The 72,089-nt window shown below is 46.1% G+C and overlaps 3 protein-coding genes across 3 annotated transcripts; all 3 read right to left on the bottom strand.

Moving 5' to 3' along the window:
* Positions 1-3,869: 3,869 nt before the first annotated feature.
* On the bottom strand, positions 3,870-8,199 carry LOC142282080 (protein kinase C theta type-like). Its single transcript, XM_075332936.1, has 10 exons — positions 7,793-8,199; positions 7,491-7,579; positions 7,170-7,340; positions 5,941-6,032; positions 5,745-5,807; positions 5,450-5,588; positions 5,148-5,339; positions 4,909-5,037; positions 4,649-4,815; positions 3,870-4,455 (listed from the first exon to the last, which is right to left on the bottom strand). The coding sequence occupies exons 1-10, from the start codon at positions 8,043-8,045 to the stop codon at positions 4,389-4,391; spliced, it is 1,362 nt and encodes a 453-aa protein (XP_075189051.1). The 5' UTR covers positions 8,046-8,199; the 3' UTR covers positions 3,870-4,388.
* Positions 8,200-51,412: 43,213 nt separating this feature from the next.
* LOC142282068 (protein kinase C theta type-like) lies at positions 51,413-53,295 on the bottom strand. Its single transcript, XM_075332930.1, has 5 exons — positions 53,224-53,295; positions 52,922-53,113; positions 52,686-52,814; positions 52,426-52,592; positions 51,413-52,232 (listed from the first exon to the last, which is right to left on the bottom strand). The coding sequence occupies exons 1-5, from the start codon at positions 53,233-53,235 to the stop codon at positions 52,166-52,168; spliced, it is 567 nt and encodes a 188-aa protein (XP_075189045.1). The 5' UTR covers positions 53,236-53,295; the 3' UTR covers positions 51,413-52,165.
* A 59-nt stretch (positions 53,296-53,354) lies between these two features.
* On the bottom strand, positions 53,355-56,918 carry LOC142286029 (uncharacterized). Its single transcript, XM_075333317.1, has 6 exons — positions 56,278-56,918; positions 55,976-56,064; positions 55,655-55,825; positions 53,718-53,809; positions 53,522-53,584; positions 53,355-53,430 (listed from the first exon to the last, which is right to left on the bottom strand). Exons 1-6 carry the CDS (start codon positions 56,765-56,767, stop codon positions 53,355-53,357), a joined length of 981 nt encoding a protein of 326 aa, XP_075189432.1. The 5' UTR covers positions 56,768-56,918.
* Positions 56,919-72,089: the final 15,171 nt, after the last annotated feature.

Here is a 72,089-nt window from a genome sequence, read left to right as displayed (position 1 = left end):
AGTCAGAGCAGAGAAGTGAGGGATGAACTGACGGTAACAGTTTGCGAATCCCAGAAAGCGTTGGATTGCCTTCAGTCCAGAAGGAGGGGGCCAGTTGAGAATGGAAGAGACCTTCTCCGGATCCATCTGCAGGCCGGTATCGGAGATTACGTAACCCAGGAAGGGAAGAGAAGACTGCTCGAAGACACACTTCTCGTACTTGGCGTACAGACGATTCTCCCTCAGTCTTTGTAGTACCAGCTGCACGTTCTCTCTGTGGGTCTGGAGGTCCGGAGAAAAGACCAGGATGTCATCAAGATACACCACCACACAGACGTAGAGAAGGTCTCGGAACACGTCGTTCACCAATTCCTGAAAGACTGCTGGTGCGTTACACAGGCCGAAGGGCATCACACAGTATTCATAGTGCCCATCGCGAGTATTGAACGCGGTCTTCCATTCGTCCCCTGAGCGGATGCGGACCAGGTTGTAGGCACCCCGAAGATCCAACTTGGTGAACACACGAGCTCCTCTAAGCCGATCAAACAATTCGGGGATGAGCGGCAGGGGGTACTTATTTTTCACGGTGATTTGGTTCAATCCCCGGTAGTCTATGCATGGGCGTAGGTCGCCTTCTTTCTTCTTAACGAAGAAGAAGCCTGCTCCAGCAGGAGAGGAGGATCTCCGAATCTCCTTTTTGTCAAAGACGTCCGCGAAGGACCAATAGGCCGAGGGCAGTCCCGGTAGGGACTCTGGAACCGGAGGTCGTCGGATGGGTTGTATGGTCTTCAGACAGTTCTCGTGGCAAGAGGAGCCCCATCGGGTGATTTCACCAGTACCCCAGCTGACTGAGGGTTCGTGTGTCCGCAACCAGGGGAGTCCCAGCAAGATTTGATGAGACATGTGTGGGAGGACATAGAGAGCGATGTTCTCGGTGTGCAGGGCACCGATACGTAGTTCCACCGGCTTGGTGATCCACGAGATGGTGTCAGAGAGGGGTCTCCCATCCACAGAGGCAATCACGAGGGGTTTGTCGAGTGGAGTAACAGGCACCTGGTACTTGTCCACCGTGGCCTGCTGGATGAAATTGCCTGCTGCCCCGGAATCGAGGTATGCCTCGGCCGTGAACCGCGTCTCTCCCGTTGTCACTTGAACAGTCCACGTAACCGGGTCTGAGAGAGTCCCAGCACCTAGGGTGGCCTCTCCTACCAACCCTAGGCTTTGGAGTTTCCCGGCCTCTCTGGACAGGAGCGTAGAAGGTGTGTGCCCTCTCCGCAGTAGAAGCAGAGGCCCTTGGCGAGTCGTTCTGCTCGGCGTTGTTCAGACTGCCGCAAACGGTCGATCTGCATGGGCTCGTGGACGGAGACACCAGATGCCGTTGACTGAAGTACGGCGGGCTTCTGCGGAGGAGAGGAATGCCGTATCGGACGTCTCTCACGGGACACCTCTTTGGATCGTTCCTGAAAGCGAATGTCCACTCGAGTTGCTAGGGCAATCAGGGCATCCAGGGTGGACGGCACGTCACGACCAGCCAGCTCATCTTTAATTCGACCCGAGAGACCTTCCCAGAAGGCGGCAGTTAGAGCCTCATTGTTCCACCCGAGTTCCGAAGCCAAGGTGCGAAAACGGATGGCATATTGACCCACCGTCAGAGTCCCCTGACGTAACCGGAGGAGAGATGAGGCAGACGCGGAGGCGCGTCCGGGCTCATCAAAGGTGCCACGAAATGCCTGCAGGAACTCCTGTATGTTAGTGGTCACAGGGTCCTCCTTCTCCCACAAGGGGTTCATCCACGCCAGTGCCTCACCCTCTAGATGGGACATCATGAACGCGACCTTGGCTTGGTCGGAAGCAAACAAATGTGGCAGCTGCTTGAAATGGAGGGAGCATTGGTTTATGAATCCCCTGCAGGTCTTGGGATCTCCGGCGTACCGGGGTGGTGGGGCCAGACGAAGCCTGGAAGCATCCGAGGAGGCTGCCACGGGAGCTGGGGCCGTGGATTGTCCAGTGGAAGCTCGAGATGCTGAAGATGTGACCGACGCTTGTAGCGTGTTCAGGCGGGCGTCCACAGAAGACATAAAGTTCAGCATGCGGGTCTGGGTCTCACGCTGGCGTGTGAGTTCCTCCTGCAAGGCCGCTAGTGCTTCGGCGGGATCCATGGCCTGTTCTTACTGTTAGGGCCAGGTGGACGGGCAGACCCAGGCGGTGGATCCACTGGGCCGAACTCCTCACTGAAGGCAAGGGGTCCGGTAGCCGGAGCACTACAGGTAGCAGGATAGTCCGTGCAAAATAGTGGAATGTAGAAGTCCCTGGGACCACGGAGTCACAGATGGTAGTCCGGGTGACGGAGCTCAGGTTCGGAGGCCAAGATGTTGTCAGGCAGAGTCCGGAACTGATGGAGCGAGAGGACGGGTCACCACAGGGATCAAAGATGGTACGGACTGACGGGATGGCAGATAGTCAGCGTGCGGGGTTCGGGAATCGGCAGGACCGGATGGCGAGGCAGGAGCGGCTCTAGAAGAGAGAGAGGTGAGTATATCACAGAGACAAGGAGACCTGACTCCTAGCTTAGGAAACACGAAGAACAGGCCCCGCCCACTTGGACATTAAACCCCTTTATACCCTGTACCTGTGTGTTCAATATCCTGTCTGTGGACGCTGGCCCTTTAAGAAAGGGTCAATGACCGCGCGCGCGCCCTAATGCGCATGCGCGAGGCCCGGGTGCCAGAAGCCAGGGCAGGGAGCGGCGAACAGGAGGCAGGGGAGCCGGGCTGGAGCGAAGCTGACAGCGGACGCTGGGAGCGGGGACCGGGACGCCTGGGGATCCTAGGTGAGGAGGCCTGGAGGCTGTGGAGCGGGGGACGCCGGACAGAAGAGCCGGGGAGCGAGCCAGGGAAGCCGGGGAGCGTGGCAGGGGAGCCGGGGAGCTGGACAGGGGACCTGGGGAGCGTGACAACATTACATGCACCCTGTGCTCTTAAGGGGTGGAATGTAAAATACTTATCCATGAAGATATAAAATAAATCTACTACTACTACTAGCACATGATGGTGAATTGTTTTGTTTATTGCTGTTAAATATCTTTTTAAAATCTTAGGTTCCTCTCTGTCACTAATCGTGTGAGCTCCACCGAGGCCAAAAAGACTATAAGTTGCCATTTTCTTGTTGTATTTATCCATCGGCACTCAGGAGAGGAAAAACCCCCTGTGGGGGAAACCTCTAGGGAGCCATGGCCTACGGATAAGTGCCCTTCCCTGGGGGCACAAGGCAACATGTTGTCTTGTAGTGCTGGTCCACGGTCATATTATTGACTCCTGGTAGGATTTTCATGGTGTACAGCTCCATGGCCTAAGGATAAGTGCCCTTCCTTGGGATCACAAGTCAACATGTTGTTTTGTAGTGCTGGTTCACGGTCATATTATTGACTCCTGGTAGGATTATCATGGTCTACAGCTCCATGGCCTAAGGATAAGTGCCCTTTACTGTGGGCACAAGGCAACATGTTGTCTAGTAGTGCTGGTCCACGGTCATATTATTGACTCCTGGTAGGATTGTCATGTTCTACAGCTCCATGGCCTACGGATAAGTGCTCTTTCCTGTGGGCACAAGGCAACATGTTGTCGGGAAATGCTGGTTCACGGTCATATTATTGACTCCTGGTAGGATTTTCATGGTGTACAGCTCCGTGGCCTAAGGATAAGAGCCCTTCCCTGGGGTCACAAGTCAGCATGTTGTCTTGTAGTGCTGGTCCACGGTCATATTATTGACTCCTGGTAGGATTGTCATGGTCTACAGCTCCATGGCCGACGGATAAGTGCCCTTTACTGTGGGCACAAGGCAACATGTTGTCGTGAAATGCTGGTCCACGGTCATATTATTGACTCCTGGTAGGATTTTCATGGTCTACAGCTCCATGGTCTAAGGATAAGTGCCCTTTACTGTGGGCACAAGGCAACATTTTGTCGTGAAATGCTGGTCCACGGTCATATTATTAACTCCTGGTAGGATTTTCATGGTGTACAGCTCCATGGCTTAAGGATAAGAGCCCTTCCCTGGGGTCACAAGTCAGCATGTTGTCTTGTAGTGCTGGTCCACGGTCATATTATTGACTCCTGGTAGGATTGTCATGGTCCACAGCTCCATGGCCTATGGATAAGTGCCCTTTCCTGTGGGCACAAGGCAACATGTTTTTGTGAAATGCTGGTGCACGGTCATATTATTGACTCCTGGTAGGATTTTCATGGTCTCCAGCTTCTTCTTGTATTCAGACACTGCAGATGCAGCAACAACCCCTAGCCCTGATTATGGTGGGGCAGAGGAGTGGATATGGCTGCACTGCAGGTCACGGCCCTTTGGATACTCCTAGTGCTGGTGGAATAGGAACCGTGAACAGCGGTTCTTAGAGCTGTTCACTTCCAGGGTTTTACCCTCCTCCAGATCCTGTGTAAGGCGTCCCTCACAATACTGCCAAATGTCCTGTCGGGAGAGATAATAGGTTAGAAAGGATTCTTATGTCCCAATAAGACACATGAAATGGGGCTGTCCTGAGGGGAAACCACCTGCAGTTTAAAAGCAAATGGATTCCACATTAGACTCTGTTGACAGATCCATAAAGTTATGGAGGGGCCTATGAAACCCCTCTATCCCCATCCCATTTAAACTGACTCACCTGCGATGGGTTTTTGCAGGTTTTGGTATCGGTTTTATGACCTTCCATCCATCACTAGCAAATGTGAATCCACAGAAGAGTTGTTGATCTTCTTCAGCTATTGGTGGTCTCATGGGTTTGATGAAGGACGGGACAGGATTCATTTTACATAATGTCATCACTTCTTGCTGCGGAGGGAAGATACAAGAATCAGTGTTCATAAAGAAGAAACACATCAGAAATGTACTTGTGCCACCATCCTCTCTGGGACATTTACTTACAGGGGGTAGCTGGAATGGTGGACATGCTCTGGCTTCCTCTATATCTGTCCAGTTAATCTCTGTAAAGAATGGATGATCCCTGATATTATCCACAAATTTTTGCCGACTTTCTGGTGACTTATCCAGGAGCTGGGAAGGTATAATAAAGAAGATTATTCAGTCTCTAGTCATCCTCCATTTTCATTGTGTATTTCATTACATATATCCACTCAATTACTGAGATGTGTCTTTATACTCACCCCCTTAATGATGGCTTTGAGTTGGGGGTCCAATTTCTTTGGGAAGAATGGTTCATCTTTGACTATTGCCATAATGGTGGTCCAATCAGATTTACCTTTATAGAATGGATGTCCACCAATAGCCATCTCATATAACACCACACCAGCAGAGAACCAGTCCACTGCTGTGTTGTAGGGCTTCTGTAGAAAAATCTGTGAAGACATGAAAAAGACAATAAGAGCATTGTTCAGCCAGCAGAAGACATGGAGATGTCCAGCCTTGTACACAGGGATAACTCAGGAACATGTAGATAATTCCTCACCTCAGGAGCCATGTATATATAGGTTCCAACACAATCTGAAGTCTTTGTATCGCCAAAGATGTTCATTGCGGCAAGACCGAAATCAGCAATCTTCAAGTGACCGGTGCTGTCCAGTAAAATGTTCTCTGGTTTTAGGTCTCTGATAAAGGAAAGAGTTTATAAAATGTGATAATTGTTATATTAGCCGGGTTGATGATGTGTTCTGGCCTGAAATATCAAGTGTCTACAGGGGGCATGAGGATGAGGGTATAGAAGTGTTTATACCAAGTCTACACAGAAGACTTGCTGCACCTACCTGTGTATGATGCCTCTGGAGTGGAGAAACTGCAGCCCACAGATCAGCTCAGCGGCAATAAATCTAATGAGAAAAAATGATAAAGGAAACAACATCCATCATTTCAACCACTAAACTACGAGACTAATAATGACATAAAGCCGGAATGTTCTTAACAACGATCATCTTCATCTAATGTATCCATGTTCTGTCTTACCTGGTGGCTGGAATGGGAAGTGGGGCATTGCGTTTCAGGAATTGTCTAAGGTCTCCTCCACTGAGATATTCCATGACGAAGAACACATAGTCCTATGATAAAACAGAGGAGATAATAGGTGTTACTGGTATAGTCTAGATAAAGAGCACTGGTGGTAATGTTATAATACATATAATACTATGGTAGTGACCTAGAAGAACATTGCACACAGATGGCCATATAGACAGGCATTGATAGAATATATAGAATACTCAGAGCCAGGGGCGTAATGATAGCGGTCACAGAGATCACAATTGCGACCTGGTCCGGCGACCACCATGCAGAGAAAGCAGCAGCCGTCTCCTCTCTGTGAGAAAGGAGCTGCACTGTAATAGCAGACCATGCAGTCGCTATGGGGCCTGTGAGTCAGGGGGGCCCGGTGCCAGCGTCCTTGCCTATCATTGCACGAAATAATGACGAAGGATGGAGCAGAGCACTCCTCTCCATCCTTCATCATTCTCGCCCTTAGCCTGCCGTCGACATCTCAGTACGGCTGAGTCTCACTAAGACTGCAGAGACACTGACCGGTGCAGTGGGGTAACAAGGAGAGGTGAAGACGGAGCAGCGGGGGAATGAGGAGAGGTGAGGACTTGTTTATTTTTTATCATTGAGTACACGGTGGGCAGAGGCTCATGGGAGTGCATTCAATGGTATGGGGCCTACATAGTATAATATGATGGACACCTTATACATAGGCTATATGGGGGCATTATAATACAATGAGTCTAAAAGGGAGCATTAAATGATATGGGGGCTGCATAATATATTTGAAGAATTATGGGGGAGCATTATAAAACTTGGAGGACTATGAGGGTGCATTATAATATATGAAGGGTTATGTGGGACCCATTATACTTTATGGAAGGCTTTGTGGGGGCCATTATAGTATTTGAAGGGCCATTATAGTATTTGGAAAGTTATATACGAGAGGGACAAAGATAAAAGCTTAGGATGGGAAAGATTTGTGCTGAGGGAAAAAGGCTCTGCTATACATCTTTCCCTCAGCACCAAGCTTTCCGGTGCTTTGCTCTGATAGCATGGAAAAGCTGGGTGCTGAGGGAAAGATGTATATCAGAGCATGTAATATTATGGTAGTGACCTAGAAGAACGTTGCACACAGATGGCCATATAGATCTGGCCTTGATAGAATATATAGAAGACTCAAAGCTGTTAGATCATCAGCCTCTTACCTGGGACTGGAAGGTGGAAAAAGCCCGAGTAATGAATGGACTCTTCCTAGTCATCTCCAGGACTTGTCGCTCTATCAGGATTGTGTCTCTTGACTCTTCAATTATGAACCTCTTCTCCACCATCTTCACTGCCACTTGTTTTTGGCAGGCCTTATGTGTGGCCAACATGACCTGGAGGATACAGAGCATTAGAACTGGATGAAAGGCCTGTCCTGCCATGAGACAGGAGGAGAAAATGTGAAGCAGTAATGGTCCTAGAGCCATATTACTGCTCCACATCACACACATGAAGAAAATGTCACCACAATTCCTAATACTTACTTTACCAAATCCGCCTTGTCCAATGGTTTTATGGAAGGTGAAGCTCTTGAGTCCAGTCACAATGATGGGGGATTCAGCTGGGGTTGTCCCTAATGGAGAGAGGAGAAATAAGATGTATTATTCCTATATAATGCTAATGTGGCCTCCTATAGCAATTATAACATGGGGTAGAACAATATTAGGGGGGTATCAACGAGAAAAGGCACAAAAATCACAATAGTTGGGGTATTCTAAAGGTTCACAATCCTGTCAATTACTACATTAGGGGCTGTTGGCTCTTGGGGTCTTAGATCTGCACTCACCTGACAGTTGCTCAGTGTCAGCTTTGGGGGAGACGCTGGATCCATCATCAGCTTTTTCCTCCATCGCTTCTCCCCTTTTCCTTTTGCTCACGATACTCTCCTGTATCGGGCTTCCAGGTCTCTTTGAAGCCTTGATAAGGCTTTGGTTGGTGCCATCTTTTTCATCCTCTGATGTTTCTATTTTCCTTTTTTTTGGCACCTCATCTATGCTTTCTCCCTTTCTCTTCCTCAAACTCTCCATTCTCAGCTCCATAGATGAAATTCTGGGCTGAGGAAGGTCCTGTCCACCTCTGGAGCGCTCCCGGATGGCGCCTGGAACTGCTCTTCTAACAGGCCTTCTAGTAATCGGTATTATATTTTATATAAAACCAAAATTTGCTAAGCGCAAGTAAAAATCGCCTTCACTCACTAAGTGATGAAAACAAATGGACGATATTCAGGCTGCAGCGACATTCTGATGATTGTTCCATGACATCACAGGGGCATTGTGACATCATCACATTCTAAAGGTCACATGACATCACAGTGACTTGAGCCTGGCTGTGAGGTCTGTGTTCTTCAACAGTTATTATTAAGTCTCTTTATCATTTATTAGTATCCATTTGAGCGCATAAAACTCCAAAATAAAACTTTTCAAATACAAAAACAATAATTTAAATTAATTTATTTATTTTTTTATATTTTTTTTACACCACTCATCACTTAGCTTGTATATTGTAATGTAAATAGTATAAAAAATTAATGTAAGGGGGTAATAAAAGCGCTGCTGAGTATGATAGACAGGAAAAATATCATCATAAGAAGTCATTAAAAGAATAGGGGTGACGCGTTTCAGTATGGGACAGATGTCTTCATCAGGTCATGCTTGTATGTTAGCAGTACAACAGACAGAGATTAAATGGACAATAAAGGAGGGAAAAGAGTTACACCCGGACATCATGGAGCTTAAAGTTGCCTTTGTGAGAAATCCCCTTTATTGTAAATGTATCCTATATAATATTAGTTACAGGGGGTCACCTAATTCAGAAGATCTCACCTGTATGAATATAATGTTCTCTGAATCTCTCATGTGGTCACTAAGGCTTGATCACCGCTGTGTCTGTCACTGAGCGGCAGCGGATCCTCCTGACCCCAACTCACTGCTATGAGGCCATTGACTTTATGTCAGGACAACCACAGCCGCTCTGTGCTTGGGCAGTGACAACCAGATGTGTGAATATGGCGTAAAGGTCATATATATGTATATGCAATGGTAAAGCACTACAGAAACACTATTCCTCCTATATCTAGTACCAGCTTACACTAATAGAAAGCTCAGAGGAAACATTGTGCACATCTACCATTTCTATTCAGACTTATTTTATTAAACCTAGAAACGAACAATATGTTACAAAGGAAGTTTCTTTATTGAAAAATGAACGTACAATAAAAAATACATAATAAAAAGAGGATGATGGAGAACCAAACTAATAGCCATGTAAAGTGCAGGTGAACTAGTAGCAGCGGTGCGTTATAGTGAAGTTTTTCCTGTAGCAATAATTCTAGCAATAGTAATGATATAAGATGCATGTTATACAAGCGTACAGCACTTTATTATAGTAATAGTATTCCTTTTACATTTGCACCAAATCAATTCTGCTATAACTTCTACCATAATTGCTGCATAAACAAACGGCCATATGGCTGGACTTCCAAGCGAGATCCACTTTAGATTATCACCAGCAGAAAAGATCAGCAAGGGGAAGGAAGAAATAACCGCACCCATAAGGTGATTGGGAGGTAAAATAAACAAATAGAAACACTTGCTAGCCTAAAGACTTAGCAAGGGTAAAAGACAATAAACACATTTGACAAAGAGTGAACCTACTCAGTGGAAAAGGAAGCTTACCACAAAACACAGACTCACCGGAGCGGATCCTTAGACATAACAGGTCTCATTTGACCAAAGCACCTTCTTCCACATACTGGCTGTGGGAGAAGGGGCTTTTGGTGACAAATGTGTAACGGAGTGCCAGGGGAGCCCCCGGGCTTGTAGTCGTGGCCCTTGCTATCAGGCTTACCCCTGGCTCCGCCATCACTATCGTGACAGGAGATGTCTTGGTGGGGCAGAGTGTGGTGGTGCAGATGTCGTCCGACGTATAAATACTCTCCAGGCGTGCTTTGGTGCAAATAAAAGACATTCTTTATTTTCCAAAATAAACCGGCAGTTGCAGATGACTTCACGTTTTTTCCTTAGCTGGGGGAAGCCTGCCCTGACGTCCTCTCCAGTGGGGATGTGCCCGGCTACTCTGCTTCACCCGGCTCCCACTATGGCTACCCACAAACCGGACCCACACCGGTCTGCTTCGCTCTTGAGATTCCGCCCGCTCCTGTTCTCTCCGGCTTCCCTGTTCTTCCAGCTCCCACACTCTGCCCCGGCTCTGCTTTCCTTCTCCCGTCCCGGACACACACTGTCTTCTAACTCGCACTTTTTCTAACAACTGTACTCCTCCCTCCCCTTTCTGCTGCCGGCTCCTCCTCTCCACTGTGGGGACAGCCGTCCCACCCGGCCACTAGGGGGACCCACTACAACAATACAATAATAATAATAAAAACATTTTTATTATTAACAGCATTCCGGGTAGACTATGCTTCCTTTGTAAGGGGTCTGCCCACCCCTTACATACCTCCCCTCTTAAAGCCTGAGCCTCCCGGCAAGGCATAAATCTAAAACTACACATAGAGAAAAACAACATCATTTCCATAAAACTGCAAGCAAGGTCACCTTTGTGCAACCGCAAGGGGCGCACCAGTCCAGCGCCCGGAGTTCGTCCTGGAAGCTCCCGGTCTTAGTCGTGCCCGGAGGCCGTTGGCAAGCACTCCCGGTCTTAGTGGAGTTTCTGCCCGGAGGCTTTTGCAGCACTCCCGGTCTTAGATGTTAAACAGCCGGAACACAACTCGAGAAACATAACTTCTTCTTCTTTAACGACGCGGAGGAGCCCCTGGCTCAGTCCAGCAGCAGGCTCTCTCCGGGCTTAACAACTTGAACGGTGATTAACAGTAAAGTTCTGCCGGTTCAAAAGAACGCCGGTCTTCAAACAAGCCGATCAGGGCACTTCACTCCGGGTGCAAAACTCGTTTCCATTCGGCTCGTTGAGCCCTCACATAGTCCGACAGGGAAAGCCCGGGCAGCCGTCGCAATCTCTGGAAAGGCTCGTACCCGACGGTGGGCTCCGGTGTCTTGGTCTCCTCATCCCCCGATGGGGGTGACGGGGTCGCTGCACGCGGCGGCTGAGGTATGTCCATGACTAGTACCGGATGTGTGGTGATGTTCTGACTAATAGCCAGCACCGCCGGGGTTCCCTTCTCCGGGTCAGCGGTCGGTCCGGGCATCACTTCGGGAGCTACGGCCAAGGTGCGTCTCGGGTAGGAGGGTTCAGCCAGCACCGGTCTTGGCTGCGACCGCCGCCGGTACTGGCATTCCTCCCACTCCAGCTCCTGCTGCCATTGAGCAGCCTCTTGTGGGGTAGGCATCCGGGTTACGCCGACTGCGAAGAGGCCTCGGCATCCCACCTCTCGCATAAACCGGACCTTTTCCCCCGGATACAACGTGTGCAGGCGCTGGGGTAGGCCTTCAACGTCCAAGTGTACTCTATTATAAAAATAGTCATCGCCGGTCTCTTCGTCTTTAATGAAGCCGTAACCCTCCTTTTGATTGAATTTCACCACAACTCCTGTGGAGCACTGCTGCTCAAACTCCTCACTCCGGGAACCGGCCATCATCTCCCGGGCCACGGTCTCGGCAAGAAGTCGCTCCTGCACCGGGTCCAGTTCTGGGGATGGGGACTTCCGTTGAGGCAGGGGTGACGGCTGTATTGGGTCCCAGAAAAAACCCCAGTTGTCTCTTTCCAGCTTCCGGGCGTGTGGATCTTCCGGAGCTTGCGCTGGACCAGGTGTCGACGGTCCCACCGCGACTGGCGGGGGTGTCTCCAGGTCTGGGTATGGGTATGGGATTCCCAGGGGCCGATTCCCTGACGGCAGCTGAGCGGTATACGTCGCCCGGACCTCAGTCGTGGTCTCTCCGGTCACAGCGTCCCACGTTGTAACCCAGGTTATGTTGAGGATAAAGAATTGAGTATCCAAAAATACTTAATTCAGCCATTTCATAGACTCAGGTATATAGTTTAGTAAGATGTAAACTAACACACATATCTATGCATGTCTTTGTTCTCTTTTATTCTTTTACTAATACGTTTATATAAGTATATTGCATATTCAGTGTATTTTCCTTAGACTCAGTATATACTAGGATATATATATATATGTATAGCTTGAAGATGGCCACCATTTCCTGTTCTACACCCAAGACAGATGGACAAAAGAAATTCCTGGAGCCTGGATTGACCAATCCAAGGGGGATATGCACATCTCTCTACGTCATGAAGCCCTGACCTAGGATACTTGATTGGACTAGAACTTTTGTTTACACCCCTTTTACTTCGTGGTCTAATTGTCCGAGAATAAAGATTTTCAGTCTTGCCTCAGCCTTGGTCGTGAGAGGAAGAGTTATAATTGATTTCCAATTAATTATTATTCTTTTTCGCCGTGCACAAACGACATTTTAATTTGGAACAACGATCAGATCGGAAAAAAAGGGATCACTTGTATCCCATCTTCAACAAATTGGAGGCACTGCTGAGAAACCGTAAGAAAGATTGGCCGAACTTCTATCTCGGATCCGAGGGATCGTTTCCTAGTACCCACAGGCCACCGAAACAGGAGCTGATCACTCAAAATCGCAGGTAAGTGTCATATATAATGTATATGAGTACTGCCTGCGATTTCGGAGATTTGTGGCGAAAGGTATGATCCCTGAACTGAGGAAGTGGTTGACGCTATTGACCCTTAGCGGGCTTGAATCTTTCGCCGGTAGTCTAAGAACAAAGAGACGGACCCAGACCCCATAGCGTCATAGGGTCCGTGGGTCATACGATCTGATCGTTTGTTTTTTTTATTGCTAATTGTGAACGGTGTTTTTAGCTTCATAGATAGCTTGTAGATTCTACGCTCTGATCTAGTTTTCAAAGAGTTAATTGCCTGTAGTTTTTTCTTCTTCGCTGTGAACAAAGGAAGAAGGGGGTAGTCACGGACTGAGAGCGGGAGTTGTATTACGCGCTGTGTTTGCAGTCTCTTAGACAAAGAAAGCAGGGGGGAAGTTAATCACCCACTGCCTGCATTTCTCCACTAAGAGGAAAGTTTGTGTGTGTTAGAAAGCAGGGGGGTTGATAGTGCCCACATAGACGCAGCCGCTGTCTTTGTTCTGTGGAGGAGAAGGGGGGTGGAAGAGGGAAGAGGCAGACACCGGGGGTTAAAACAGCGCAGCTCTTTGGAGAGAGGAGGGGTCAGTGGAGGTGGCTGCAGCCTTTGTATAGTACAGCAAGTTGTAATGATTTGAAAGAAAGACAAGTGTTATTTTGGCTTAAATTGGAACAGAACCTGACGGGTTTATGCATTTTTTGGTGTTTTCAGTTGAGTTATTTTCTTTTTGAACAGAAGTATGAGAACTAGCGATTCCCCTGTGTTGCGGATAACACAGCCACTGTTTGTTAGATATTAAATATTAAATATTGAATATTAAATATTGAGTGTTGAATATTGAATATTGGATAGATAATAGACGAGGCGGGAAGGGTTCTGTTAACTTAAAGTGGATTTAGCGTATTCCCCTGCGGTTCAGGCGCATGTCACTGTCTGCGTGGCAGACGAGGCGGGAAAGGAACTCACTTTAGTTGAGGTAAGGGTGCTGGAGTTAGCGGATTCTCCTGCGTATTAGACGCGAGTCACTGTCAGCGTGTTACAAACGCGGACGAGGCGAGAAAGGACTCCGTTGGAACGGCCGATCCAATTAAGCACTATGTATACTTTGTTCAGAAGGAAAACGGTTCTTCCGGAGGATGCCGAGAGCGCTAGTATTCTAGTTGGAAAACGAGAAGGGAAAAAATATACGAAAAATTGTAAGAAATTGTGTAAAATTGTTGGATTACTACCAGGTGGCAGGCTGCAGCCCAGTGTATGGAAGTCTATATTGACCGCCAATAAGGGGATACTTGAAGATAATAATCTGTTAGATACAGCAAGGGCTTGGTTTCGGACAGCTGCGGTGTTACAGAAAGAGGGCTGGCAGGAGATTGAAGTGGACCAAGGAGATGTTAAACTGTATGGTTATGTTTTAAGTGAAAAATCAAAGGTTCAAGTGATAGATTCACAAACCTCATTGCCGCCGCCTTACAATAGCTCCGCGGCCGATTCAGGCGTTGGTCCAGGTGGATGGATATGCCCTGTTTGTGATTGCCAAAATCCTGATTATTGTGGTGTTTGTTATAATTGTGGAGGACAAAGACCTCATTCACTGCCTGCTATAGCTTATAGCCCCCCCCTTTAACCCCCTTTGCCTGTTGCTGTTTCTGACGTCACTAAATGTCTTCCTTCATCTGTGACCCATCGTTCTCCTTCTCTAGGAGCTGCTGTATCCGGTATTAATCAAACCCCTCCTTTGCATGCTGTAATGCAAACTAGTTTAGAGCCCTTAAAAGTAACGTCCCTGGCACCGCCCGTAGCTTCTGCCCCTCCCAGTACACCCATAGTGTCCCAACATGGCAATACTCCCGGAAGTCAGATGCCTGGAACTTCCTGTGGTGGCCATCTTGCTACACCTCATAAACCACAATTACTTTGTCCAGTCATCACCCCAGCCGGCACCTATTATAGCCCGGTGCCTGAACCCGGTTTGCTTTGTCCCAATCTTTCAGCATCCTCAGTGGCACCTCCAGTTTTGCAACCTCATAGGCCCCTACCACATACTACCCGTTCTGCACTGTCACATGAGCTTATTGATCTGGATCCACCCGGACAGGAGGGTGTTACTTATGCACAGGACGGTGTGGCTTATGATAATCCCCATACAGATGGAGGATCACAGGATTCATTTTCTACCATATCCGAGGAGTGGGACCCTGTCTTTCAGCGTTATTATGCCTGTGCCAATGGCACACTCCTCCTCTCAGTTGGAAAAGGAGACATCACTACCATGTCTGTAGGAGCCGTGGTTAATCCTGCCAATGGCCACCTGCACCACAGTGGTGGCCTAGGTGCTCGCATAGTCAAGGCTGGAGGCGAATCTATTCAACGTGATTCAGAAGCCCTAGTACGTACACAAGGCCCTGTCCAACCAGGACGTATTGCTATTACAGGCCCAGGCAACTTGCCCTGCAATCTAGTCATTCATGCAGTTGGCCCACTTTATGATTCCAATCAACATGACACCAGTTGCTGGATCCTCCGAGAGGCAGTCGAAGCAGCCATTCTACACGCTTCCCAGGCCTCTCAGGCCCAGATGCCTTTACGGTCAATAGCCTTGCCCGCCATTTCGGCTGGAATTTTCGGATTCCCTATCCGAGCTTGTGCAAACGAGATTGTTAAAACCATAATGCCCCTAATCCATGGCCAGATGTTGAATTTGCAAGAAATTCGTCTAGTCGGAAGTTTGGAAGCGACTGTTAAGGCACTCCAGGATGCCCTCCAAGGATATGTTCGCCCATCCAAACCCACTATCATCTCCAGGAAACTACCTATTATGGTTGAAGATGCAAGTGATGATCAAGTACCAGTCCGGACACAGAAAGCCGTACTTGATAAGGACGACTCAGAACCCTTGATGTACATAAAGTTTACTCCTGGACAGGCAGCTACCTTAGTCTCCACACTGCCAGACCCAGAGGCCCAACCTATGCCATTTTACCGCCGTATCGTACAGATCCAGAAGATGTACGCAGCTACATGGCAAGATTTAATGTCATTGGCCCAAATTAAAGCAGGAGACTCTTATTGGCCAGTCATGGAAGGGGCCCTGAATGATTCTCGCCTGTCTTCTGAAGAAACCTGGCAATCCGGTGTCACTTTTTGTGAACAGTTGAAATCCTGGGCACAAGATCGTTTATCTGATCAAGCTACCAGCCTTAAGGATGTGACTCAAGATCAAGCAGAGTCAGTTGAAAAATACGCTTCCAGACTCACCCAGATGTTCGCAGACCTCGGATTCTCACAACAGATTAAACCACAGGCTCAGCTTTTGTCACAAGCCTTTGTCGCTGGTCTGAGGGAGGAGCTTAGGAACAATATAATGAAGACTCGCCCGGAAATTGAAAATGCTACCATGACAGATGCTATTATTATTGCAAAAAGCTTCCAGAAGAATATGAAACCCTCCAAGAAGGCGATGGTTGTCCTGGCGGAAGAGGACTCTGAGAACCCTCAATACGTTATGTCTAATGTATCACCATTTCCTACGCAAGTGTACCCTCCCGCTATCTATCAGACTACGGCCGAACATTCAACACAATTTCAAAACTACCCTGATCGGAGAGGATTCCGAGGCCCTTGTTTCCGATGCGGAAGGGATGGACATATCCAACGTGATTGTTGGACACCGTCCAATAGGTGCTCTCCTCGGAATGTCGATAATCGGCAATCAAGAAGACAATATCCACCACTTGAACAAGGTGATCGAGCTCAGGCCCAACAACAGCCACAATGATGGTCAGGCACGCCTGAACCTACCATGGCTTCTACCACAAGTGCCTTTTCTCCTTGCTCCGCAGTCACCCTACTGGTAGATGAGAACCCAATCAAATTCATGGTGGACACAGGTGCGGCCAAAACTGTTATTAGACAACAAGACTTACCATTGTCAGTTCCTCTTACTTCAGACACTTATACTTGTGTTGGTGTAGATGGCACACCAACTAAAAACCAACTTACAGTGCCGGTCCCAATCGGTCCTTTCCCTGAAGTTTTGACCAGACTCCTGGTGTCGCCTACCTGTCCCATTAATCTTCTGGGTGCCGACCTCTTACACCGTTTCTGAGCCAACATCAATTTCGACTCCGATGGCATGACGGTAACTTTCTACAATCCCAATACACCGGAGGGAATTGAAGACGTGTGTATTGTCTCAGCATTGCCTATGATGCTTTTGTATCGAGACGATCCCTTGTATGGAATACCTGACAGTGTTATAGCTCTTATACCACAGTCTCTATGGTCAACGGGTCCCGAAGATGTTGGCCGTCTGCAAGTACCTCCCGTTATGGTGCGTCTTAAAACTGGGGCCCAGCTACCTCGAGTGCCGCAATATCCTCTGAAATCCATCCAGGAAGAATCACTCAAACTGCAAATATCAGCTCTCCTTGAAAACGGGGCCCTCATTCGCTGTGTTTCACCATGCAATACGCCGTTGTTTCCTGTCAAAAAGAAGACATCTAAAGGAGAGGCTCCTAAGTTTCGGTTAGTGCAAGATTTGAGGGCCGTCAATGCTGCTACTCTGTTGGAAACCCCAGTGGTACCTAATCCACATACTCTTCTTGGACAGATCCCACCCTCAGCGACCGTTTTCACTGTCATTGATCTCGCCAACGCTTTCTTCAGTGTACCTCTACATCCAGACTGTCAATATCTGTTCGCTTTCATCTTCCAAAGAGGCCAGTATACATGGACAGTCATTCCACAAGGAGCACAAAACAGTCCCAATCAGTTCACTCAAGCAATGTCTATCATTCTCTCACCATGGCAGCAAGAGCATCCAGAAGTGGCTCTTTTACAGTATGTGGACGATCTACTCCTCTGTGCTGGGAGTGAACAAGACTGCTACGACTTTTCCGTATTGCTCCAGTTCCTTGCAGCCCAAAATTGTAAGGTCTCTAAGGCAAAGGTTCAGTAGTGCCAACCCAAAGTCGTATTTCTTGGTCATTGTATTTCACCAGGCTGTAAGCATCTTACGGAGGACAGGAAAGAGGCCATTGATGCTTTATCTTTTCCCAGGAATATCAAACAACTGCAAGCCTTCTTAGGCCTCATCACTTATTGCAGACAATGGATACCAGACGCTTCCAGGATCATGCAACCGTTGTACGATGCTGTCAAGACCAATCATATCACATACAACGACTCTCCTGAGGATTATGACAAACGAAATTGGGCTTTCGAGAAACTCAAAGACGCCATCTTAACAGCCCCAGCATTGGGCCTTCCGAACTATGCTTTGCCATTTACTCTTTTTCTTCATGAGATCGATGGCCATGCCTCTGGAGTGTTAACACAAGACCATGGCTCCAGAAAACGCCCAGTTGGATACTACTCTTGCAGACTTGACCCTGTGGCAAGGGCCTCGCCCACCTGTCTTCGTGCGGTCCATGCTGCACATCTTCTTCTTGACAAAACGGCCGACATTACCCTTGGCCACCCCACGGTGGTTCAAGCACCCCATGATTTGAAGGCGATTCTTGACCAGACTCAACCAAGACACCTGTCCGCCCAACGTCACCTTCGTCTTCAGTGCTCTCTATTACTTCCTGACAACGTTACTCTACAGCGATGTACTACCTTGAATCCCGCCACTCTTCTTCCGCTTTCTAGGGGGGACTACCCCATATGTCAGCATGAAGCCCATGAACGCTGCAGCTCCTGCGACATGGTTGACGTCCCTGTTTGCAGCCATGATTGCTTAAAGGAGATGGAAAAGGAAACTACTACACCTTGTCAAGTATCTGAAACACCTTTGCCGGATGCAGATCTTACTTTGTGGACAGATGGTTCTCGGTACGGGGATGGCGGCAAGTTCTACACGGGATTTGCTGTGACCACTCTGGATCAGCCAATTACATCGGGAGCCATACCATCCCACATGTCAGCACAAGAAGCAGAATTGGTAGCTCTCATCAAGGCATGTGAAGCGGCAGAAGGGAAAAGAGTCAACATCTATACTGACAGCAGGTATGCCTTTGGGGTTGTACACGATTTTGGACTGCTATGGTTGCACAGAGGACTCATTAACTCAACTGGAACTCCAGTGAAGAATGCGGTACTTGTCCAGAGACTGTTGCAGGCAGTTCAGATGCCCAGAGAAATAGCTGTCATGAAGGTCAGAGCGCATGGACGGCTGGACAGCCCAGAATCACTTGGCAATCATTATGCTGACGAACTAGCGAAGACGGCAGCACGAGAGAAACCGGAAGAATTGGCGGATATTCTACTTATGGTAATAACCAGGACGGGGAAGGCTACACAGCCAGAAGACTCAGGCAATAAAGTGGGGAGGACTCCATATGATAAACTCATATCAGAACAGATCCATGCTCCATATGATGAAAGACAAGAATGGAAGAAGATGGGAGCCAAAGTGGATTGGAAACTATGGAAGCTCGAGGGTCGAGTCTGTCTACCAAGAAGAATGTTCCCTGCAGTAGTAGCATGGGCCCATGGTTGTACGCACAGAGGGAAGAATCAAATGTTGGCACTCATCCAGAAGTTCTACTACGCACCAGGAATTTCCTCAGCAATATCCGCGTACACCAGAAGCTGCCAGACTTGCATAACATGTAATCCTGCACGAACAGAGAAGACACCACAAAAACATCTGGCGAAGCCTCTTTATCCATTTCAAAGGATACAAGTGGACCACATCCAACTACCCAAAGTGGGGAAGTACGAGTATGTTTTGGTAGTTGTCGACATCTTTTCCAGTTGGCCCGAGGCCTACCCGGTAGTCAACATGACTGCAAGAGTCACAGCTAAACGGCTCATCACGGAAACCGTGTGCAGGTTTGGAATGCCAGAAGTCATCGAAAGCGATCAAGGACCAGCCTTTACAGCTAACATTTACCAAGAACTGTGGAATATGCTTGGAGCAAGTCTCGGACTGCATACTCCTTATCACCCCCAGAGCAGTGGGAAAGTGGAAAGGATGAACTCAACTCTGAAAACCAAACTGCTCAAGGCCTCACAAGACAGTGCACTGCCCTGGACAGAACTTCTCCCTATAGTCCTGTACCATGTCAGAAACACCCCTGTTGCAAAACATGGCCTAACCCCCTTTGAAATACTTTTTGGTTCCGTCCCCAGATTAGGGTCCTATTTCCCTCAAAATTTGTCTGACCACCATGACTCAGTTGTGCAGTTTGTTATTGAACTAAGTCGAGAGTTAACTAAAACACATGCAGCAGTTTTCTCTTCTCTTCCAGATCCTGACACAGATCTAGCCACCCACACATTGAAACCAGGAGAGTGGGTGGTGGTTAAAAAACACGTCAGGAAGAATTGTCTGGAGCCCAGATACGAAGGCCCGTTCCAGATAATCCTGGTGACTCCTACCTCCGTGAAACTTGAAGGCAGGACATCATGGATCCACGCCTTGCATTGCAGAAGGGTCGATCCACCAGAGCTGCACTGAGTGTCCTGCTAATACTTATCCTTTGCACAAAATCTGTGTGGTCTCAGGCCACTGTTACTAAAACAAATGATGTGGTTACGTTTTGGTAAAATAGTTCGACACAAGTTGTCACTTTTACATTTGATTACTGTGATATCGTGAAATGTCAACTAGGACGGGCCCCCCAAATGGGATGTCAGGCACACTTGAGACAGGGGCAACAGTACATATGTGTTACAGGAGGTGGATATGGAGACACATGTAGCTCATGGAAGGCTGTTGGGTGGAATACTGGTGAGAATTGGGGATACAAACCAAGTGTAGCCTTAAATAAACGGGATGAGAAGGGCAGATCTTTACTTACCAGGATGACACTCTCCCGTGCACCAGCCACTAGAACATGTACTACTACGAATAACCAGTGTAACCCTTTAGTTCTCAACATAGAACACCCCCAACCACAGGATGAAGGTATATAACTTCTGGGTACACATATAAAGGGTGGGCACAATGGTTGTACGCAGTTGGGAAAATTTAGGTTATCACAGATGACAAAAGTTCTACCAGTATTTCGAATGCTTACACATATTCAGACCTTTCACAGTATGGTAGCCATAGCTAATCCCACCATGGAAGATGTATATGCAGTTGAACAGGGTTATACAGACACCAACCTGTGGTTAGAATGGATGAAATATACAGTACACCAAGCCAACAGGTCAGACTGTTATGTATGTGCAGGAGCCAGACCTCATTTAGGAACTGTCCCACTGAATTTGGATTACGAAGCTGAATTATGTCTTGTTAGTCTGTTTACAAATATGACTGAGGGAAATGCATGTGAAGAATGGAAAAAGAGATACCCGATAATAGCTAAGGCCTTCTCCCCTGGGAAAGGCATTACTATATACCCTGGCAACTATACCTGTTATAATGTGAGTGGTCAAGGGAGAGATATGGGTAGATTTCGAGATGGGTTCTGTGGATCCTATAGCAATCTCACCCGTGATCACTTAATTAACCAGGTACAGTCCGTGGCAGATGTGTTTTGGATTTGTGGGGATATGAAAATTCGATCACGAGTAGAAGGAAATTGGACGGGAGAATGCACTTTAGCTAAGGCACTTATGCCTATACACATAGCCCCCGCTGACCACACTGTCAAAGAAAATGACTTTATAGCACACATCAAAATCAACTTACGGACTCGACGAAGTGCCGATGATGACCGTACCAGTAGAAATACACCTAAAGGCTCTTTTGACCCACATGTTTACATTGATGCTATTGGAGTGCCTAGGGGGGTCCCTGATGAATATAAAGCTAGAGACCAAGTCAGGGCGGGGTTCGAATCCATTATCCCCATAATTACTGTAAATAAAAATGTAGACTGGATTAACTACATCTACTATAATCAGCAACGTTTTGTTAATTATACACGTGACGCCTTACAGGGACTGGCAGAACAACTAGATCCGACTTCCATCATGGCTTATCAAAACAGAATGGCTTTGGATATGATCCTTGCAGAGAAAGGTGGAGTCTGTAAAATGGTGGGGGATGTTTGTTGCACATATATACCAGATAATACTGGAGTGGATGGGAAGGTCACCTTAGCTATAAAGAAACTTACTACACTGTCTGAAGAATTAAAGAAAAATTCAGGAGTGACCGACCCTTGGGGAGATTATTTTGGATGGACGAGTTCTTTTAAAGGCTGGTTGATCCAGATAGGGACCGCCTTAAGTATAGTATTAGTTATATTATTAGCCATTCTGGTTTGTGTAATTCCGTGTTTGAAGAAAATATTTTCCAAAACAGCTGAAGTAACATTAGGAGGGACCTTTCCTTTACTCGAAACAGAAGACCTAGATATGACAGACGACATGCCCATAAAGACCAACACGACCCTCTCCCCCAGTTACAAAACGATTCTGCTAGAATAAACTGTTAGAAGAGAGGACTTAGAGAACCTTGGGACATGGGAAAGTCCAACTACAAAAGGTGAGGACTCGCCTAGGAGTCCTTGGTCTCAAACCGGTGAAAAAAACCACTTCCCCTCTCCACCCATGCCTCAATGTTCAGTTAGGCAGGTTTTCCGATAAGTCTTTCTACCTCTCTTCCTAAGGGAACACAGTACCCTTAGAATTTAGAAATGGCAGAAGTAAGTCTTTAGGGGGGACTGTTGAGGATAAAGAATTGAGTATCCAAAAATACTTAATTCAGCCATTTCATAGACTCAGGTATATAGTTTAGTAAGATGTAAACTAACACACATATCTATGCATGTCTTTGTTCTCTTTTATTCTTTTACTAATACGTTTATATAAGTATATTGCATATTCAGTGTATTTTCCTTAGACTCAGTATATACTAGGATATATATATATATGTATAGCTTGAAGATGGCCACCATTTCCTGTTCTACACCCAAGACAGATGGACAAAAGAAATTCCTGGAGCCTGGATTGACCAATCCAAGGGGGATATGCACATCTCTCTACGTCATGAAGCCCTGACCTAGGATACTTGATTGGACTAGAACTTTTGTTTACACCCCTTTTACTTCGTGGTCTAATTGTCCGAGAATAAAGATTTTCAGTCTTGCCTCAGCCTTGGTCGTGAGAGGAAGAGTTATAATTGATTTCCAATTAATTATTATTCTTTTTCGCCGTGCACAAACGACATTTTAATTTGGAACAACGATCAGATCGGAAAAAAAGGGATCACTTGTATCCCATCTTCAACAGTTACTTTGGTCGGGCGCTCTTGTCTTCCTGGTACCGCCGGTACGTTGATGGGAAGCGCTTCCGCAGCTGCAGCCGCAGCCTGCTTAGGACGTCCTCGGCCCAGGTTAGTGGCTGCCAGCGCGGCCACCACATCTTGCTGCTGTCTGGAAGTCTCCATCTCGTTAGCAGTCGGCAACTCTAAGAATGGCGGCTGGGTCAGTGGAGATGCTGGAGGAAGTGGAGGCGGGCCTATTTTTCCCGCTCTTGGGTATACTCCACCCCCAGTCTCACACATCAGGTCGACCCCTCCGTGGCGGTTCTTCTTTTTCTCTGGAACACCGCCCACTTCACATATCTGCACTCGTGCCCTGGGACCGGCACCTCCCCTCTTTGGGCGGAGTACTCCGAACTTCTTTTTCGGCACCGGCCAGCCCCAGGCTCTTCTTTTGGCGCCAACTTTTCGCGCGCTTTCTTCGTCCTTACAGACGACGGCCATCTTGCCGCCATCTTGTGCCCGGTCCAACGCTGCAGGCACTGCTTCTTCTTCTCACCATGGGATCGGGAATCTTCTCCAATAGTCCGGATCCTGTGCCTTAAGCACCAGTTGGTCTCCGTCTTCTTGGGTCGGGGTCCCTTGCATGTAATTCGGATCCTGCCGACTACGCCACATGTAACGGGGTGCCAGGGGAGCCCCCGGGCTTGTAGTCGTGGCCCTTGCTATCAGGCTTACCCCTGGCTCCGCCGTCACTATCGGGACAGGAGATGTCATGGTGGGGCAGAGTGTGGTGGTGCAGATGTCGTCCGACGTATAAATACTCTCCAGGCGTGCTTTGGTGCAAATAAAAGACATTCTTTATTTTCCAAAATAAACCGGCAGTTGCAGATGACTTCACGTTTTTTCCTTAGCTGGGGGAAGCCTGCCCTGACGTCCTCTCCAGTGGGGATGTGCCCGGCTACTCTGCTTCACCCGGCTCCCACTATGGCTACCCACAAACCGGACCCACACCGGTCTGCTTCGCTCTTGAGATTCCGCCCGCTCCTGTTCTCTCCGGCTTCCCTGTTCTTCCAGCTCCCACACTCTGCCCCGGCTCTGCTTTCCTTCTCCCGTCCCGGACACACACTGTCTTCCAACTCGCACTTTTTATAACAACTGTACTCCTCCCTCCCCTTTCTGCTGCCGGCTCCTCCTCTCCACTGTGGGGACAGCCGTCCCACCCGGCCACTAGGGGGACCCACTACAACAATACAATAATAATAATAAAAACATTTTTATTAATAACAGCATTCCGGGTAGACTATGCTTCCTTTGTAAGGGGTCTGCCCACCCCTTAAAAATGCGTGTGGCGAAAAACTAACACTGCACATCACCCTGAAAACACCATCCCCTCCATCACATATGGTGGTGGCAGCATCCTGCTGTGGGGAGGCTTTTCTTCAGCAGGGGCAGGGAAGCTGGTCAGCGGTGATGGGAAGATGGATGGCGCTTAATACAGGGTAATCCCAGAGGAAAAACGGTGTAATGCCTGCCTGGATCAACAGACTCAGATGGGATGTAATGAACAGGCTAGAGGGAAGCCACTCACCAAGCATGACTCCCAGAACCCTCAAACCCTTTAACCCCTATACAGGGATTTAGAATTACACAGGGCCCTGGAGATCACTACCTGTGGAAGGCTGCAGTCCGATGAGAGTAGTCGTCAGGTAGGGTCAAACCAGGAATAGCAGAACAGGGACAGAATCGGTAGGCAAGGACGTAATCAGAAAACGTAGCCGAGGTCAAATCCGGATTGGGCAGCGAGGTACAAAAACAGCAGGTAGAAGGGTAGTCCGAAAACACGCAGAAGTCAGCACACAGAATCACAAAACAGAATAGGGCGGATCAGGAGCCAGGAAATCAGAACTATCTCTGGCAGAGGTCAGCAGACAGGAGGGGAATTAAGAAGGGTGTGGTGTCTTCCCATTGGCTGTAGCTGAACGCTGGCAACTTCAGCTGGAAGACACACGCCACCCACAGTCAACCAGTGGTACTTTTTATCATTATATCATTATCACCTTTTAAAAGGCTGGGAAAAAGGATATTGCCAAGGGTGTTGCCTTTTTTAGCTACTATTCTATGGCCATTATGTAAGATTTTACTTAATATGGCATCTTGATATAGTACAGGTATATTTTTATTAATTTTTTTGATTTAATATATTGACTACTGTATGGGATAATAAAAGCGGGAATATTATTGTCACATTTTTTATTTCTAGAACTGTTGTTACACCTTTCAAGTACAAGTGCATCTCAATAAATTAGAATATCCTCAAAAAGGTAATTTATTTCAGTAATACAATACAAAAAGTGAAACGCAAATATTATATAGAGTCGTTACACACAGAGGGATCTATTCCTATATATTATATAGAGTCATTACACACAAACGAATCTATTTCATGTGTTTATTATATGTTATATAGTGTCATTAAACACAGAGGGATCTATTCCTATACACCGTGTGCAGAATTATTAGGCAAGTTGTATTTTAGAGGATTTTTTTCATTATTGATCAACAACTATGTTCTCAATCAACCCAAAAGACTCATAAATATCAAAGCTTAATATTTTTGGAAATTGGAGTGGGTATTTTTAGATTTGGCTATCTTAGGAGGATATCTGTTTGTGCAGGTAACTATTACTGTGCAGAATTATTAGGCAACTTAATAAAAACCAAATATATTTCCATCTCACTTGTTTATTTTAACCAGGTAAACCAATATAAATGCAAAAAATTTAGAAATAAACATTTCTGACATGCAAAAACAAAATCCCCAAAATGTAGTGACCAATATAGCCACCTTTCTTTATGATGACACTCTGCAGCCGACCATCCATAGACTCTGTCAGTTGCTTGATCTGTTTACGATCAATATTACGTTCAGCAGCCACCACAGCCTCCAGACACTGTTCCGAGAGGTGTACTGTTTTCCCTCTCTGTATAGCTCACATTTTATGAGGGACCACATGTTCTCTATGGGGTTCAGATCAGGTGAACAAGGGGGCCATGTCATTATTTTTTCATCTTTTAGACCTTTACTGGCCAGCCACGCTGTGGAGTAGTTGGATGCATGTGATGGAGCATTGTCCTGTATGAAAAGCATGTTTTTCTTGAACGATACCGACTTTTTCCTGTACAACTGCTTGAAGAAGTTGTCTTCCAGAAACTGGCAGTAGGTCTGGGAGTTGAGCTTCACTCCATCCTCAACCCGAAAAGGTCCCACAAGTTCATCTTTGATGATAAGAGCCCATACCAGTACCCCACCTCCACCTTGCTGGCATCTGAGTCGAAGTGGAGCTCTCTGCCCTTTACTGATCCAGCCTCTGGCCCATCCATCTGCCCATCAAGAGTCACTCTCATTTCATCAGTCCATAAAACCTTTGGAAAATCAGTCTTAAGATATTTCTTGGCCCAGTCTTGACGTTTTATCTTATGTTTCTTGTTCAAAGGTGGTCATTTTTCAGCCTTCCTTACCTTGGCCATGTCCCTGAGTATGGCACACCTTGTGCTTTTTGATACTCCAGTAACTTTGCAGCTCTGAAATATGGCCAAACTGGTGGCAAATGGCATCTTGGCAGCTTCACGCTTGATTGGGTGGCACGGTGGCTCTGTGGTTAGCACTGCAGTCTTGCAGCGCTGGGGTCCTGGGTTCAAATCCCACCAAGGACACCATCTGCATGGACTTTGTATGTTCTCCCCGTGTTTGCGTGGGTTTCCTCCAGGTTCTGCCGGTTTCCTCCCACGCTCCAAAGACATACAGATAAGGACCTTAGATTATGAGCCCCAATGGGGACAGCATTGCCAATGTATGTAAAGCGCTGTGGAATTAATAGCGCTATATAAATGAATAAAATTATTGCTTATTATTTATCTCAATTCATGGGCAGTTATTTTGTGCCTTTTTTGCCCAACACCCTTTTTGCGACCCTGTTGGCTATTTGCCATGAAACGCTTGATTGTTCGGTGATCAAGCTTCAAAAGTTTGGCAATTTCAAGACTGCTGCATCCCTCTGCAACACATCTCACAATTTTGGACTTTTCAGAGCCTGTCAAATCTCTCTTCTAACCCATTTTGCCAAAGTAAAGGAAGTTGCCTAATAATTAAGCACCCCTTATATAGGGTGTTGATGTCATTACACCACACCCCTCCTCATTACAGAGATGCATATCACCTGATTTACTTAATTGGTAGTTGGCTCTCAAGCCTATACAGCTTGGAGTAGGACAACATGTATAAAAATTATCATGTGATCAAAGTACTCATTTGCCTAATAATTCTGCACACAGTGTATATTTTATAAAGTCATTACACACAGAGGGATCTATTTCAAGCGTGTCTTATATATTATATAGAGTCATTACACACAGAGACATCTTTTACAAGTGTTTAATATATTATATAGAGTCATTACACACAGATGGATCTATTTCTATATAATACTAGCTGTACTACCGGCTTCGCCCGGGTTAATAACTGCTGTTAACAAAATAGAATGTATTAACAAAAATGTATTCTGCACACAAAAAACACAAAACAAATAGATATAAATGTAATTATAATGTCTGTCTCCCCCTCTGTATATATCTCTCTGTCTCTCACTATCTTTGTCTGTCTGTCTCTTTCCCTGTCTGTCTCAACTTCTTTCCCTGTCTGTCTATCTATCTCTGTCACTTTCCCTGTCTGTCTCTTTCCCTGTCTGTTTCTTTCCCTCTTTTTCCCTGTCTGTCTCTTTCCCTCTTTCCCTCTGTCTCTTTCCCTGTGTCTGTCTCTTTGTCTGTCTCTTTACCTGTTTTTGTCTGTCTCTTACCCTGTCTGTCTCTTTCCCTATCTTTCCTTGTCTGTCTGTTTCCCTGTGTCTGTCTCTTTGTGTGTGTCTGTCTCTCTACCTGCCTGTGTCTGTCTCCTAACCTGTCTCTTTCTTTACCTCTCTTTCCCTGTCTGTCTCTTTCCCTGTCAGTCTGTCTCTTTGTCTGTGTCTGTCTCTTTGTGTCTGTCTCTTACCCTATCTATGTCTGTTTCTTACCCTGTCTGTGCCTGCCTCTTTCCCTGTCTGTGTCTGTCTCTCTCCCTGGCTGCATTGTGACACGCCAACATTCCATATAAGGGCGTGGCTGCGCATTCTGAAGTTCTGGCTGCACTGTGGCTCCCAGCTCCATTTGCTTTAATGGAGGCAGGTATTTGGCGAATAACTGTAAAGTGCAGGGTTAAAATTTCCCCTCAAAACATAGCCTATGACGCTCTCGGGGTCCAGACGTGTGAGTGTGCAAAATTTTGTGGCTGTAGCTGCGATGGTGCAGATGCCAATCCCGGACACACACACACGCACACATACACACATTCAGCTTTATATATCAGATAAAGAGTCATTACACACAGAGGGATCTATTTCACTAGGTTTTTTCTGTTAATGTTGATGATTATGGCTCACAGCCAAAGAAAACCCAAAAGTCATTACCTCAGAAAATAAGAATATTATATAAAACTAACTGAAAACATTATTTTAAACTCAGAAATGTTGGCGCCAACTGAAAAGTCTGTACAGTAAATGCCTCAATACTTGGTCGGGGCTCCTTTCCTTCTGCATGAATTACTGCATCAATGCTGCAATGTGGCATGGAAGGGATCAGCCAGTGGCACTGCTGAGGGGTTATGGAAGCCCAGGTTGGTTTGATAGCCGCCTTCAGCTCGTCTGCATTGTTGGCTCTGCTGTCTCTCATAGATTCTCTATGGGGTTTAGGTCAGGCGAGTTTGCTGGGCAATCAAGCACAGTGATACTGTAGTTAGTAAACCAGGTATTGGTACTTTTGTAAGACCAAAAATGAATATTTATAGAAAGATTCTCACATTACTAGTGCAACTGACTGAAAAATAAATCTTCCTCTAAAATAGATACTTTATTCGTCAATTCGTTTAAAATCCAAAACAAACAAACATAACACATATACAGTGTTTGTGTGAAAAGTGCACACGGCGTAATATATGTATCCAGGGGTTGACGGGACTGAAGGTACAGTGATTTATTGATAGCTGCTTATAGCTTATTTACTAGCAGAATAGGGGAGAAGATAAGAAGATACTATCCCTTCAGTGAGCCCTTTCTAACAATGGGGCTTTAAGCACCCCAAATGTATGGTGCCCCCATTCCATGGTGGCTGTCCCTTAATTTCCCTGCCTACCTGGAATGAGATTACCCTTCACCAACCATCAAAGAAATGTGCTCAGTGCAAACAATTAATGATGCACACTAGGTACACTCATACCGAAAAGAGGGTACAGACTCCGTACGCAGAGGTGTATCTAGGCTTTCCAGCACCTGAGGCAAGAATTCAGTTTGCCCCCCCAACCAAGCAATTTGGGTGGTCGTCATGTGACCAGTCACTCATGTGATTTGCACACTTACAGTCACGTAGTAGCGAGCTTCTCTTAATAATTCTCTCAATGTTCAATGAGAAACGTATGCAGAAAAGCTAATTGTCAGATGCAAGTATGAAAATCACATATGAGTGGAGTGGTCATGTGGTGACCAGCGAGCAGAGCTGAATTGTGACAGTGGGTATATTACACGCTGTTAGAACTGAGGATACTACACTACTTAATTTTGTAATTAAAGGGATTGTCCAGATTAGAGAAGTCTGCAGTGACTCTATTCGTGACTTCAGGCTTCTGAATTCTTACAACCCATGCTCTGCACTTTTAGGATTCTCCGGTGCCAGTGACGAGAATGGACGATCATGTGAGCACAAGTATGAGATTTGTAGACTTCTGGCCATATTCTAGTTTGATGTGTCCAGCCTCAGTCAATTCATTTTCTTTGAGCATGTCTGTTCAGCACGTGACCACATCTATGTAAATCGCATACTTGCAGCTTCGTAACCTCCCACTGTCACCGCCGGCATCGGAGAATCCTGACAGCATGCAGTGTGCACACTGTGAGAATTCAGAAGTCTGCAGTCACATAGATTGACACACAGAGTGACTGCAGGCTCATCACAAACTTGGACAACCCTTTTAATGTTCTTAACAACATAAATAAAAACATGGTAACCCTTAACTTGTCAGACGGTACAAAACTTTATTAAAGAGATTGTCCACTACTTTAAGACTGAAGGCCTTTCCTTAGGATAGATCACCAATGTCTGATTGGTCAGGATCCGGCACCTGGCACCCCCGCCAATCGCCTGTTCTAGGTGCCGTGCCAGTGGTGGCAGGTGGCCGGAAGTGCTCAGTTCTGGATCTTCTCCATCTTCTGATAGTGGCACCAGGTTCCTATTAAAATCAATGAGGCGGATGTGCAGTGCCCGGCCGCGGACACTATCAAAGGACGGAGCAGATCCAGAAATAGGAATTTCCGGCTGCCCGCACCAAGAACATCTGTTCAGTGGGGGTCCCACTGAGCTCACATCAGAAGCAATGCACACGTGGGATCAAGGCCTATTGATGGGACATAGTCAGTATCACAAATAAACATTTACATTCAGGTACCTTATAGATGATGTTACCTCTGAGTCGTTTCTTTCTATTCACCTTATCCTGATGCCATGATGACTTTTCACATTCACATCTCATCTCTGCAGATTTCCATCTTCTCCGGTCATCTGCAGCACATCCCATCACGATGCCCTAAAATAGCAGAATGATTATAATACAGTCATGGCCAAAAGTTTTGAGAATGACACCAAAATTATATTTTCACATGATCTGTTGCCCTCTGGTTTTTAATTGTGTTTGTCTGATGTTTACATCACATACAGAAATATAATAAGCTGTTTTCCAGATGTCCCAAACAATCGAAAAGGGGATTCATCTGAGAAAATGCCTTTACCCCAGTCCTCAGCAGTCCACTCCCTGTACCTTTTGCAGAATATCAGTCGGTCCCTGATGTTTTTCCTGGAGAGAAGTGGCTTCTTTGCTGCTCTCCTTGAAACCAGGCCTTGCTCAAGCAGTCTCCGACTCACAGTGCGTTTAGAAGCACTCACACCAGCCTGCTGCCATTGCTGAGCTAGCTCGGCACTGCTGGTAGTCCCATCCCGCAGCTGAAACAGTTTTAAGATACAGTCCTGGCATTTGCTGGTCCTTCTTGGGCGCCCTGGAGCCTTTTTGGCAACAATGGAAGCTCTCTCCTTGAAGTTCTTGATGATGCGATAGATTGTTGACTGAGGTGCAATCTTTGTAGCTGCGATACTCTTCCCTGTTAGGCCATTTTTGTGCAGAGCAATGATGGCTGCACGTGTTTCTTTAGAGATAACCATGGTTAACTGAAGAGAAACAATGATACCAAGCACCAGCCTCCTTTTAAAGTGTCCAGTGGTGTCATTATTACTTAATTATGACTGATTGATCGCCAGCCCTGTCCTCATCAACACCCACACCTGTGTTAATGGAACTGTTGAGGATAAAGAATTGAGTATCCAAAAATACTTAATTCAGCCATTTCATAGACTCAGGTATATAGTTTAGTAAGATGTAAACTAACACACATATCTATGCATGTCTTTGTTCTCTTTTATTCTTTTACTAATACGTTTATATAAGTATATTGCATATTCAGTGTATTTTCCTTAGACTCAGTATATACTAGGATATATATATATATATATATATAGCTTGAAGATGGCTGCTATTTCCTGTCCTACACCCAAGACAGATGGACAAAAGAAATTCCTGGAGCCTGGACTTACCAATCCAAGGGGGATATGCAGATCTCTCTACGTCATGAAGCCCTGACCTACGATACTTGATTGGACTAAAACTTTTGTTTACACCCCTTTTACTTCGTGGTCTAATTGTCCGAGAATAAAGATTTTCAGTCTTGCCTCAGCCTTGGTCGTGAGAGGAAGAGTTATAATTGATTCCAATTAATTATCATTCTTTTTCGCCGTGTACAAACAACATTTTAATTCGGAACAACGATCAGATCGAGGGATCACTTGTATCCCACAAACCTCAACAACTGGAGGCACTGCTGAGATACCGTAAGAAAGATTGGCCGAACTTCTATCTCGGATCCGAGGGATCGTTTCCTAGTACCCACAGGCCGCCGAAACAGGAGCTGATCACTCAAAATCGCAGGTAAGTGTCATATATAATGTATATGAGTACTACCTGCGATTTCGGCGATTTGTGGCGAGAGGTATGATCCCTGAACTGAGGAAGGGGTTGACGCTATTGACCCTTAGCGGGCTTGAATCTTTCGCCGGTAGTTTAAGAACAAAGGGACGGACCCAGACCCCATAGCGTCATAGGGTCCGTGGGTCATACGATCTGATCATTTGGTTTTTTTTTATTGCTTATTGTGAACGGTGTTTTTAGCTTCATAGATAGCTTGTAGATTCTACGCTCTGATTTAGTTTTCAAAGAGTTAATTGCCTGTAGTTTTTTCTTCTTCGCTGTGAACAAAGGAAAAAGGGGGGTCAGTGCCTCACTGGCTGCTTACACGGGACAGAGAGCGGGAGTTGTATTACGCGCTGTGTCTGCAGTCTCTTAGACAAAGAAAGCAGGGGGGGAAGTTAATCACCCACTGCCTGCATTTCTCCACTAAGAAGAAAGTTTGTGTGTGTTAGAAAGCAGGGGGGTTGATAGTGCCCACATAGACGCAGCCGCTGTCTTTGTTCTGTGGAGGAGAAGGGGGGTGGAAGAGGGAAGAGGCAGACACCGGGGGTTAAAACAGCCCAGCTCTTTGGAGAGAGGAGGGGTCAGTGGAGGTGGCTGCAGCCTTTGTATAGTACAGCAAGTTGTAATGATTTGAAAGAAAGACAAGTGTTATTTTGGCTTAAATTGGAACAGAACCTGACGGGTTTATGCATTTTTTGGTGTTTTCAGTTGAGTTATTTTCTTTTTGAACAGAAGTATGAGAACTAGCGATTCCCCTGTGTTGCGGATAACACAGCCACTGTTTGTTAGATATTGAATATTAAATATTGAATATTAAATATTGAGTGTTGAATATTGAATATTGGATAGATAATAGACGAGGCGGGAAGGGTTCTGTTAACTTAAAGTGGATTTAGCGTATTCCCCTGCGGTTCAGGCGCATGTCACTGTCTGCGTGGCAGACGAGGCGGGAAAGGAACTCACTTTAGTTGAGGTAAGGGTGCTGGAGTTAGCGGATTCTCCTGCGTATTAGACGCGAGTCACTGTCAGCGTGTTACAAACGCGGACGAGGCGAGAAAGGACTCCGTTGGAACGGCTGATCCAATTAAGCACTATGTATACTCTGTTCAGAAGGAGAACGGTTCTTCCGGAGGATGCCGAGAGCGCTAGTATTCTAGTTGGAAAACGAGAAGGGAAAAAATATACGAAAAATTGTAAGAAATTGTGTAAAATTGTTGGATTACCACCAGGTGGCAGGCTGCAGCCCAGTGTATGGAAGTCTATATTGACTGCCAATAAGGGGATACTTGAAGATAATAATCTGTTAGATACAGCAAGGGCTTGGTTTCGGACAGCTGCGGTGTTACAGAAAGAGGGCTGGCAGGAGATTGAAGTGGACCAAGGAGATGTTAAACTGTATGGTTATGTTTTAAGTGAAAAATCAAAGGTTCAAGTGATAGATTCACAAACCTCATTGCCGCCGTCTTACAATAGCTCCGCGGCCGATTCAGGCGTTGGTCCAGGTGGATGGATATGCCCTGTTTGTGATTGCCAAAATCCTGATTATTGTGGTGTTTGTTATAATTGTGGAGGACAAAGACCTCATTCACTGCCTGTTATAGCTTACAGTCCCCCCCTTTACCCCCCTTTGCCTGTTGCTGTTTCTGACGTCACTAAATGTCTTCCTTCAACTGTGACCCATCGTGCTCCTTCTCTAGGAGCTGCTGTATCCGGTATTAACCAAACCCCTCCTTTGCATGCTGTAATGCAAACTAGTTTAGAGCCCTTAAAAGTAACGTCCCTGGCACCGCCCGTAGCTTCTGCCCCTCCCAGTACACCCATAGTGTCCCAACATGGCAATACTCCCGGAAGTCAGATGCCTGGAACTTCCTGTGGTGGCCATCTTGCTACACCTCATAAACCACAATTACTTTGTCCAGTCATCACCCCAGCCGGCACCTATTATAGCCCGGCGCCTGAACCTGGTTTGCTTTGTCCCAATCTTTCAGCATCCTCAGTGGCACCTCCAGTTTTGCAACCTCATAGGCCCCTACCACATACTACCCGTTCTGCACTGTCACATGAGCTTATTGATCTGGATCCACCCGGACAGGAGGGTGTTACTTATGCACAGGATGGTGTGGCTTATGATAACCCCCATACAGATGGAGGATCACAGGATTCATTTTCTACCATATCCGAGGAGTGGGACCCTGTCTTTCAGCGTTATTATGCCTGTGCCAATTGGCACACTCCTCCTCTCAGTCGGAAAAGGAGACATCACTACCATGTCTGTAGGAGCCGTGGTTAATCCTGCCAATGGCCACCTGCACCACAGTGGTGGCCTAGGTGCTCGCATAGTCAAGGCTGGAGGCGAATCTATTCAACGTGATTCAGAAGCCCTAGTACGTACACAAGGCCCTGTCCAACCAGGACGTATTGCTATTACAGGCCCAGGCAACTTGCCCTGCAATCTAGTCATTCATGCAGTTGGCCCACTTTATGATTCCAATCAACATGACACCAGTTGCCGGATCCTCCGAGAGGCAGTCGAAGCAGCCATTCTACACGCTTCCCAGGCCTCTCAGGCCCAGATGCCTTTACGGTCAATAGCCTTGCCCGCCATTTCGGCTGGAATTTTCGGATTCCCTATCCGAGCTTGTGCAAACGAGATTGTTAAAACCATAATGCCCCTAATCCATGGCCAGATGTTGAATTTGCAAGAAATTCGTTTAGTCGGAAGTTTGGAAGCGACTGTTAAGGCACTCCAGGATGCCCTCCAAGGATATGTTCGCCCATCCAAACCCACTATTATCTCCAGGAAACTACCTATTATGGTTGAAGATGCAAGTGATGATCAAGTACCAGTCCGGACACAGAAAGTCATACTTGATAAGGATGACTCAGACCCTTGATGTACATAAAGTTTACTCCTGGACAGGCAGCAACCTTAGTCTCCACACTGCCAGACCCAGAGGCCCAACCTATGCCATTTTACCGCCGTATCGTACAGATCCAGAAGATGTACGCAGCTACATGGCAAGATTTAATGTCATTGGCCCAAATTAAAGCAGGAGACTCTTATTGGCCAGTCATGGAAGGGGCCCTGAATGATTCTCGCCTGTCTTCTGAAGAAACCTGGCAATCCGGTGTCACTTTTTGTGAACAGTTGAAATCCTGGGCACAAGACCGTCTATCTGATCAAGCTACCAGCCTTAAGGATGTGACTCAAGATCAAGCGGAGTCAGTTGAAAAATACGCTTCCAGACTCACCCAGATGTTCGCAGACCTCGGATTCTCACAACAGATTAAACCACAGGCTCAGCTTTTGTCACAAGCCTTTGTCGCTGGCCTGAGGGAGGAGCTTAGGAACAATATAATGAAGACTCGCCCGGAAATTGAAAATGCTACCATGACAGATGCTATTATTATTGCAAAAAGCTTCCAGAAGAATATGAAACCCTCCAAGAAGGCGATGGTTGTCCTGGCGGAAGAGGACTCTGAGAACCCTCAATACGTTATGTCTAATGTATCACCATTTCCTACGCAAGTGTACCCTCCCGCTATCTATCAGACTACGGCCGAACATTCAACACAATTTCAAAACTACCCTGATCGGAGAGGATTCCGAGGCCCTTGTTTCCGATGCGGAAGGGATGGACATATCCAACGTGATTGTCGAACACCGTCCAATAGGTGCTATTCTCGGAATGTCGATAATCGGCAACCAAGAAGACAATACCCACCACTTGAACAAGGTGATCGAGCTCAGGCCCAACAACAGCCACAATGATGGTCAGGCACGCCTGAACCTACCATGGCTTCTACCACAAGTGCCTTTTCTCCTTGCTCCGCAGTCACCCTACTGGTAGATGAGAACCCAATCAAATTCATGGTGGACACAGGTGCGGCCAAAACTGTTATTAGACAACAAGACTTACCATTGTCAGTTCCTCTTCAGACACTTTTACTTGTGTTGGTGTAGATGGCACACCAACTAAAAACCAACTTACAGTGCCGGTCCCAATCGGTCCTTTCCCTGAAGTTTTGACCAGACTCCTGGTGTCGCCTACCTGTCCCATTAATCTTCTGGGTGCCGATCTCTTACACCGTTTCCGAGCCAACATCAATTTCGACTCCGATGGCATGACGGTAACTTTCTACAATCCCAATACACCGGAGGGAATTGAAGACGTGTGTATTGTCTCAGCATTGCCTATGATGCTCTTGTATCGAGACGATCCCTTGTATGGAATACCTGACAGTGTTATAGCTCTTATACCACAGTCTCTATGGTCAACGGGTCCCGAAGATGTTGGCCGTCTGCAAGTACCTCCCGTTATGGTGCGTCTTAAACCTGGGGCCCAGCTACCTCGAGTGCCGCAATATCCTCTGAAATCCATCCAGGAAGAATCACTCAAACTGCAAATATCAGCTCTCCTTGAAAACGGGGCCCTCATTCGCTGTGTTTCGCCATGCAATACGCCGTTGTTTCCTGTCAAAAAGAAGACATCTAAAGGAGAAGCTCCTAAGTTTCGGTTAGTGCAAGATTTGAGGGCCGTCAATGCTGCTACTCTGTTGGAAACCCCAGTGGTACCTAATCCACATACTCTTCTTGGACAGATCCCACCCTCAGCGACCGTTTTCACTGTCATTGATCTCGCCAACGCTTTCTTCAGTGTACCTCTACATCCAGACTGTCAATATTTGTTCGCTTTCACCTTCCAAAGAGGCCAGTATACATGGACAGTCATGCCACAAGGAGCACAAAACAGTCCCAATCAGTTCACTCAAGCAATGTCTATCATTCTCTCACCATGGCAGCAAGAGCATCCAGAAGTGGCTCTTTTACAGTATGTGGACGATCTACTCCTCTGTGCTGGGAGTGAACAAGACTGCTACGACTATTCCGTATCTTTGCTCCAGTTCCTTGCAGCCCAAAATTGTAAGGTCTCTAAGGCAAAGGTTCAGTAGTGCCAACCCAAAGTCGTATTCCTTGGTCATTGTATTTCACCAGGCTGTAAGCATCTTACGGAGGACAGGAAAGAGGCCATTGATGCTTTATCTTTTCCCAGGAATATCAAACAACTGCAAGCCTTCTTAGGCCTCATCACTTATTGCAGACAATGGATACCAGACGCTTCCAGGATCATGCAACCGTTGTACGATGCTGTCAAGACCAATCATATCACATATAACGACTCTCCTGAGGATTATGACAAACGAAATTGGGCTTTTGAGAAACTCAAAGACGCCATCTTAACAGCCCCAGCATTGGGCCTTCCGAACTATGCTTTGCCATTTACTCTTTTTCTTCATGAGATCGATGGCCATGCCTCTGGAGTGTTAACACAAGACCATGGCTCCAGAAAACGCCCAGTTGGATACTACTCTTGCAGACTTGACCCTGTGGCAAGGGCCTCGCCCACCTGTCTTCGTGCGGTCCATGCTGCACATCTTCTTCTTGACAAAACGGCCGACATTACCCTTGGCCACCCCACGGTGGTTCAAGCACCCCATGATTTGAAGGCGATTCTTGACCAGACTCAACCAAGACACCTGTCCGCCCAACGTCACCTTCGTCTTCAGTGCTCCCTACTACTTCCTGACAACGTTACTCTACAGCGATGTACTACCTTGAATCCCGCCACTCTTCTTCCGCTTTCTAGGGGGGACTACCCCATATGTCAGCATGAAGCCCATGAACGCTGCAGCTCCTGCGACATGGTTGACGTCCCTGTTTGCAGCCATGATTGCTTAAAGGAGATGGAAAAGGAAACTACTACACCTTGTCAAGTATCTGAAACACCTTTGCCAGATGCAGATCTTACTTTGTGGACAGATGGTTCTCGGTACGGGGATGGCGGCAAGTTCTACATGGGATTTGCTGTGACCACTCTGGATCAGCCAATTACATCGGGAGCCATACCATCCCACATGTCAGCACAAGAAGCGGAATTGGTAGCTCTCATCAAGGCATGTGAAGCGGCAGAAGGGAAAAGAGTCAACATCTATACTGACAGCAGGTATGCCTTTGGGGTTGTACACGATTTTGGACTGCTATGGTTGCACAGAGGACTCATTAACTCAACTGGAACTCCAGTGAAGAATGCGGTACTTGTCCAGAGACTGTTGCAGGCAGTTCAGATGCCCAGAGAAATAGCTGTCATGAAGGTCAGAGCGCATGGACGGCTGGACAGCCCAGAAGCACTTGGCAATCATTATGCTGATGAACTAGCGAAGACGGCAGCACGAGAGAAACCGGAAGAATTGGCGGATATTCTACTTATGGTAATAACCAGGACGGGGAAGGCTACACAGTCAGAAGACTCAGGCAATAAAGTGGGGAGGACTCCATATGATAAACACATATCGGAACAGATCCATGCTCCATATGATGAAAGACAAGAATGGAAGAAGATGGGAGCCAAAGTGGATTGGAAACTTTGGAAGCTCGAGGGTCGAGTCTGTTTACCAAGAAGAATGTTCCCTGCAGTAGTAGCATGGGCCCATGGTTGTACGCACAGAGGGAAGAATCAAATGTTGGCACTCATCCAGAAGTTCTACTACGCACCAGGAATTTCCTCAGCAATATCCGCGTACACCAGAAGCTGCCAGACTTGCATAACATGTAATCCTGCACGAACAGAGAAGGCACCACAAAAACATCTGGCGAAGCCTCTTTATCCATTCCAAAGGATACAAGTGGACCACATCCAACTACCCAAAGTGGGGAAGTACGAGTATGTTTTGGTAGTTGTCGACATCTTTTCCAGTTGGCCCGAGGCCTACCCGGTAGTCAACATGACTGCAAGAGTCACAGCTAAACGGCTCATCACAGAAACCGTGTGCAGGTTTGGAATGCCAGAAGTCATCGAAATTGATCAAGGACCAGCCTTCACAGCTAACATTTACCAAGAACTGTGGAATATGCTTGGAGCAAGTCTCGGACTGCATACTCCGTATCATCCATAGAGCAGTGGGAAAGTGGAAAGGATGAACTCAACTCTGAAAACCAAACTGCTCAAGGCCTCACAAGACAGTGCACTGCCCTGGACAGAACTTCTCCCTATAGTCCTGTACCATGTCAGAAACACTCCTGTTGCAAAACATGGCCTAACCCCCTTTAAAATACTTTTTGGTTCCGTCCCCAGATTAGGGTCCTATTTCCCTCAAAATTTGTCTGACCACCATGACTCAGTTGTGCAGTTTGTTATTGAACTAGGTCGAGAGTTAACTAAAACACATGCAGCAGTTTTCTCTTCTCTTCCAGATCCTGACACAGATCTAGCCACCCACACATTGAAACCAGGAGAGTGGGTGGTGGTTAAAAAACACGTCAGGAAGAATTGTCTGGAGCCCAGATACGAAGGCCCGTTCCAGATAATCCTGGTGACTCCCACCTCCGTGAAACTCGAAGGCAGGACAACATGGATCCACGCCTCGCATTGCAGAAGGGTCGATCCACCAGAGCTGCACTGAGTGTCCTGCTTATACTTATCCTTTGCACAAAATCTGTGTGGTCTCAGGCCACTGTTACTAAAACAAATGATGTGGTTACGTTTTGGTACAATAGTTCGACACAAGTTGTCACTTTTACATTTGATTATTGTGATATCGTGAAATGTCAACTAGGACGGGCCCCCCAAGTGGGATGTCAGGCACACTTGAGACAGGGGCAACAGTACATATGTGTTACAGGAGGAGGATATGGAGACACATGTAGCTCATGGAAGGCTGTTGGGTGGAATACTGGTGAGAATTGGGGATACAAACCAAGTGTAGCCTTAAATAAACGGGATGAGAAGGGCAGATCTTTACTTACCAGGATGACACTCTCCCGTGCACCAGCCACTAGAACATGTACTACTACGAATAACCAGTGTAACCCTTTAGTTCTCAACATAGAACACCCCCAACCACAGGATGAAGGTATATACCTTCTGGGTACACATATAAAGGGTGGACATAATGGTTGTACGCAGTTGGGAAAATTTAGGTTATTACAGATGACAAAAGTTCTACCAGTATTTCGAATGCTTACACATATTCAGACCTTTCACAGTATGGTAGCCATAGCTAATCCCACCATGGAAGATGTATATGCAGTTGAACAGGGTTATACAGACACTAACCTGTGGTTAGAATGGATGAAATATACAGTGCACCAAGCCAACAGGTCAGACTGTTATGTATGTGCAGGAGCTAGACCTCATTTAGGAACTGTCCCACTAAATTTAGATTACGAAGCTGAATTATGTCTTGTTAGTCTGTTTACAAATATGACTGAGGGAAATGCATGTGAAGAATAGAAAAAGAGATACCCGATAATAGCTAAGGCCTTCTCCCCTGGGAAAGGCATTACTATATACCCTGGCAACTATACCTGTTATAATGTGAGTGGTCAAGGGAGAGATATGGGTAGATTTCGAGATGGGTTCTGTGGATCCTATAGCAATCTCACCCGTGATCACTTAATTAACCAGGTACAGTCCGTGGCAGATGTGTTTTGGATTTGTGGGGATATGAAAATTCGATCACGAGTAGAAGGAAATTGGACGGGAGAATACACTTTAGCTAAGGCACTTATGCCTATACACATAGCCCCCGCTGACCACACTGTCAAAGAAAATGACTTCATAGCACACATCAAAATCAACTTACGGACTCGACGAAGTGCCGATGATGACCGTACCAGTAGAAATACACCTAAAGGCTCTTTTGACCCACATGTTTACATTGATGCTATTGGAGTGCCTAGGGGGGTCCCTGACGAATATAAAGCTAGAGACCAAGTCAGGGCGGGGTTCGAATCCATTATCCCCATAATTACTGTAAATAAAAATGTAGACTGGATTAACTACATCTACTATAATCAGCAACGTTTTGTTAATTATACACGTGACGCCTTACAGGGACTGGCAGAACAACTAGATCCGACTTCCATCATGGCTTATCAAAACAGAATGGCTTTGGATATGATCCTTGCAGAGAAAGGTGGAGTCTGTAAAATGGTGGGGGATGTTTGTTGCACATATATACCAGATAATACTGGAGTGGATGGGAAGGTCACCTTAGCTATAAAGAAACTTACTACACTGTCTGAAGAATTAAAGAAAAATTCAGGAGTGACCGACCCTTGGGGAGATTATTTTGGATGGACGAGTTCTTTTAAAGGCTGGTTGATCCAGATAGGGACCGCCTTAAGTATAGTATTAGTTATATTATTAGGCATTCTGGTTTGTGTAATTCCGTGTTTGAAGAAAATATTTTCCAAAACAGCTGAAGTAACATTAGGAGGGACCTTTCCTTTACTCGAAACAGAAGACCTAGATATGACAGACGACATGCCCATAAAGACCAACACGACCCTCTCCCCCAGTTACAAAACGATTCTGCTAGAATAAACTGTTAGAAGAGAGGAATTAGAGAACCTTGGTACATGGGAAAGTCCAACTACAAAGGGTGAGGACTCGCCTAGGAGTCCTTGGTCTCAAACCGGTGAAAAAAACCACTTCCCCTTTCCGCCCATGCCTCAACGTTCCGTTAGGCAGGTTTTCCGATAAGTCTTTCTACCTCTCTTCCTAAGGGAACACAGTACCCTTAGAATTTAGAAATGGCAGAAGTAAGTCTTTAGGGGGGACTGTTGAGGATAAAGAATTGAGTATCCAAAAATACTTAATTCAGCCATTTCATAGACTCAGGTATATAGTTTAGTAAGATGTAAACTAACACACATATCTATGCATGTCTTTGTTCTCTTTTATTCTTTTACTAATACGTTTATATAAGTATATTGCATATTCAGTGTATTTTCCTTAGACTCAGTATATACTAGGATATATATATATATATATAGCTTGAAGATGGCTGCTATTTCCTGTCCTACACCCAAGACAGATGGACAAAAGAAATTCCTGGAGCCTGGACTGACCAATCCAAGGGGGATATGCAGATCTCTCTACGTCATGAAGCCCTGACCTACGATACTTGATTGGACTAAAACTTTTGTTTACACCCCTTTTACTTCGTGGTCTAATTGTCCGAGAATAAAGATTTTCAGTCTTGCCTCAGCCTTGGTCGTGAGAGGAAGAGTTATAATTGATTCCAATTAATTATCATTCTTTTTCGCCGTGCACAAACGACATTTTAATTCGGAACAACGATCAGATCGAGGGATCACTTGTATCCCACAAACCTCAACAGAACAATCACTAAAACAATGTTAGCTGCTCCTTTTAAGGCAGGAATGCAATGATGCTAAAATGTGTTTTGGGGGTTAAAGTTCATTTTCTTAGCCAATATTGACTTTGCAAGTAATTGCTGTTAAGCTGATTACTCTTTATGACATTCTGGAGTATATGCAAATTGCTATTAGAAAAACTTAAGCAGTAGACTTTGTAAAAATTAATATTTGTAGCATTCTCAAAACTTTTGGCCATGACTGTACTTCTATTTAAAAATATCTGCCCTACGCTGTGACCCAGAATAAATAATGGCCCCTCACTGTGTTCTCTGCACAAAATATGACCCACACACTGCCCCTCTTATCTTACATGCCCCACACACTCCCTCTCCTTTCCATACTACTCTTCACACTGTGCTCTCATTGTATCACCCTATACTGCTTAGTCTTTATACTGTGCCCTCTCATTCCACCCCCTACTTGCTATGGCCTCACACTGTCCTCCAATTCTGCCCCCTCTCCATACCACGTCCCTCCACTACCCAGTCTCTATTCTGTGCCCCCTCACATTTTTCTCATCCCTTACTGTCTTCCTCACTACCTCCTGCGTGTCCATATACTTTTCCACTTCACTCCCCATCCTGCCCACTTGCTCCTCATACCATGTCACTCTTTATTCTGTGTTCTCAAAATTTTTTCCCCATTTGCTCCCCATACCATGTCTGTATATGTCACCCCTCCCTCTAGCCATACATCATCCCTACCCTCCCTCTCCCCATACATCACCTCTCACCCTCCCTCTCCCCGTACATCACCCCTCACCCTTCCTCTCCCCATACATCACCCCTCACCCTTCCTCTCCCCATACATTAACCCTCCCCCTCCCTCTCCCCATACATCACCCCTAACCCTTCCTCTCCCCATACATTAACCCTCCCCCTCCCTCTCCCCATACATCACCCCTCACCCTCCTTCTCCCCATACATCACCCCCCACCCTTCCTCTCCCCATACATCACCCCTCACCCTCCCTCTCCCCATACATCACCACTCACCCTCCCTCTCTCCATACATCACCACTCACCCTCCCTCTCTCCATACATCACCACTCACCCTCCCTCTCCCCATACATCACCCCTCACCCTCCCTCTCCCCATACATCACCACTCACCCTACCTCTCCCTATACATCACCCCTCATCCTCCCTCTCCCCATACATCACCCCTCACCCTCCCTCTCCCCATACATCACGCCTCACCCTCCCTCTCCCCATACATCACCCCTCACCCTCCCTATACATCACCCCTCACCCTCCCTCTCCCCATACATCACCACTCACCCTCCCTCTCCCCATACATCACCCCTCACCCCCCCTCTTCCCATACAACACCCCTCACCCATCCTCTCCCCATACATCACCCCTCACCCTCCCTCTCCCCATACATCACCCCTCACCCTCCCTCTCCCCATACAACACCCCTCACCCTCCCTCTCCCCATACATCACCCCGCATCCTCCCTCTACACATAAATCACCCCGCATCCTCCCTCTACACATACATCACCTCGCATCCTCCCTCTCCCCATACATCACCTCGTATCCTCCCTCTCCTCATACATCACCCCGCATCCTCCCTCTCCCCATACATCACCCCACATCCTCCCTCTCCCCATACATTAACACTCCCCCTCCCTCTCCCCATACATCACCCCTCACCCTCCCTCTCCCCATACATCACCCCTAACTTTCCCTCTCCCCATACATCACCCCTCACCCTCCTTTTCCCCATACATCACCCCTCACCCTACCTCTCCCTACACATCACCCCTCATCCTCCCTCTCCCCATACATCACCCCTCACCCTCCATCTCCCCATACATCACCCCTCACCCTCCCTCTCCCCATACATCACCCCTCACCCTCCCTATACATCACCCCTCACCCTCCCTCTCCCCATACATCACCCCTCACCCATCCTCTCCCCATACATCACCCCTTACCCTCCATCTCACCATACATCACCCCCCATCCTCCCTCTCCCCATACATCACCCCTCACCCTCCCTCTCCCCATACATCACCCCTCACCCATCCTCTCCCCATACATCACCCCTTACCCTCCATCTCACCATACATCACCCCCCATCCTTCCTCTCCCCATACATCACCCCTCACCCTCCCTCTCCCCATACATTAACCCTCCCCCTCCCTCTCCCCATACATCACCCCTCACCCTCCTTCTCCCCATACATCACCCCCCACCCTTCCTCTCCCCATACATCACCCCTCACCCATACAAACCCCTCACCCTCCATCTCCCCATACATCACCACCCACCCTTCCTCTCCCCATACATCACCCCTCACCCTTCCTCTCCCCATACATTAACCCTCCCCCTCCCTCTCCCCATACATCACCCCTCGCCCTCCTTCTCCCCATACATCACCCCGCATTCTTCCTCTCCCCATACATCACCCTGCATCCTTCCTCTCCCATTACACCACCCCGCATCCTGTCTCTCCCCAAATATCACCCCTCATCATTTCTCTCCCCATACATCATCCCTCATTATTTCTCTCCCCATACATCACCCCTCATCATTTCTCTCCCCATAGATCATCCCTCATCATTTCTCTCCCCATACATCACCCCTCATCATTTCTCTCCCCATACATCATCCTTCATCAATTCTCTCCCCATACATCATCCCTTATCAATTCTCTTCCCATACATCATCCCTCATCATTTCTCTCCCCATACTGTGCCCAAAGATGCTTCCCCCCTCCCCAACTTCTCTTCCCACCATACTGTCAAAAGATCGTTACCCCTCACCCCTACTGTGTCTATAGATACTGCTCCCTTCCCATCCTCTCTTCTCCTTATTGTCTTTAGATACTGCCCCTCCCCAACCTCTATCCCCTCATAATGTGTCCATTGATAGTTAACTCTCCACACCCTCTGTCCCCCCATTCCGTGTGCATAGATACCTCCCCCCTCACCCCATAATGTTCCTCCGTCCGTGTCTTCAGCTCCACAGTTGAGCACTTATCAGCGCTCTCTGCCGCCTCTGCGCTGCGGCCCTGACTTCCGGGTCAGCAGTGTGATCAGCTGACCTAATCACAGTACAGCCGTCGCTCTGACCCGGAAGTCAGCGCCGGCTTCACCGCTCCAATTGTCCTTGCGTCTGACAGATGCAAGGACAATTGAGCAGTGGGAGCTGCGTGCTGCAGCGCTGCCGTTTATATAAGTTCGGCTGTCAGCGTGACAGCTGCGCTCAGAATAGCGGCTCCCACTGCAGAGCGGCAAACGCAGCCCCCGGGGAAACTTTCACAGCGCAGCATCAGGCAGCCCGATAGCGCCCCCTGACAGCTGCGCCCGGGGCAGATGTGTGGTGCCCCAGGACCTGGTCGCCACAACAGCATTGCCCTTCCAAAGGGTTACTGCTGAGCCTGGAGGTAATTGGGAGGTCTATTGGCCAGCAAGTTTAACATCCAACGCAGTTCTCCCAACGGCCAGCAGGGGGAGCTCTGAACCTGGAATTCCAGGGAGCATTCCTCAAGTCTGACCTGAGGGAGGAAGTAGTGGTCAGTCTGTAGAGAGAAGTGATAGCGAGCAGACGCAGAGTGTGCTGTCCTGTGGATCTGGGGCCTAGAGCTGGAGCAGCTTGGCCCAGGGACGCAGGAGTAGCAGAGAGGCAGAGAAGAGACTCGGACATCGGAGTCTGTGGCCACCAGGGCTTAAAATATTCCCTGGTAGCCGAATCCGAAGGGCAGGAGAGCTGCAAGCACCTGGCCCATAAACAGCCCGAAGGTACAGCTGCAGCATCAGGGCCCGGTGAGGACTCCAGCAGAGAAGCACCAGAGAGGGCCTGCGCAGCCTACCACAGAGGGAAAGGGACGTACCACCGGTCCCAGCAGCAAGAGGGCTATTGCTAGATCCATAGAGCAGGGTCCTATCATAGTAAAGAAAAGAACAGGAGTAGGCCTCATACTCAGCTGGCCAGAGAGATCACCCCAAGTACTTCCAGGCCGACCGGATCCCCTTCACCACCTGTGACGGTCTCCCAGGACTGGACTGTTCTTAAAGTAAAAGAGGAGAAGGTAAAGAGACTGTTGTTTGTGCCTGGTTCTTTCATTGCCTGTCGGCCCTGCACCGTGTTATCCACACAACACCATAGACTTTCACGAGCACCAACTGTGCCCCGGGGCACCGCTCCACCTGTGGGGAGCAGTACCACCATTGCTGCCATTACATCACCCCGGAGGTCTCATACAGCAGCGGCGGCCTAATAGCCGCATACCACAGGTGGCGTCACGAACACAAACTTTAATTCATCAGCCATATTTAACTGACACCCACCAGGGCCACGGAGTCAGGCCCCGCCACCACTGACTACCTCTGGACTAATCCGGCCCGGCACCGGGTGTCCCATAGCCCTGGGGTGGGCGAGTCAGATGCCTCACAAGGCCTCTTCTAGATACGCCTCTGCCATACGTAGCAATGTACCACCCCCCCTCCCTTCGAGACCACTGTCTCCCAAAGCCATCCAAATATGCCTATAGACAATGATAGTCTTGTGACTTTTAGAAGCTAGTAATCTAGCTGAAGTATACAAATAATGGGGTACTTAGCGTGTGGCTGGTAATCCCGATATGTTTCCCCCCAATTATTATTTGGGGTTGATAATGATCGCTGAGTCCCAGTGTTCCTGCTAATGAAAGGGGGTGGGGAGGGCAACACTTATGTCTTTATAGGACTTAGAACGCTACAAGGGCTCATTGGTTTGACCAACATACGAAGGAGGGGAGGGGCAGGTCCAAATCTTGTATCAGGGCAATTCGGACTAGTTACACCACTAGCTATATGCATCTGCTGACTTTATGGACAGGACCTAGCGCTGTATGGAGAATGGCTGAACCGAACCCACAGCAGGGCTGCAATAGTGCAGTCATGGATTTACTCAGATCATTACATATATGTGAAGGGGAGCAGAAGGACATGTGAGCCCCCGGGCAGTCATGTGGATGGTCGGCACCGCAGGTCTTGTGTGACCTGCAGGATACGGTATAAGATCTATTATAAGTCACATACATTATTATAAGGCCATAACCTGGTGACTTTCTATTTTTAAGCTTTGTTCCTCCCTTCTTTCTAGAAGTATAGCAGTTTATAATTTTTTTCTAGACATAACCACAGGAAAGTGTCACACAGAGTTTTGCTCAAAACTTGCCAAGTGTCATGGCGTCATCAGACACTGTTCACACTACAGTTTCTGACACTCCGCACTATAGTTTCTCTGGTGTTTCTGAGTTAGGCTGGTGTCATACTTGTGAGTGACTCTTGCGTAACTTGCGCAAGTCTCGCATCGGCATCACCCGGCACGGCCGCACATTCTCCTGACATGAGCGGGTCAGCTGCATGTATCTCTATGCAGCTAAGATGCTCCTGTTCAGAGAGCATCAGGCTGTTCCGGGTGATGCAATGTGAGTCTCGCGCAAGTCACTCATAAGTGTGACTCCAGCCTTTCACAGGCATGCTCGGGCGTCAACCAGCTGCGTGCTCATTAATGGTCAGGCTAGCAAGATTTAAACTCTGCTAGCCTGTTGGTTACCTCTGGGATCACGTTTTTGGAAACCTATGATAGTTACTTCCTACCTTTTTAAAATGGTAGAAGCTGTCTATCCATGCCAACTATAGTCATTTACTTTGTTGGTCTGTGTGCTGTTCTGTCCTAGTCCTGCTCATGACTGTGCTGCTTTGCACTTGGTGTTGTGGAGAAACCCGTTGTTTACTCCCTGCTCCTATGCCCTTATTGTCTTATACCTCTCTGTGAGCACATTATGAGATATGGTTTAGATTTTCCCTGTTTGTCTATCTCTGTTGGTTTAATGTCGCTCCTGTCCCTGCCCTCCTCAGGGTAGGGGGTTGGAGGTATAAGATCAGGGCTGGTCAGGATGGCGGCTCAGATATCCTCACCTTCAGCTGTAACTCTGAGATAAGAGATAGCTAGTGATCCCTAGCCTGAAGGCCAGTCTAGGAGCCTCTGTCCCCTGCACTCTCCCCCATCATCATGACAGAAAGTTGTGTTTTTTTTGTGCGGGCAGGTTGTAGTTTTGAATAGTGGCATTAATTTTACCATATATTTTGCTGAAAAATAGGAAAAAATAAAATGTAGAATGATGGTGAAAATGGTGAGAAACCTTATTCCGCCATTGTTTTTTTCTTCTTGTATTTACAGTGTTTATTGTGAAGTATAAATGACCTGGCAACATGATTCTACAGGCCGGACAGATTACAGTGATACTAAACGTTTATTGTTTTGATATATCTACAGCAGGTGAAATAAGTATTGAATACACATCAACAATTTTCTAAGTAAATATATTTCTAAAGTTGCTATTGACATGAATTTCTCACCAGATGTCGGTGACAACCCATCAAATCCACACGGGCAAAGGAATCCAACCCTAGATGTTCATAAATAAATAATCTAACCCTTTAAAAGTCAATTATACTGTGACGCCCTGGCCTTTCAGGTCATCACAAGGGTGCCGTGCAACCTGCCCTTCTGCATGGTACCAGATCCTCCTTGGTTACGGGTCCTGTCAATTTGGTGTTGCTACCAACAGGTGTTCATAAATCCTGAGGAACACTCTGCACCACACCCACCAACCACCCATTGGGCAGCCTGAGGGGAATAGGCCACCCAGATGGAGGGATGGAAGAAGGCGAGCAGAGATGTCAGTAGTTGAGTAGAGTTGAGCAGTGAGACAGCGGTGACAGGATAGGTCACGCTGTGGAGCTGGGCTCCTGTACCCGTCCCAGGTGCCAGACGTTGGCCTGGCCAGAAGGAGCTGGAACCCCTGTCGCAGGGGATAGTGACAGGGGGTTCGGTGCTGCTACAGAGAGCAGGCCGGCTGCCTTGTGCTACAACCGGGCAGGGGCCAGGGCACGACGGGGTACGCGTATCCTAGGCTGGGAAGAAGCTTCACGCAGCCCAGTAATTCACCCGACGGGAATGGAGTCTTCAGGAACCATTCCCCAGCCGCTCCAGAATCGGGGTACTAGTGCAACGAGGGGGATAGGACATCCCACAACCATCCAGAAAATCCCAATCGAGAACCCTGAGACAGGCTCACCTTGCTAGCCACGCAAGTGAGCGGGACCCGAGTAGTCTTAGGCGAAAGGGATTTTCACATGTATCATCTATTTAATTCATTTTATATTTTGATCTTTGCTGCACAGCGGGAAACAAAGGACCAAAGAATGGTCCTGAACGATTTGTAGCGATCAGCAACTTCACAGCAGGGGCCAGGTCGCTGATGTGTTTCACACACTGCAATGTCGCTGGGGAGGTCGCTATAACGTCACAAAACCGGTGACGTTACAGCGATGTCGTTTGCGATGTTGCAGTGTGTAAAGCCACCTAGAGGCATGAGTATTATGGATGTCAGCTCTGCCGTCCCATTGAGCTGAGTCTGTGGGATCTCTTCCAGTTATCGTCTGTTCTAGGTGATTACATGGCTAATTAGCATTCTGACAATGGTCAGGCCATTGCTAATTGTAAATTTGCTCAAGTGATGTGTGTTTCTCTGAGTTTTGGTCTCCATTGCAGATCTTGGATTCACCCATTTGACTTTGTATTGAGCCGTTACCTTCCTGATACTTTGACCTCGGACAGTGACCGGACTAATCTTTTGTCTTTTCCCTTTGTCTATTACGATCCCTCTTGGTACTGACCCTGAACCTCTTCACTATCCTCCCTCACGGCACGTCTGTTAGTAGTGACTGGTGTCACAGGGGGCTTTTCATTTTTGTTCTCTTTACAGCATTTATCATGTATTTCATTCATTTTATATTTTGATCGGTAAAACATTTATAGACAATAACAAATATTCCTTTTTATTTTTTTTAAATGAGTAAAGAGAAGATAATTCAACATCTTTTCTTTTTTTTAACTTTTAAAACAACGTTTTTTAAATGTATTTGTTTTTTATTGTTTTTGTGGATATGACCTTTATGTATAATAATTGCTTTTAAAGCACCTGTAACAACCAGAACTACAAAATGTAGACATTATTTCTCGTGAGTAATTAATAATATAAAAAACTCAAACAATGCACCAGTAAGGCATTTCTTTCTTCCTCCCGCCCTCCAAAAACAGATTTAAAATTAATCAAAATGTCTGCTGTACCCAAAATAACACCAATGAAAAGTGAATACAAGTTATCACCACATTACATGCACTCTGTGCTCTTAAGTGGGTGACTGTACAATACTTATCCATGGAGATACAAAATATATCTACTACTACTAGTATATGATGGTGAATGGTCCAGTTTATTACTGGTAAAAATAATCTTAGGTTCCTCTGTAGCACTAGTGGTGTGAGCTTCACCGAGGGCCATTTTCGAGGCAACATGTCATCCAGAAATGCTGGTCCGCGGTCATATTATTGACTCCTGGTAGGATTTTCATGGTCTGAAAAGAATGTGTTCTGTTATTGTGCCTGTTAGGCTGTCTGTGGGAGTGTAACACCCTCAGTGGTGCTCAAACCAAAATTCGTCACAAATTCCAATCATCTTAAAAGAAAGAAAAGGTTGGTAAGAGGTTGGGACCTGTTGAAACGCGAGGACACGCGCAAACGGCCACCATCGTCCACAGCACCCCACATTCTCCTTCCCACTGACTTTTAACATTGAAATAAAGGATTGAATTTATACCCAGTGAGATCCAACCTTTTCTTCTTCTAGCATGCCAAGGCCATTCACCTGGTAGCCAGTGGAAGTGTCACCTTAGGAACGGACAGGTGTTATCGTATGGAAATCTGGGGAGTGAAGGCGGATTTATACCAAGGTGTTACTCCCTGCTTGATCTGTTATGAATAAAACAGAATAATGGAAGACATTTTTCAAAACTGTAGCCAGGAAGAGTGAAGCAGTGAGCGATAGTCACCAGGAGCTCAGCCTGACGTGTATCTGCACTGTACACCTTTATCTATAATAGCTGGAATTGCTGTACCTGTAACCACTTAAAACTATAGCACTTACATATTATCTCTCCTGCACAAATGAAACCCCCCCAAAACACCAGAAAATCATTTCTTCCTTCCTTCACCCCTCCAAAAACAGATTTAAAAATTGACCAGACAGTTTGATATAATCCAAAATGGTATCAGTGAAAAGTGTATACACGTTACCACCACATTACATGCACCCTGTGCTCTTAAGGGGTGGAATGTAAAATACTTATCCATGAAGATATAAAATAAATCTACTACTACTACTAGCACATGATGGTGAATGGTTTTGTTTATTGCTGTTAAATATCTTTTAAAAATCTTAGGTTCCTTTCTGTCACTAGTCGTGTGAGCTCCACTGAGGGCAAAAAGACTATAAGTTGCCATTTTCGTGTTGTATTTATCCATCGGCACTCAGGAGAGGAAAAACCCCCTGTGGGGGAAACCTCTAGGGAGCCATGGCCTATGGATAAGTGCCCTTCCCTGGGGGCACAAGGCAACATGTTGTCTAGTAGTGCTGGTCCACGGTCATATTATTGACTCCTGGTAGGATTATCATGGTCTACAGCTCCATGGCCTACGGATAAGTGCCCTTTACTGTGGGCACAAGGCAACATGTTGTCGTTAAATGCTGGTCCACGGTCATATTATTGACTCCTGGTAGGATTTTCATGGTGTACAGCTCCATGGCCTAAGGATAAGTGCCCTTCCCTGGGGTCACAAGTCAGCATGTTGTTTTGTAGTGCTGCTCCACGGTCATATTATTGACTCCTGGTAGGATTGTCATGGTCTACAGCTCCATGGCCTACGGATAAGTGCCCTTTCCTGTGGGCACAAGGCAACATGTTTTCGTGAAATGCTGGTGCACGATCATATTATTGACTCCTGGTAGGATTTTCATGGTCTCCAGCTTCTTCTTGTATTCAGACACTGCAGATGCAGCAACAACCCCTAGCCCTGATTATGGCAGGCCAAAGGAGTGGATGTGGCTACACTGCAGGTCACGGCCCTCTGGACACTCCTAGTGCTGGTGGAATAGGAACCAGTGAACAGCGGTTCTCAGAGCTGTTCACTTCCAGCGTTTTATCCTTCTCCAGATCCTGTGTAAGGCGTCCCTCACAATACTGCAAAATGTCCTGTCGGGAGAGACAATAGGTTAGAAAGGATTCTTATATCCCAATAAGACACATGAAATGGAGCTGTCCTGAGGGGAAACCACCTGCAGACTAAAAGCAAATGGATTCCACATTAGACTCTGTTGACAGATTCATAAAGTTATGGAGGGGCCTATGAAACCCCCCTATCCCCGTCCCATTTACACTGACTCACCTGCGATGGGGTTTTACAGTCTTTGGCATTGGTTTTATGACCTTCCATCCATCACTGGCAAATGTAAATCCACAGAAGAGTTGTTGATCTTCTTCAGCTATCGGTAGTCTCATGAGTTTGCTGAAGCACGGGACAGGATTCATTTTAGATAATGTCATCACTTCTGGCTGCAGAGTGAAGATAAAAGAATCAGTGTTCATAAAGAAGAAACACAACAGAAATGTACTTGTGCCACCATCTTCTCTGGGTCGTTTACTTACAGGGGGTAGCTGGAATGGTGGACATGCTCTGGCTTCCTCTATATCTGTCCAGTTAATCTCTGTAAAGAATGGATGATCCCTGATATTATCCACAAATTTTTGCCTACTTTCTGGTGACTTATCCAGGAGCTGGGAAGATATAATAAAGATTATTCAGTCTATAGTCATCCTTCATTTTCATTGTGTATTTCATTACATATATCCACTCTATTACTGAGATGTGTCTTTATACTCACCCCCTTAATGATGGCTTTGAGTTGGGGGTCCAATTTCTTTGGGAAGACTGGTTCATCATTGACTTTTCCCATAATGGTGGTCCAATGAAGTTTACCTTTATAGAATGGATGTCCACCAATAGCCATCTCATATAACACCACACCAGCAGAGAACCAGTCCACTGCTGTGTTGTAGGGCTTCTGTAGAAAAATCTGTGACGACATGAAAAAGACAATAAAAGCTTTGTTCAGCCAGCAGAAGACATGGAGATGTCCAGCCTTGTACACAGGGATAACTCAGGGACATGTAGATAATTCCTCACCTCAGGAGCCATGTATATATAGGATCCAACACAATCTGAAGTCTTTGTATCGCCAAAGATGTTTATTGCGGCAAGACCGAAATCAGCAATCTTCAAGTGACCGGTGCTGTCCAGTAAAATATTCTCTGGTTTTAGGTCTCTGGTAAAGGGAAGAGTTTATAAAATGTGATAATTATTATATTAACGGGTCTAATGATGTATTCTGGCCTGAAATATCAAGTGTTTCCAGGGGGCATGAGGATGAGGGTATAGAAGTGTTTATACCAGGTCTACACAAAAGAAGACGTGCTGCACCTACCTGTGTATGATGCCTCTGGAGTGGAGAAACTGCAGCCCACAGATCAGCTCAGCGGCAATAAATCTAATGAGAAAAAATGATAAAGGAAACAACATCCATCATTTCAACCACTAAACTACGAGACTAATAATGACATAAAGCCGGAATGTTCCTAACAACGATCATCTTCATCTAATGTATCCATGTTCTGTCTTACCTGGTGGCTGGAATGGGAAGTGGGGCATTGCGTTTCAGGAATTGTCTAAGGTCTCCTCCACTGAGATATTCCATGACGTAGAAGACGTAGTCCTATGATAAAGCAGAGGAGATAATAGCTGTTACTGGTATAGTCAAGATAAAGGGCACTGGTGGTAATGTTATAATACATATAATACTATGGTAGTGACCTAGAAGAACATTGCACACAGATGGCCATATAGACAGGCATTGATAGAATATATAGAAGACTCAGAGTCAGGGGCGTAATGATAGCGGTCACAGAGATCACAATTGCGACCTTGCCCGGCGACCACCATGTAGAGAAAGAAGCAGCTGTCTCCTCTCTGTGAGAAAGGAGCTGCGCTGTAATAGCAGACCACGCGGCCGCTATGGGGCCTGTGACTCAGGGGGCCCGGTACCAACGTCCTTGCCCATCATTGTACAAAATAATGATGAAGGATGGAGTGGAGCACTCCTCTCCATCCTTCATCATTCTCGCCCTGTGCCTGCCGTCGACATCTCAGTACGACTGAGTCTCAGTAAGACTGCAGAGACACTGACCGGTGCAGTGGGGTAATGAGGAGAGGTGAAGACGGAGCAGCGGGGGAATGACGAGAGGTGAGGACTGAGCAGTAGGGGAATGAGGAGAAGTGAGGAATTGTTTATTTATTTATTTTTATCAGTGAGTACACGGTGGGTAGAGGCTTATGGGAGTGCATTAAATAGTATGGGGGCTACATAGTACAACATGAAGGACACTTTATACATAGACTATTGGGTGCTTTATAATACAATGAGTCTTATGGTATGCATTAAATGGTATTGGGGCTGCATAATATATTTGAAGGATTATGGGGGAGCATTATAAAACTTGGAGGACTATGGGGATGCATTATAATATATGAAGGGTTGTGTGGGATCCAGTATACTTTATGGAAGGCTATGTGGGGGCCATTATAGTATTTGAAGGGGCCATTATAGTATTTGGAAAGTTGTATACGAGGGGGAAAAAGATAAAAGCTTAGGATGGGAAAGATTTATGCAGAGGGAAAAAGGCTTTTTTCCCCTCAGCACCCAGCTTTTCCATGCTCTGCTATACATATTTCCCTCAGCACCCAGCTTTCCCACACTCTGCTATACATATTTCCCTCAGCACCAAGCTTTCCGATGCTTTGCTCTGATAGCATAGGAAAGCTGGGTGCTGAGGGAAAGATGTATATCAGAGCATGTAATACTATGGTAGTGACTTAGGGTACTTTCACACTTGCGTTGTTTTCCTTCCGTTACAGTCTGCCCTTTTGGAAAACAGCGGAATCCGTTAACGGATTCCGCTGTTTCCCATAGACTTGTATGGTTGACGGATTGTGCCAAAGGGAGCTGCGATGCTTCCGCTGGGCGACACTCCGTTGCTTCCGCCCAGCAGGAGGAACGCAGCATGTAACGTTGTTTTGAGCAGCGGAATCCTCTGGATTTCACTGCGCATGCTCTTTTTTTTTTTCTTAAATCACAAACTTTATTTTGTCTCGCGGTGGCCGAACATTCAGCTGAGCGCCAGCATGCCCGGCCGCCGGCAAGTGACAGCGCTCAGCTGATCGCCCACCAGCATGCCCAGCCGCCGGCAAGTGACAACGCTCAGCTGAGCGATCGGCTGCCGGCTATTGAGAGTGATCAGCTGATCGTTTCAATAGTCTGCTGCCGGTAAAACTGTAAAGAAAAAAAAAAAAGCTTTCCATTGTTTTGTACGATCCGTAGCATCCGTTGTGCCACTATATGCAACGCATCTGTTGCATCCGTAACACAACGCAATGCTACGGAAGCCGTCCAACGCAAGTGTAAAACTAGCCTTAGAAGAATTTTGTACACAGATGGCCATATAGATCTGGTATTGATAGAATATATAGAAGACTCAGAGCTGTTAGATCATCAGCCTCTTACCTGGGACTGGAAGGTGGAAAAAGCCCGAGTAATGAATGGACTCTTCCTAGTCATCTCCAGGACTTGTCGCTCTATCAGTATGTCGTCTCTTGAGTCCTCAATTAGGAGCCTCTTCTTTACCATCTTCACTGCCACTTTTTGTTTGCAGGCCTTATGTGTGGCCAACATGACCTGGAGGATACAGAGCATTAGAACTGTAGGAAAGGCCCGTCCTGCCATGAGACATGACGAGAAAATGTGAAGCCGTAACGTTCCTAGAGTCATAATACTGCTCCACATCACACACATGAGGAAAATGTCACCACATTTCCTAATACTTACTTTACCATATCCACCCTTTCCAATGGTTTTATGGAAGGTGAAGCTCTTCAGTCCAGTCACAATGATGGGGGATTCAGCTGGGGTTGTCCCTAATGGAGAGAGGAGAAATAAGATGTATTATTCCTATATAATGCTAATGTGGCCTCCTATAGCAATTATAACATGGGGTAGAACAATATTAGGGGGGTATCAACGAGAAAAGGCATAAAAATCACAATAGTTGGGGTATTCTAAAGGCTCTCAATCCCGTCAATTACTACATTGAGGGCTATTGTCTCTTGGGGTCTTAGATCTGCACTCACCTGACAGCTGCTCAGTGTCAGCTCTGGGGGACCCGCTGGATCCATCATCAGCTTTGTCCCCCATCGCTTCTCCCCTTTTCCTCTTGTTCTCGATACACTCCTGTATCGGACTTCCAGGTCTTTTTGAAGCCTTGATAAGGCTTTGGTAGGTGCCATCTTTTTCACTCTCCGATGTTTCTATTCTCCTTCTTTTTGGCACCTTATCTATGCTCTCTCCCTTTCTCTTCCTCAAACTCTCCATATTCAGCTCAGTGTCAGCTTTGGGGGAGACGCTGGATCCGTCATCAGCTTTGTCCCCCATCGCTTCTCCCCTTTTCCTCTTGCTCACGATACTCTCTGGTATCGGGCTTGCAGGTCTCTTTGAAGCCATGATAAGGCTTTGGTTGGTGCCATATTTTTCACTCTCCGATGATTCTAATTTCATTTTTTTTGGCACCTCATCTATGCTCTCTCCCTTTCTATTCCTCAAACTCTCCATATTCAGCTCCATAGATGAAGTTCTGGGCTGAGGAAGGTCCTGTCCACCTCTAGAGCGCTCCCGGATGGCGCCTGGAACTGCTCTTCTAACAGGCCTTCTTGTAATCGGTATTATATTTTATATAAAACCAAAATTTGCTAAGCGCAAGTAAAAATCGCCTTCACTCACTAAGTGATGAAAACAAATGGACGATATTCAGGCTGCAGCGACATTCTGATGATTGTTCCATGACATCACAGGGGCATTGTGACATCATCACATTCTAAAGGTCACATAACATCAGAGGGGCCAGTGACTTGAGCCTGGCTGTGAGGTCTGTGTTCTTCAACAGTTATTAAGTCTTTATCATTTATTAGTTTCCATTTGAGTCCATGAAACGCCAAAATAAAACTTTTCAAATACAAAAAAAATAATTTAAATTAATTTGTTTTTTTACATTTTTTTACACCATTTATCACTTAGCTTGTATATTGTAATGTAAATAGTATAAAAAATTAATGTAAGGGGGTAATAAAAGCGCTGCTGAGTATGATAGGAAAAATATCATCATAAGAAGTCATTAAAAGAATAGGGGTGACGCGTTTCAATATGGGACAGATGTCTTCATCAGGCCAGGCTTGTATGTTAGCAGTACAACAGACAGAGATTAAATGGACAAAAAAGGAGGGAAAAGAGTTACACCCGGACATCATGGAGCTTAAAGTTGCCTTTGTGAGAAATCCCCTTTATTGTAAATGTATCCTATATAATATTAGTTACAGGAGGTCACCTAATTCAGAAGATCTCACCTGTATGAATATAATGTTCTCTGAATCTCTCATGTGGTCACTAAGGCTTGATCACCGCTGTGTCTGTCACTGAGCGGCAGCCAATCCTCCTGACCCCAACTCACTGCTATGAGGCCATTGACTTTATGTCAGGACCACCACAGCCGCTCTGTGCTTGGCCAGTGATAACCAGATGTGTGAATATGGCCTAAAGGTCATATATATGTATATGCAATGGTAAAACACTACAGAAACACTATTCCTCCTATATCTAGTACCCGCTTACACTAATAGAAAGCTCAGAGGAAACATTGTGCCCATCTACCATTTCTATTCAGACTTTTTTTTTAAACCTAGAAACGAACAATATGTTACAAAGGAAGTTTCTTTATTGAAAAATGAACGTACAATAAAAAATACATAATAAAAAGAGGATGATGGAGAACCAAACTAATAGTCATGTAAAGTGCAGGTGCACTAGTAGCAGCGGTGCGTTACAGTGAAGTTTTTCCTGTAGCAATAATTATAGCAATAGTAATGATATAAGATGCATATTATACAAGCGTACAGCACTTTATTATAGTAATAGTATTCCTTTTACATTTGCACCAAATCAATGCTGCTATAACTTCTACCATAATTGCTGCATAAACAAACGGCCATATGGCTGGACTTCCAAGCGAGATCCACTTTAGATTATCACCAGCAGGAAAGACCAGCAAGGGGAAGGAAGAAATAGCCGCACCCATGAGGTGATTGGGAGGTAAAATAAACAAATAGAAACACTTGCTAGCCTAAAGACTTAGCAAGGGTAAAAGACAATAAACACATTTGACAAAGAGTGAACCTACTCAGTGGAAAAGGAAGCTTACCACAAAACACAGACTCACCGGAGCGGATCCTTAGACATAACAGGTCTCATTTGACCAAAGCACCTTCTTCCACATACTGGCTGTGGGAGAAGGGGCTTTTGGTGATAAATGCAAAGCACTATGTGTGGCGAAAAACTAATACTGCACATCACCCTGAAAACACCATCCTCGCAGTCACACATGGTGGTGGCAGCATCCTTCTGTGGGGAGGCTTTTCTTCAGTAGGGGCAGGGAAGCTGGTCAGCGGTGATGGGAAGATGGATGGAGCTAAATACAGGGTAATCCCAGAGGAAAAACTTTGGAGGCGGCAAAAATCTTGAAACTTCCGCGTAGGTTAAGCTTCTAGCAGGACATCCAGCCTAAACGTCTTGCCAGAGCTGCAACTGATGGTTTAGTTCACAGCATATTCACCTGTGTGAAAGGCCCAGTAACAGTCCGAACCGACATCCCATTGAACATCTATATCTAAAGTTGAAAAGTTGAAAATTTCGGTTCACAGACGCCTCCATCCAATCTCACTGAGCTAGAGTTATTTTGGAAACATATAAGATATATATAGCGGATGAAATAAGTCCCCCTTTGCGTTCAAAACAGCATATATACTTCTCAGTACACTTGACCACAGTTGAACTAACCTCAATTCTTCTGTGTATGAGGCTTGTAAAAGTCCTTCTGTCTCTTCATGTGATCCCAGGCAGACTGGATGATGTGAGATCAGGGCTCTGCGGGGGCCGGATCATCACTTCCAGAACACCTTGTTCTTATTTTCACTGAAGATTGTTCTTAATAACATTGGTTGTATGTTTGGGGTCGTAATCCTGCTACAAAATAAATTTAGAGCCAATCAGATGTCTCCCTGATGGTATTACATTATGAATAAGTATCTGCCTGTATATCTCAGCATTGAGGACACCATTGGCCCTGACCAAATACCCAACTCCATTTCCTGAAATACAGCCACAAACCTGCACAGGTCCTCCCCATGCTTCACTGTTTCTGCAGACACTCATTATAGTACAATTTTCCAATCTTCGGCAAACAAACGGCCTTCTGTTACAGCAAAATATCTGATACCTGATGCCATTTTTCTTCACCACAGGTTGTATATATTTGTGCATAGTTGAGACATTTGGCCTTGTTTCCTTGTTGAATGTTAAGTTTTTGGCTACAATTCTTCCACGAAGACTGATTCTGCACGGACTTTTCCAAGCAGTAGATGAGTGTAGCTAGGTCTCAGTAGTTTCTACCAGTCCTGAGCTTATGGTCGTTCTGGAAAACTTTCAGGTTTTGAAGGAACATAAGCATGATGTGTCTTTCATCTACGGAATTAAGTTTCTTGGGCAGACCACTGTGTCTATGGCCTAAACGTTGCCCATTTCTTGATGTCCTCAATACTTAGAAATACAGGCAGATACATATTAATCATAGTATAACATTCCATCAGGGAGGCATTTGACGGTTTTCAAATTTATTATCTAGGAGGACAATGACCCCAAACATACAGCCATTGTCATGAAGAGCTATCTTCAGTGTAAAATAGAACAGAGTCCTGGACGAGATGATTCTGGCTCCATAGAGCCCGGATCTCAAAGACTGTCTGGGATCACATGAAGAGACAAAATAATTTACTCAACACTAAATTCACAGAAGATCTGGGGTTAGTTCTCTGAGTTGTTTGGAACAACTGTAAGAAGATGGACTTGTGATGCACGTTCCCTCTCAAAGACAGCAATATTGATATTATAATGTACAATGTGAAGTGCTGTTATATTATGTCATGCGTTATTGATATGTAAAGTATAATGTGAATTGTGTTGAATAGGTTTTGCCAGACAGTAGGGCAAGGGTGAGTTAAGTGGCTCTTTTTTTACAAGGACATGGAACTGCAGAAGGGAAAGAAAGGCTTTTACAGACTGTACTGTGATGTTGAGCTGCGTAGCGGTGAAACAAATGTGACGCCCTAGCCGAGCCAGGTAGTCACAAATAGGCCCCTGCATAACACCTTCCCACACCAGGTAACAGCAGCCGCACATTGTACCCTAATTCCCCCCCCTTAAGGCCAGACAGACACACCAGTGGGCGTGACCAGGTGGTTGGTGCACACCCACCTAGGGGTTTAGACAGCCCAGGGCAAGAAGGTAGACAGATTCTGTTGAAGTTCAAGTTGAGAGGAGTGGAGCTGGGGCTAGGTGTAGTCCCAGCAGGAGGAGAAAAGCTCAATTTGACAGGTACCAGGGTATGAGCCCTGGTGCCTTTGGCTGGGAGGCAGATGGCGGTCTCCGTCTGCAGGAGCCGGGAAGACGGCTCGGTGGAACCGAGGTGGACCGGGACAGGGTTGTAGCCCGCCGGTACCGACCCGGGGAACTGACTCAGAAACTGGAGCACACAGGGGGGTACTCGGACCCTAAAACCAGGCCCAGAAGCTACTGGAACTGGTTAATTAACCAATTGAGGCCAGGACTAGAGGTCCTGTCCCACCCAAAGTCCCTATTAGAAGACAACAGCCCAACGAGGGGGATAAAAGGCCACCGTCAAGGCTCAGAGATCCCAAGGGCCAGCGTCTGCGGGCAAGGGCTCCTTAGGCCACATCCAGCCGACAGCAGACTCCTGGAGTTGCAAGCACAGGCAGTCCACCATTCTACAAAAGGTGCAGGAGAAAGACAGAGACCACAATCCGGGTGGGGGACCAGAACTCAGCCGGCTGCGGGCACCGACCACCATCACCTTGGTTTACCAGAGACTCATGTGTTTCCTTCAGAGTGAGTACACCAGCTCCCTGCGGTCGCCCATCTCCCTGCACCACAGCCCACCGGCTCCCGGGGCCACCATCCCTGCCCACGGAGGTGTTAACAACTTGCTACACAACATCTCCCCTGGGTGCCCCGTCACTGCAGCGGTGGTGTCCAACCTCACCACATACCGTGGGTGGCATCACGAACTCTAACACGGCTCAGCCCGTACATATACGTCCTACATCAACGATCCCCCCACCTTTTCATTGGTAGTGTCCGGAGACCCTCGAGCCACCCACCGAAAGGTCCGGATCCGAGCAGCAGCAGGCTGCTGGCCACAGGGGCGGCACACAAACAAGACTGGGGAGGACAGGAGCAAGTGAAGTGGAAGGAGTAGAGAGACTGTTGGTGAAGATACTCTCTGCTAATGAAACGTTTGAGAAGATATGTGCCGCTATCTTATGTACAGAGTTGTATTCGCGTTACTGTTGAGTAAAACTATGTTTTTAAAGAACTACTCAGAAATAGTGTAGGGAGAGATTCTGCTGAAGAAGAAAGTGTGTTATAGTGTGACAGTATCTGCTGGTAGAACAGTAAACTAACAGGCATTTTCAGGGCTAATTGAAATCTATTATATTCTTTAAAAATACCTCTATTATTCTGCATGTAGTGTAGGGTGAGCTTCTGGAATAGGCATAGGGTGGTAAAGGCATATAGGCATGGATTCTAGCCATATACACCGTACTGCTGCCGCTAGCTAAAAATTCTATTCTTTAATAATACTGCTCTTAGCTGCATTTAGTGCGGAATGAGCTTCTGGAGTAGGGATCATGTATTACAGGCCTGTAGGCAGGGATTCTAGCCTTACATACTGTGCTGAGGATACCTAAAAAATGTCATCTATTCTCTAATAATACTGCTCGTAGCTGCATTTAGGGTAGGGTGAGCTTCTGGAGTAGTGATTGTGTATTACATGTCTGTAGGAAGGTATTCTAGCCTTATATACTGTGCTGCTGATACCTAAAAATGTAATCTATTATCTAATAATACCACCCTTAGCTGCATTTAGTGTAGGGCAAGCTTCTGGAGTAGGGATAGTGTATTAGAGGCCTCTAGGCAGGGATTGTAGCCTTACAGACTGCGATGCTGCTAGCTAAAAAAATTACTCTATTCTCTAATAATACCGCTCTTAGTTTACAATTTGTCTAGGGTGAGATTCTGGAGTAGGGATCGTGTATTACAAGGCTGTATTCAGGGTTTCGAGCCTTACACAGTGTGCTGCTGCTGCTAGCTAAACAAGCGATTCTTTTCTCTGATAATAATGCTCTTAGTTTGTAATTAATGTCACGTGAGATTCTGGAGTAGGGATCGTGTATTACAGGCCTGTAGGTAGGGATTTTAGCCTTATACAATGTGCTCTGTATTCTATTCACTGGTCCTTTATTTAAACATCATTAAAACATCTTCATAAACCCATAAATGTCACTTCTGACGTGTTTCCGGCACTACACTGCACCCTTAGGGGTACTTTGCACACTACGACATCGCAGGTGCGATGTCGGTGGGGTCATGTCGAAAGTGACGCACTTCCTGCGTCGCTTTCTACATCGTAGTGTGTAAATCTTAGATGATACGATTATAGAGCGCAAAATCGTCGTAATCATATCATCGATGTAGCGTCGGCGAATTCCAAAATTTCACTGACGCGACGGTCCGATGTTGTTCCTCGCTCCTGCAGCAGCACACATCGTTGTGTGTGAAGTCGCAGGAGCAAGGAACATCTCCTACCTGCATCACCGCGCCTCCCGTAGGATATGCGGAAGGAAGGAGGTGGGCAGAATGTTTACATCCCGCTCATCTCCACCCCTCCGCTCCTATTGGCCGCCTGCCGTGTGACATCGCAGTGACGCCGCACGACCCGCCCCCTTAATAAGGAGGCGGTTCGCCGGCCAGAGCGACGTCGCACGGAGGTGAGTGCATGTGAAGCTGCCGTAGCGATAATATTCGCTACGGCAGCTATCACAATGATATCGCAGCTGCGACGGGAGCGGGGACTATCGCGCTCGGCATCGCAGCATCGGCTTGCGATGTCGTAGTGTGCAAAGTACCCCTAAGTCATAGAGATACTAACCAACCAAGTTGCAACCTGCTTAAAATTATAATTGACCAATGGGACACATTGTAACATCATTTGCATAAATACATTTTTCATTATTCAATTTTCAAATATTCTACTGAATTCATGTAGTAGCATGGTATCATTAAGAAACGTCATTCATTTGGAAGTTTTGTGTTTAATTGTAGGATCCAATGCATTTACCTTAGGCTCTGTGCGCACTAGAAAAGTTATTTTTCTCAAGAACATTTCTTGAGAAACTTCTGGGAGTTGAAGATTTCCGCACCTGCAGAAAAATCCGCGGGAAAAACGCATGCGGATTTGCCGCAGATTTACCGCGGATTTACCGCAGGTTGGTCCCTGCAGTTTTGCAATAAATAATATAGATAATCGATAGACAGATAATGGATAGAGTGAAAGATGGATAGATGAATAGATAGATAGATAGATAATAGATAGATAGATAGATAGATGATAGATAGATAGATAGATAGATAGATAATAGATAGATAGATAGATAGATAGATAGATAGATGAGAAAGACCTATATAATGTCCCACCCCCCTGCATTTTCTAAGCTGGCACCCTTTAGTGACTTTCATGTGGCACTAAAGGGTGCTTAGCCTTGTATTTAGCCATAAAATAAATAAATAATTAAAAAAAAAATGACGTGAGGTCCCCCCATCTTTTGTAGCCAGCTAGGGTAAAGCAGACGGCTACAGCCTGCAAACCACAGCTGGCAGCTTCACCTTGGCTGGTAATCCAAAATAGAGGGCACCCCACGCTGTTATTTTACATTAAATAAATAATTTAAAACAAAAAACGTGGGGTCCCCCCCAAATTGGATCACCAGCCAAGGTAAAGCGAACAGCTGTGGTCTGGTATTCTCAGACTAGGGAGGTCCACTGTTATTGGACACTCCCCAGCCTAAAAATAGCAGGCCGCAGCCGCCCCAGAAGTGGCGCATCCATTAGACGTGCCAATCCTGGCGCTTCGCCCCAACTCATCCCGTTGCCCCGGTGCGTTGGCAAACGAGGTAATATATGGGGTTGATGCCAGATGTGTAATGTCACCTGGCATCAAGCCCTGGGGTTGGTGAGGTCAGGCGTCTATCAGATACCCGACATCACCAACCCAGTCAGTAAGAAATAAAAAATAGACAACAAAAAAATTTTTATTTGAAAAAACACTCCCCAAAACATTCCCTCTTTAACCAATTTATTGAAAACAATAATCAATTCCACGTCCGGCGTAATCCAATAAGGGGTGGGGGGGGCACGGCGATCCATACCATAGTCGCTGTCCCAGTCAATGAAGAACAGAATGTTCCCCATTGGCTGGGAGAGCAATGCAGTGACCTGAGCTAACATCAATAGCCCAGGTCACTGCATGGGATGACGAGCGCTGCCATCAGGAGCATAGATGAGATAATTACCTGCTGTGATGATCTCCTGTACTGCTGACGTCAGTGCTGTCACTGACTTCTATGCCCGCAGCGTTGTCAGAAGTATCGCGAGAGCCCGTGACGTCACCGCTAGTGACAGTCTCGGGCCGCCCGCGAGACGGGCATAGACAGCAGTGACAGCGGTGACGTCAGGAGGCAGGAGATCGTCACAGCAGGTAATGATCTCACTTCCTGACAGCAGCGCTCGGCATCCCCGCGGCTGCCAGCACTGCAGGGTGTCAGTGTCTGCCTGCGCTGCCACGTGACAGGCTGCTGACACTGCGGGCAGACACTGACATCCTGCAGTGCAGTGTCAGTGTCTGCCTGTGTCAGTGTCTGCCTGCGCTGCAGCGTGACAAGCTGCCGATACTGCGGGCACACACTGACACTGCAGGGTGACAGGCTGCTGACACTGCGGGCAGACACTGACACCCTGCAGTGCAGGCAGCCGCGAGGCTGGACCGGGACACAGACTGCACGGGCACCTGGAGGTCGCACGGAAGCGCTTCTGTGCGGCATCCAGGCAGTGTGACGTCTGTGTTTACTCTGCTCCGCTTCCTCTTCCTGGCATAATGACATCGCTTCCTGCAAACGGCAGGCAGCGATGAGCATTACCGCAGGTAAATCGCGGCTATACAGGGGGTATACCGCACATCATTTGCTACCTGTGGAATACCCACGGAATTTCGCGATTACATTACAGTGAATGGAGTGAAATTCCGGGGGTATTCCACAGGTACCTGCGGAAAGTAATGGACATGCTCATTTTCTCAAGAAAGTTTCTCGAGAAAATTTTCTCAAGGAAATTTCTTGAGAAAAATCCGCAGTGTGCGCACAGCTATTTTTTTTTCTCATAGGATTTGCTGGGAAATGTCTGCACAAAGATTGCAGACATTTCTCAAGAAATTTCCGCAGCAAATCCGCGGGTAAATCCGCGGGCAAAACGGCCTAGTGCGCACAGAGCCTAAGGCTATGTGCGCACTAGGCGTTTTTGCCGCGTTTTTAGCGGCGTTTTTTACCGCGTTTTTGTGCTGAAAACGCAGTGACATTGCTTCCCCAGCAATGTCAATGGGTTTTCAGAAGTGCTGTCCTCACACAGCGTTTTTTTTTAGCTGCGTTTTTGTGGTGACCACAAAAACGCAGCATGTCAATTATTTCTGCGTTTTCCACTGCGTTTTTCACTCACTGAATTCAATGAGATGTTAAAAACGCAATGAATAACGCATATAGCCGCGTTTCTATGACTAAAAACGCAGCTATAAACGCAAGGGGTGGGCATTACAGTGACGTGTACAGGAAGAGGATTCCTTCTGTTGGTAAACACAGAAGCATGAATCCTCCCGGTACCGTCACTGCTGCTTCCACCTCCCGTCCTGTGCATGTCAGCTCCGTGCGGCGCCATGTCTGGGCGGGAGGTGGAGGCAGCGGCGAAAACCAAAGTGAACAGTAGAAAAAAAAAAATGTCATATACTCACCTGTCCGCAGGGTCCCGGTGCCATGCCCGCTCCCAGCTCCTCCCGGTCCCGCCGCTCTGGCTGTGTGCAGTCTCCCCGGGGCAGGACCTTGCTTGCAGGACCTGGCGCTGATCACCTGATGCAGTCACCTGACGCATCAGCTGATCGTAGTCTCGCCGGCTTCTTCGCGCCGGCCGGCTATCAGCTGATCCTGCCGTCAGGGGACTTCATCAGCTGATTACCGGCAGCTCCGGCAGCGATCGTATAGGATCAGACTCCTGTCCAATCGATCGCTCCAGGAGCTGCCGGTAATCACCACAGCACATAAGTGAGTATTATTTATTTTTTTTTTTTCTACTGATGCATCAGCTGATTGTATAATCGGCTTTTATACAATCAGCTGATGTGTGATGGGATTCAGGCACTTGATCCTGACACATCATCTGATCGCTCTGCCTTCCAGCAAACCGATCAGATGATATTGGATCCTGATTGGACGGCGCGGGACCCTTTACCCAGGATTACTGCGGAGGGGGGTTTATTTCAATAAAGATGGAGTCACTAATTGTGTTGTGTTTTATTTCTAATAAAAATATTTTTCTCTGTGTTGTGTTTTTTTTTTATCATTACTAGAAATTCATGGTGGCCATGTCTAATATTGGCGTGACACCATGAATTTCGGGCTTAGGGCCAGCTATACAGCTAGCCCTAACTCCATTATTACCTAGCTAGCCACCCGGCATCAGGGCAGCTGGAAGAGTTGGATACAGCGCCAGAAGATGGCGCTTCTATGAAAGCGCCATTTTCTGGGGTGGCTGCGGACTGCAATTCGCAGTGGGGGTGCCCAGAAAGCATGGGCACCCTGCACTGTGGATTCCAATCCCCAGCTGCCTAGTTGTACCCGGCTGGACTCAAAAATTAGGCGAAGCCCACGTCATTTTTTTTTTAATTATTTCATGAAATAATTAAAAAAAAAGGGCTTCTCTATATTTTTGGTTCCCAGCCGGGTACAAATAGGCAGCTGGGGGTTGGGGGCAGCCCGTACCAGCCTGCTGTACCCGGCTAGCATACAAAAATATGGCGAAGCCCACGTCATTTTTTTTTCTTTTTGGGCAAAAAACTGCATACAGTCCTGGATGGAGGATGCTGAGACTTGTAGTTCTGCAGCTGCTGTCTGCTCTCCTGCATACACTAGTGAATGGAGGATGCTGAGACTTGTAGTTCTGCAGCTGCTGTCTGCTCTCCTGCATACACTAGTGAATGGAGGATGCTGAGACTTGTAGTTCTGCAGCTGCTGTCTGCTCTCCTCCATACACTAGTGAATGGAGGATGCTGAGACTTGTAGTTCTGCAGCTGCTGTCTGCTCTCCTGCATACACTAGTTCTGCAGCTGTCTGCTCTCCTGCATACAATGAACATTTTGAAGAAGGAAATGACATCAGACCTTTTTTTTTTTTCTTTTTTCATCAACAATCTTTAATGGCATTGTGCACTGATTAAAAACGCAGTGAGCAAAAACGCAGCAAAAACGCACCAAATCGCGGCAAAAACGCATGCGTTTTTGCCGCGTTTTTTTAGCCGCGGGTGCGTTTTTTAGACAAAAACGCACATAAAAACGCAGCGTGAAAAAAACGCCTAGTGCGCACATACCCTTAGGCTATGTTCACACTAGAAAAATGATTTTTCTTAATAAATTTCTTAAGAGTGCACCTGTGTTAAAAAACGCACCAAAAACGCACCTGCGTTTTTGCCTCGTTTTCGGTGCGTTTTCGGTGCGTTTTTACCGCTGGTTGCTCCCTGCGTTATTGTGCCAATTATATATGGCAAAAAACGCAGTTAGCTGCAGAAAAGAAGTGACATGCTCATTCTTTTTCTTAAGAAAATCTACTGAAAGAATTTTCTTAAGAAAAAAACGCAGTGTGCGCACAGCTAATTTTTTTTGCCATAGGTTTTGCTGGGGAATGTCTGCAGAAAGGTTACAAGAATTTCTCAAGAAATTTCTGCAGCAAAAACGGACCAAAAACGGACCAAAAACGCAGGTGAAAAACGCTGTGTGTGAACATAGCCTAAAGCCTCTTTCACACGTACGTGCCTCCGGTACGTGTTTGGCAGTTTTCTCACGTACCGGAGACACGTACACACGTAGACCTAGGTATTCCTATGGTTTTGGACACACGTAATTATTTGCGCACGGAACGTGTGTCCGTTCCGTACTTACGTGTGTCCGTGTGTTTCTCAGGCCGACATGTCCGTTTTCTCTCCGGCATCACGGGTGTCACACGGAATGCAAACGTGTCACATGTAACACACACGGATGTGTTCTGTGTGACACGCACCGGAGAGGACAAGTGTCTGTGAGAAAAAAAACAAAACTTTACTCACCTTCTCCAGCCCTCCTGTCTCTGCCGCTGCTAATTGAATATTCACTTCACTGCGGCCGGAAGCAGCAGCAGCGGGGAGTCGGCAGGACTGGAGACCGCAGATCAGCACCACGGACAGTGACGCCAGGGACAGGTGAGTAGAAAGTTCCCGTTCTCCGTGTGTTATCACGGATAACACACGGAGAACACACGTGTGCCATAAACACGGCTCACGGAGGGCAAAACGCACCTCTGACACGTCCGTGAAAAACGTGCGTGGTTTTTCACGGACGTGTGAAGGGGGCCTTAGGAAACCTTTTTGCTTCCAATTACCGCCCCTTACTGGGCGTGTAACCCTTTAAATACCATAACATTGCATGTCTTTTATATTTCCGTTATGTGATGCAATCAAATGCTTAGTGACACCTGAATACATGTGATTATTTTTACTAATATTATAAGTTTTGCAATTATTTCTTTTATTTTTCTTGTTGTGCATCCAACATATCACAGATTGCAAAAAGTGTATATGATATAATCTGACTTACAAGTCATGAAAGTTTCTATATTAAATGGTTTATTATCGGGTATCATAATTATTTTTTTCTTTTTACTGAACTGACATATGTCGCAGTTTTTCCGCAATTGATGAAACCTGTGGTAGAAGGCCAGGATTTTTTTTATCATTATCACCTTTTAAAAGGCTAGGAAAAAGGATATTGCCAAGGGTGTTGCCTTTTTTAGCTACTATTCTGTGGCCATTATCTAAGATTTTACTTAATATGGCATCTTGATATAGTACAGGTACATTTTTATTAATAATTTTCTTGATTTAATTATATTGACTGCTGTATGGGATAATAAAAGCGGGAATATTATTGTCATATTTTTTATTTCTAGAACTGTTGTTACACCTTTCAAGTACAAGTGCATCTCAATAAATTAGAATATCCTCAAAAAGGTAATTTATTTCAGTAATACAATACAAAAAGTGAAACGCAAATATTATATAGAGTCGTTACACACAGAGGGATCTATTACTATATATTATATAGAGTCATTACACACAGAGGGATCTATTACTATATATTATATAGAGTCATTACACACAGAGGGATCTATTACTATATATTATATAGAATCATTGTACACTGAGGGATCTATTCCTATATTTTATATAGAGTCATTACACACAGAGGGATCTATTCCTATATATTATATAGAGTCATTACACACAGAGGGATCTATTACTATATATTATATAGAGTCATTGTACACTGAGGGATCTATTCCTATATATTATATAGAGTCATTACACACAGAGGGATCTATTCCTATATATTATATAGAGTCATTACACACAGAGGGATCTATTACTATTTATTATATAGAGTCATTGTACACTGAGGGATCTATTCCTATATATTATATAGAGTCATTACACACAGAGGGATCTATTCCTATATATTATATAGAGTCATTACACACAGAGGGATCTATTACTATTTATTATATAGAGTCATTGTACACTGAGGGATCTATTCCTATATATTATATAGAGTCATTACACACAGAGGGATCTATTCCTATATATTATATAGAGTCATTACACACAGAGGGATCTATTACTATATATTATATAGAGTCATTGTACACTGAGGGATCTATTCCTATATATTATATAGAGTCGTTACACACAGAGGGATCTATTCCTATATATTATATAGAGTCATTACACACAGAGGGATCTATTACTATTTATTATATAGAGTCATTGTACACTGAGGGATCTATTCCTATATTTTATATAGAGTCATTACACACAGAGGGATCTATTCCTATACACCGTGTGCAGAATTATTAGGCAAGTTGTATTTTAGAGGTTTTTTTTCATTATTGATCAACAACTATGTTCTCAATCAGCCCAAAAGACTTATATATATCAAAGCTTAATATTTTTGGAAATTGGAGTGGGTTTTTTAGATTTGACTTTCTTAGGAGGAGATCTGTTTGTGCAGGTAACTATTACTGTGCAGAATTATTAGGCAACTTAATAAAAACCAAATATATTCCCATCTCACTTGTTTATTTTCACCAAGTAAACCAATATAATTGCACAAAATTTAGAAATAAACATTTCTGACATGGAAAATCAAAACCCCCAAAATTTAGTAACCAATATAGCCAACTTTCTTTATGATGACACTCAGCAGCCGACCATACATAGACTCTGTCAGTTGCTTGATCTGTTTAAGATCAACATTGCATGCAGCAGCCTCCACAGCCTCCAGACACTGCTCCGAGAGGTGTACTGTTTTCCTTCCCTTTATATCTCACATTTTATGAGGGACCACATGTTCTCTATGGGGTTCAGATCAGGTGAACAAGGGGGCCATGTCATTATTTTTTCATCTTTTAGACCTTTACTGGCCAGCCACGCTGTGGAGTAGTTGGATGCATGTGATGGAGCATTGTCCTGCATGAAAATCATGTTTTTCTTGAACGATACCGACTTCTTCCTGTACCACTGCTTGAAGAAGTTGTCTTCCAGAAACTGGCAGTATGTCTGGGAGTTGAGAGTCACTCCATCCTCAACCCGAAAAGGTCCTACAAGTTCATCTTTGATGATACCAGCCCATACCAGTACCCCACCTCCACCTTGCTGGCGTCTGAGTCGGAGTGGAGCTCTCTGCCCTTTACTGATCCAGCCTCTGGCCCATCCATCTGGCCCATCAAGAGCCACTCTCATTTCATCAGTCCATAAAACCTTTGGAAAATCAGTCTTAAGATATTTCTTGGCCCAGTCTTGACGTTTTATCTTATGTTTCTTGTTCAAAGGTGGTCATTTTTCAGCCTTCCTTACCTTGGCCATGTCCCTGAGTATGGCACACCTTGTGCTTTTTGATACTCCAGTAACTTTGCAGCTCTGAAATATGGCCAAACTGGTGGCAAATGGCATCTTGGCAGCTTCACACTTGATTGGGCGGCACTGTGGCTCAGTGGTTAGCACTGCAGTCTTACAGCGCTGGGGTCCTGGGTTTAAATCCCACCAAGGACACCATCTGCAAGAACTTTGTATGTTCTCCCCGTCTTTGCGTGGGTTTCCTACAGGTTCTGCCGGTTTCCTCCCACGCTCCAAAGACATACAGATAGAGACCTTAGATTATGAGCCCCAATGGGGACAGCATTGCCAATGTATGTAAAGCGCTGTGGAATTAATAGCGCTATATAAATGAATAAAATTATTTATTATTATTATTTTCCTCAATTCATGGGCAGTTATTTTGTGCCCTTTTTGCCCAACACCCTTTTTGCGACCCTGTTGGCTATTTGCCATGAAACGCTTGATTGTTCGGTGATCACGCTTCAAAAGTTTGGCAATTTCAAGACTGCTGCATCCCTCTGCAAGACATCTCACAATTTTCACAATTTCTATATAATATATAGAGTCATTACACACAGAGGGATCTATTTCACTAGGTTATTTCTGTTAATGTTGATGATTATGGCTCACAGCCAAAGAAAACAAAAAAAAGTCATTACCTCAGAAAATTTGAATATTATATAAAACCAACTGAAAACATTATTTT

This window comes from Anomaloglossus baeobatrachus, chromosome 2, assembly GCF_048569485.1.
Source record: "Anomaloglossus baeobatrachus isolate aAnoBae1 chromosome 2, aAnoBae1.hap1, whole genome shotgun sequence".
Taxonomy (NCBI): domain Eukaryota; kingdom Metazoa; phylum Chordata; class Amphibia; order Anura; family Aromobatidae; genus Anomaloglossus; species Anomaloglossus baeobatrachus.
This window is presented reverse-complemented; position numbering and strand designations above follow the sequence as displayed.

Excerpts from the sequence above, each read along its gene's own strand:
- LOC142286029 (XM_075333317.1), bottom strand. The coding sequence starts at position 56,767 with ATGGAGCTGAATATGGAGAGTTTGAGGAATAGAAAGGGAGAGAGCATA. Across the intron at positions 53,810-55,654 it reads TTTCCACCTTCCAGTCCCAG|GACTACGTCTTCTACGTCAT; the intron begins GTAAGAGGCTGA and ends GCTTTATCATAG. Across the intron at positions 53,585-53,717 it reads CTTCCCATTCCAGCCACCAG|ATTTATTGCCGCTGAGCTGA; the intron begins GTAAGACAGAAC and ends TTTTCTCATTAG.
- LOC142282068 (XM_075332930.1), bottom strand. Across the intron at positions 52,815-52,921 it reads TCAAAGCCATCATTAAGGGG|CTCCTGGATAAGTCACCAGA; the intron begins GTGAGTATAAAG and ends ATATCTTCCCAG. Across the intron at positions 52,593-52,685 it reads CACCATTCCAGCTACCCCCT|CCAGAAGTGATGACATTATC; the intron begins GTAAGTAAACGA and ends TTCACTCTGCAG.
- LOC142282080 (XM_075332936.1), bottom strand. The coding sequence starts at position 8,045 with ATGGAGCTGAGAATGGAGAGTTTGAGGAAGAGAAAGGGAGAAAGCATA. Across the intron at positions 6,033-7,169 it reads TTTCCACCTTCCAGTCCCAG|GACTATGTGTTCTTCGTCAT; the intron begins GTAAGAGGCTGA and ends GTTTTATCATAG. Across the intron at positions 5,589-5,744 it reads TCCAGAGGCATCATACACAG|AGACCTAAAACCAGAGAACA; the intron begins GTAGGTGCAGCA and ends TTCCTTTATCAG.